This window comes from Symphalangus syndactylus, chromosome X (genome assembly GCF_028878055.3).
Source record: "Symphalangus syndactylus isolate Jambi chromosome X, NHGRI_mSymSyn1-v2.1_pri, whole genome shotgun sequence".
In the NCBI taxonomy this organism is placed as follows: Eukaryota; Metazoa; Chordata; class Mammalia; order Primates; family Hylobatidae; genus Symphalangus; species Symphalangus syndactylus.
The window spans coordinates 59,239,955-59,312,043 of NC_072447.2; the positions used below are offsets into that span (position 1 = coordinate 59,239,955).

At 38.3% G+C, this 72,089-nt stretch overlaps 1 long non-coding RNA gene across 1 annotated transcript; it reads left to right on the forward strand.

The window, feature by feature from the left end:
* Positions 1 to 14,166: 14,166 nt before the first annotated feature.
* On the forward strand, positions 14,167 to 31,455 carry LOC129476092 (uncharacterized). Its single transcript, XR_008654885.1, has 3 exons — positions 14,167 to 14,244; positions 19,318 to 19,416; positions 30,588 to 31,455. It is a non-coding gene; the product is annotated as an uncharacterized lncRNA (long non-coding RNA).
* Positions 31,456 to 72,089: the final 40,634 nt, after the last annotated feature.

Genomic DNA, 72,089 nt, shown 5'->3' on the forward strand with positions numbered 1-72,089 from the left:
GTCAGCTAATGTTTGGATGGAGATTTCCTTAAATACTTTTTTTTTTTTTTTTTTTATTATACTTTAGGGTTTTAGGGTACATGTGCACAATGTGCAGGTTTGTTACATATGTATCCATGTGCCATGTAGATTTCCTGCACCCATTAACTCCTCATTTAGCATTAGGTGTATCTCCTAATGCTGTCCCTCCCCCCTCCCCCCACCCCACAACAGTCCCCGGAGTGTGATGTTCCCCTTCCTGTGTCCATGAGTTCTCATTGTTCAATTCCCACCTATGAGTGAGAACATGCGGTGTTTGGTTTTTTGTCCTTGCGATAGTTTACTGAGAATGATGTTTTCCAGTTTCATCCATGTCCCTACAAAGGACACGAACTCATCATTTTTTATGGCTGCATAGTATTCCATGGTGTATATGTGCCACATTTTCTTAATCCAGTCTATCATTGTTGGACATTTGGGTTGGTTTGCAAATCAAAACCACAGTGAGATACCATCTCACACCAGTTAGAATGGCCATCATTAAAAAATCAGGAAACAACAGGTGCTGGAGAGGATGTGGAGAAATAGGAACACTTTTACACTGTTGGTGGGACTGTAAACTAGTTCAACCATTGTGGAAGTCAGTGTGGCGATTCCTCAGGGATCTAGAACTAGAAATACCATTTGACCCAGCCATCCCATTACTGGGTATATACCCAAAGGACTATAAATCATGCTGCTATAAAGGCACATGCACACGTATGTTTATTGCGGCACTATTCACAATAGCAAAGAGTTGGATCCTTAAATACTTTGAATCACAAATCTTCCACACTTTGCCAAAGGGCTCTGAGTAAGTGTTGAGGAACACTTTTCAATGCCTCAGCAGTTTGAAACTTTACCTGATCCTTAATTTCCTGCTTTCAGAGAGCATTAGTTTTAGCCAGAGGTGACAAATTAGGGCCTTGAAGTATTTCCTGGGCTTTCCCCCTCCAGTTGCTGCTAGATTTCTGGTTTTCACAGCTACTGTGATTTTGAGGGTGCTGGTTTTCAAAGACTGCTGCAGAACTGGAGCAATGGGGATGAAAATAAGGCAAATTACAATACCACAGAGCTTACCATTCTTAATGGGACTCAGCCAATTTTCTTTTTAAAATTTTTTTTAATTTTTAATTTTTGAGGGTACATACTAGGTATATAAACTTATGGGGTACATGAGATGTTTTGATACAGGCATGCAATGTGAAATAATCACAACATGAAGAATGGGGTATCCATCCCCTCAAGCATTTATCCTTTGTGTTACAAACAATCCAATTAAACTCTTTTAGTTATTTTAAAATGTACAATTAAGTTATTATTGACTGTAGTCACCCTGTTGTGCTATCAAATACTAGGTCTTATTCATTCTTTCTAACTATTTTTGTTGTAACCATTAACCATCACACCTTCCCCCCACCAGCTTCACTGTCCTTCCCAGCCTGTGGTAACCATCCTTCTATTCTCTATGTCCGTAAGTTCAATTGTTTTGATTTTTAGATCCCAGAAATAGGTGAAAATGTGTGATGTTTGTCATTCTGTGCCTGGCTTATTTCAAATGACAGGATCTCATTCTTTTTTTTTTGAGACAGAGTCTTGCTCTGTCACCCAGGCTGGAGTGCAGTGGTGCAATCTCGGCTCACTGCAACCTCCACCTCCTGAGTTCAAGCTATTCTCCTGCCTCAGCCTCCTGAGTAGCTGGGATTACAGGCACCCACCACCACGCCCAGCTAATTTTTGTGTTTTTAGTAGAGATGGGGTTTCACCATATTTGCCAGGCTGGTCTGGAACTCCTGACCTCAGGTGATCTGCCCACCTCAGCCTCCCAAAATGCTGGGATTACAGGCATGAGCCAACACGCCTGGCCAGATCTCATTCTTTTTTATGGCTGAATAGTACTCCTTTGTGTATATGTATCACATTTTCTCTATCCATTCATCTGTTGATGGACACTTAGGTTGCTTCCAAATCTTGGGATTGTGAACAGTGATGCAATAAATATAAGAGTGCAGATATTTCTTCAATATACAGATTTCCTTTATTTTGGGTATATGCCCAGCAGTGGGATATCTGGATCATATGTTAGCTCTATTTCTAGTTTCTGAGGAACTTCAAACTGTTCTCCATACTGGTTGTACTAATTTACATTCCCACCGACAGTGACTAGGGTTCCCTTTTCTCCACATTCTCACCAGCATTTGTTATTGCCTGACTTTTGAATATAAGCCATTTTAACTGGTGTATTATATAGTCCATTCTGATGCTGCTAGTAAAGACATACCCAAGACTGAGTAATTTATAAAGGAAAGAGGTTTAATTGACTTACAGTTCAGTGTGGCTGGGGAGGCCTCACAATCATGGCAGAAGGCAAAGGAGGAGCAAAGGTACATCTTACATGGTGGCAGGCAAGAGAGCATGTGCAGGGGAACTGCCCTTTATAACACCATCAGATCTCATGAGACTTACTTACTATCACAAGAAAAACATGGGAGAAACCTGCTGCATGATTCAATTACCTCTCACTTGGTCCTTCCCATGACACGGGTATCTTTACAGCAGCACTTCACTCTTGGTAACAATGTGCTATATTAGTCTGTTCTCATGCTGCTAATAAAGACTTACCCAAGACTGGGTAACTTATAAAGGAAAGAGATTTAATCGATTCACATTTCAGCATGGCTGGGGAGGCCTCACAATCATGGCAGAAGACAAAGGAAGAGCAAAGACACATTTTACATGGCAACAGGCCAGAGAGCATGTGCAGGGGAACTGCCCTTCATAAAAAAACCATCAGATCTTGTGAGACTTATTCACTACCATGATAACAGCACAGGAAAACCTGCCTCCTTGATTCAGTTACCTCCCACCAGGTCTCTCCCACAACACATGTGGATTACGGGAGCTACAATTCAAGATGAGATTTGGGTGGGGACACAGCCAAACCATATCAACTAAGGTGAGATGATATCTCACTGTAGTTTTTATTTGCATTTCTTTGATTATCAATGATGCTGAGCACTTTTATATATGCCTGTTTGCCATTTGTGTGTCTTCTTTCAATAAATGTCTATAAAAATCTTTTGCCCATTTTTTTAATCAGATTGTTTGATTTTTTTTTTCCTGCAGAGTTGTTTGAGCTCCTTATATATTCTGGTTATTAATCCCTAGTCAGATGGGTAGTTTGCAAATATTTTCTCCCATTCTTCACTTTGTTGATTGTGTCCTTTGCTGTGGAGAGCTTTTAAATTTGATGCAATCCCATTTGTCCATTTTGCTTTGCTTGCCTGTACTTGTGGGGTATTGCTTAAGTAATCTTGGACCAGATCAATGTCCTGGAGATTTTCCCAATATTTTCTTGTAGGACTTTCAGTTTGAGGTCTTAGATTTAAGTCTGTAATCCATTTTGATTTGATTTTTATATATGGTGAGAGATAGGGGTCTAGTTACATTCTTCTGCATATGGATATCCAGGTTTCTCAGCACCATTTATTGAAAAGACTGCCTTTTCCCCAGTGTATGCTCTTGGCATCTTTGTCAAAAATGAGTTTCCTGTAAGTGTGTGGATCTGTTTCTGGGTTCTCTATTCTGCTCCATAGGTCCATGTGTCTGTTTTTATGCCAGTATCATGCTGTTTTGATTACTATGGCTCTGTAGTATAATTTGAAGTCAGGTAATGCAATTCCTCCAGTTTTGTTCTTTTTGCTTAGAGCTATTCTGGATATTTTGTGGTTCCATATACATTTTAGGATTCTGTTTTATATTTCTGTGAAGAATGTTATTGGTATTTTGATAGGGATTGCATTGAATCTACAGGTTGCTTTGGGTAATATGGACATTTTAACAATATTGATTCTTCCAATTCGTGAACATGGAATATCTTTTTATTTGTTGGTGTCCTCTTCAGTTTCTTTCATCAGTGTTTTATAGTTTTCATTATAGAGATCTTTCATTTCTTTGGTTAAGTTAATTCCTAGGTATTTAATTTTATTTGTGTTTATTGTCAATGAGATTACTTTTTAATTTCTTTTTCAGATTACTTGCTGTTGGTATGTGAAAATGGCAGCTTGTGGGTCTGTCATATATGGCTTTTATTATGTTGAGGTATGCTCCTTCTATATGCAGTTTTTTGAGGGTTTTTATCATGAAGGGGTGTTGAATTTTGTCAAATTATTTTTCAGTATCAGTTGAAATGATCATATGGTTTTTGCCCTTCATTCTGTTACGATGTATCATGCTGATTGATTTGCACATATTGAACCATCCTTGCATCCCAGGGATAAATTTCACTTGGTCATGATGGATGATCTTTCTAATGTATTGTTGAATTCTGTTTGCTAGTATTTTGTTGAGAATTTTTGCATACATATTCATGAGAGATATTGGCTTGTAGTTTGTTTTTTTTTTAATGTGCCTTTGTCCAGTTTTGGCATCAGAATAATGTTAGCCTCATAGAATGAGTTGGGAAGTATTCCCTCCTCCTCTATTTTTCAATAGGGTTGGTATTACTTCTTCTGTAAATGTTTGGTAGAATTGAGCAGTAAAGCCATTGGGGTCCTGGGCTTTTCTTTACCGGGAGGCTTTTTGTTATGGCTTTGATCTCATTACTTGTTATTGGTCTGTTAAGGTGTTGGAGTTCTTCATGGTTCAATCTTGGTAGATTGTATGTATCCAGGAATTTGTCTGTTTCTCTAGATTTTCCAATTTATTGGCATATCATTGCTCATAGTAGCCATTAATGATCTTTTGAATTTCCGCAGTATCAGATGTAATGTCTCTTTTTCATTTTATATATTTAGATCTTCTCCCTTTTTCCCTAGTCTGGCTAAAGTTTTGTCTTTAGGTTTGTCTTTTTCGAAAAGTTAAATGTAACTTTTTGACCTTTTGTTTCATTGATCTTTTTTATTATTTTCTTCATTTCAAATTCACTTATTTCTTCTCTGATCTTTATTATTTCTTTTCTTCTACCAACTTTGGGTTAGTAGTTTGCTCTTGCTTTTTTACTTCTTTAAGATGCATAATTAGATTGTTTATTTGAAGTTTTTCCTCTTTTTTGATGTAGACACTTAGAGCTAGACACCTCCCTCATAGTACTGCTTTTGCTGCATCTCATAGGTTTGGTATGTTGTGTTTCCATTATCATTCCCTTCAAGACATTTTTTAATTTCCTTCTTAGTTTCTTCATTGACCACTGATCATTCAGGAACAGATTGTTTAATTTCCATGTCTTTGCATAGTTTCAAAAATCCCTCTTATTATTGATTTCTAGTTTTATTCTTTTGTGGTCAAGGAAGACACTTGATATTATTTTGATTTTATTGAGTGTTTTAAGACTTGTTTTGTGACCTAACATATAGTCCATCTTTGATAACGATCCATGTGCTGAGGAAAAGAATGTGTATTCCGTGACCATTGGATGAAATGTTCTCTAAATATCTATTAGATCCATTTGATCTGTAGTGCATATTAAGTCTGTTTCTTTGTTGATTTTCTGTCTAAAAAATCTGTCCAATGCTCAAAGTGGGGTGTTGAAGTCTCCAGCTGTTATTGTATTGGGGCCTATCTCTCTCTTTAGTTCTAATGATATTTTCTTTATATATATGTGGTGCTCATGTGTTGGGTGCATATATATTTATAGTCATTATCTCCTATTGTTGAATTGACCCATTTGTTATATAGTGACCTTCTTTGTCTCTTCTTATAGTTTTTATCTTGAAATCTATTTTGTCTGATATAAGTATAGCTACTTCTGCTCTTGTTTGGTTTCCATTTGTATGGCATATCTTTTTCCTCCCTTTATTTTAAGTCTATATGTGTCTTTATAGGTGAAGTCTGTTTCTTGTGGGCAACAGATCAATGGATCTTTTTTTTTCATCCATTCAGCCATTCTATGTCTTTTGATTGTAGAGTTTAGTTTATTTACATTCAATATTATTATTGGTAAGTAAGGACTTACTCTTGCCCTTTTGTTGTTTTCTGATTGTTTTGCAGTCTTCTTTCTTTCTTTCTTTCTTTCTTTCCTTCCTGTCTTTTTTTAGTTAAGATGATTTTCTCTGGTGATATGATTTATTTTCTTGCTTTTTATTTTTTGTGTATCCATTGTATGTTTTTTGGTTTGAGGTTACCAGAAGGCTTGCAAATACTATCTTATAATCCATTACTTAACCTGACAAAAACTTAACACTGTTTGCTTAAACAAAGAAGCAAAAAGAAAATAATAAAAACTGTATGCTTTAACTTCATCCCCCTGCTTTGTAACTTTTTGGTTTTTCTATTTATGTCTTATTGTACAGTCTATGTCTTGAAAAGTTATTATAGTTATCTTTTTTGTTTGGTTCATTGCTTAGTCTTTCTACTTAGGACAAGAGTAGTTTATAACAACAGTTACTATGTTATAATAATCTGCATTCCGTGTATTTACTACTACCAGTGAGTTTTGGACCTTCGGGTGATTACTTATTGCTAATTAACATCCTTTTCTTTCTGACTGAAGTACTCCCTTTGCATTTCTTGTAGGAGTGGTCTGGTGTTTAAGAAATCCCTTAGCTTTACTTTGTCTGGGAAAGTCTTTATTTCTTCTTCATGTTTGAAAGATATTTTCACCAGATATACTATTTTAGGGTAGAAGGTTTTTTCCTTCAGCACTTTAAATATGTCATGCCACTCTCTCCTGGTTTGTAAGGTTTCCACTGAAAAGTCTCCTGCCAAACGTATTGGAGAGCTCCATGGTATGTTATTTGTTTCTTTTATCTTGCTGCTTTTAGGGTCTTTTCTTTATCCTTGACCTTTGGGATTGATTATTTAATGCCATGAGGTGGTTTTCTTTGAGTTAAATCTGCTTGATGTTCTACAACTTTCTTGTATTTGGTTACTGATATCTTTCTCCAGGTTTGGGAAATTCTCTGTTACTATCCCTTTGAATTAACTTTCTACCCCTGTCTCTTTCTCTACCTCCTCTTTAAGGCCAATAACTCTTAGATTTGCCCTTTTGAGGCTATTTTCTAGGTCTTGTAGGCATGCTTCATTTTTTTTTTATTCCTTTTCTTTTGTCTCCTCTGACTGTGTATTTTCAAATAACCTGTCTTCTGTCTTACTAATTCTTCCTTTTGCTCCATCAATTCTGCTATTAAAAGACCCTGACACATTCTTCAGTATTCCAGTCAAATTTTTCAGCTCCAGAATTTCTGCTTGATTATTTTATATTATTTCAATCTCTTCGTTAAATTTATCTGATAGAAATCTGAACTTCTTCTCTGTGTTATCTTGATATTTTTTGAGTTTCCTCAACACAGCTATTTTGAATTCTCTATCTAAAAGGTCACATATTTCTGTTTCTCCAGGGTTGGTCCCTGGTAGCTTATTTAGTTTATTTGGTGAGGTCATGTTTTCCTGGATGGTGTTGATGCTAGTCAACAATCTTCAGTGCCTGTGTATTGATGCGTTAGGTATTTCTTGTAGTCTTCACTGTCTGAGGTTGTTTGCACCCTTCCTTGTTGGGAAGGCTTTCTAGATACTTGAAAGGACTTAAGTGTTATTATCTAAGCCATATCTGCTTTAGGGGGCTCCCCCAGCCCCATAAGGCTATGGTTCTTGCAGACTCATAGAGGTACCACCTTGGTGGTCTTGGACAGGATCTGGGAGAATTCTCTGGATTACCAGGCAGAAGTTCTTGTTCTCTTTCATTACTTTCTCCCTCCAAAATGGAGTCTCTCTGTTCTGACCCACCTAGAGCTGGAGGTGTTGTGACACAAGCACCTCTGTGGCCACCACCCTTATGACTGTGCAGTAGAGCACTGGATCTCACCCAAGGCTTGCTGTAACCACTCCCTGGCTACTTCTTATGTTTTCTCAGGGCCCTGGGGCTCTACAATCAGCAGGTGGCAAAGCCAGCCAGGCCTGTGTCCTTCCCTTCAGGTTGACAAGTTCTCCCTAGCCCTGGGTGGGTCCAGAAGTGCCATCAGGGAGTGAGGGACTGAGTCAAAAACCTTAAAATTGAATCTGGTGTTCTATTATACTGTGGCTGAACTGGCACTCAAACCATAAGACAGTCCTTGCCACGCTTCCTTCCCCTTTCCAAAGGCAGAGTAGCCTCACTATGTAGCCACGGCCACTGTAGACCATGGGGAGTTCTGCAAGACTACTGCCGATTTTCCCTTAAGACCCAAGGGCTCTTAAGTCAGATTGTGGTAAATGCTGCCTGGCCTGGAACTCACCATTCAGGGCAGTAGGCACTCTTCTGGCTCATGGCAGAGCCAGAGATGCCATCCAAGCATCAAATCCTGGAATCAAAGACTCCAAGAGCTCACTTGGTGCTCTGCCCAACTGTGGCCAAGCTGGTACCTAACGTGAAAGACAAAGTCCTTTTTGCTTAGTTCTTAGGGAGTACTAAGTGCTCTCTGTACCACACTGCTGCTGCTGGGGAGAAACGGGGGGTGGTGAGGGAGGGGTGGCACTGGCGATTCATAGTTAAAACCAGGTACTATGAAGGCTCACCTGATCTTATGAGGGTGTTTTCTCTGTGTAGTTTTTTTTTTCTTTTTTGCTGACAATGTTTTTGTTTGTTTGCTTGTTTTTAATTGAACTAATTGTTAACATTTATAGAATACTGTGTGATATTTTTAACTCTTATTTTAAGTTCAGGGGTACACGTGCAGGTTTGTTACATAGGTAAATGTGTGTCATGGAGGTTTGTCGTCAAGATTATTTCATCACCCAGGTATTAAGCCTAGTATCCATTAGTTATTTTTCCTGATCCTCTCCCTCCTCCCACTCTCTACCTTCCAATCAACTCCAGTGTGTATTGTTCCTCTCTTTGTTCCCATATATTCTCATCATTTAGCTCCCACTTAAAAGTGAGACCATGTAGTATTTGGTTTTCTGATCCTGTGTTAGTTTTCTAAGGATGATTGCTTCCAGCTCTATCCATGTCCCTGGAAAGGACATCATCTCATTCTTTTATATGGCTGATAGTATTCCATGGTGTATATGTACCACATTTTCTTTATCCAGTCTATCATCGATGGCCATTTGGATTGATTCCATGTCTTTGTTTTTGTGAATAGTGCTGCAATGAACATATGTGTGCATGTGTCTTTATAATAGATTGATTTATATTCCTTTGGGTATATACCCAGTAATGGGATTGCTGGGTTGATTGGTATTTCTATCTTTAGGTCTTTGAGGAATCGCCACACTGTCTTCCACAATGGTTGAACTAATTTACATTCCCACCAACAGTGTATAAGCATTCCTTTTTCTCTGCAACCTCACCAGCATCTGTTATTTTTTGACTTTTTTATAATACTCATTCTGACTAGTGTTTGATGGTATCTCATTGTGGTTTTGATTTGCGTTTCTCTAATGATCAGTGATGCTGAGCTTTTTTTCATGTGACTATTGGCCGCATGTATATCTTCTTTTTAAAAGTCTCTGTTCATGTCATTTGCCCACTTTTTAATGGGGTTGTTTGTTTTTTTTCTTGTAAATTTGTTTAAGTCCCTTATAGATGCTGGATATTAGACCTTAGTTCAGATGCAGAGTTTGCAAAAAATCTCTCCCATTCTGTAGATTGTCTGTTTACTCTGTTGGTAGTTTCTTTTGCTGTGCAGAAGCTCTGTAGTTTAATTAGATACCATTTGTCAATTTTAGCTTTTGTTGCACTTGCTTTTGGTGTCTTCATCATGAAATCTTTGCCTGTGCCTACGTCCTGAATGGTATTGCCTAGGTTATCTTCCAGAGTTTTAATAGTTTTGGGTTTTACATTTAAGTGTTTAATCCATCTTGAGTTAATTTTTGTATATTATATTAAAAAGGGGTTCAGTTTCAATCTTGTGCATATGGCTAGCCAGTTATCCCACCACCATTTATTGAATAGAGAATCCTTTCCCCATTGCTTGTTTTTGTCAGGATTGTCAAAGATCATATAGTTATAGGGGTGCAGTCTAATTTCTAGGTTCTCTGTTTCATTCCATTGATCTATGTGTCTGTTCTTGTACCAGTACCATGCTGTTTTGGTAACTGTAGCCCTGTAGTATAGTTTGAGTTGGGTAGTGTGATGCCTCCAGCTTTTTGTTTTGTTTTGTTTTTGTAGACAATTGTTAAATTGGTGTCGTTGCAGGGGGATGATCAGTGGAACCTTCTACTCCACCACCTTGTTCCCAGCCACTTTTCTTAAATCAACAATTCTCAAATTGTTGAAAGCCTTGGGTTAATTTCCAGAGTTCTGAAAGAAATGGTTTTGACATTTTTCGCCAGTTTTCTCATTGCTTTTATGGAGGAGCAGATTTTTAAAGTCTTTACTTTACCATTCCAGAAGTGCTTCTTTAGGTACAGACTTGAGGGGAAATACACTGGGGTCAATTTTGGACTAATTAAATAAAACTTGTCTTTGAGACACCCAAGAGGAGATATCCAGTACACATTTAAATATGTGTCATGTAACAGATGCAGTGGTTAACACTTCTTTTAGGACTTCAGAGGAAGAGCTGAGTTAACATATTTCTCAGCTCATTGAACGTTAATGTCATTGGTTTACACAAAGCCCCTCTCTGGTAGTTATTCTTGTATGTATGTATGTATATATGTATGTATAATTACTCATATGACATTTCCATTCTTCCCTTTCATATGCAATCATTCCAATATGTTTAATATATATCTTTTGGCTCATTAAGTGTTCTCCCAAAATTTGTGTTATTGTTTTGTGTTCAAGTTTTCTGTGTGGTCAAGAAAATATTGTATGATATGTGTTTACACACATACACACCCACAACACACACACATATGAGGGGTTCTCAAACATCGCTGCACATTGGAATCACCTGTATAGCTTTAATCTAATGTCTCACTTGCAGCTCATACCAAAAAATCAGACTGTATGGTGGGACCCAGGCATTATAGTTCTTAAATTACTCCAGGTGATCTCAATGCACAGCCAAGTTTGAGAACCGGTGATATATATCATTCTATTTACTTTTTTAAAAACTCAGCACTGTTTTAAAGATCTGTCCATGTTTCTCCTTGTGTATCTAGTCCAGAGATCAGCAAACATTTTTTTTTTGTAAGGGATATCACATAGTAATCATTTTTGGCTTTGCAGGTCATGTGGTCTCTGTTGCAACCTAGCTCTGCTGTTGTAGTATGAAAACAGCCATAGATAATACCTAAAGAAACAGACATAGCCATTGTCTAATAGAACTTTATTTATAAATTATTTATAAACAAAAAGACAAAACCAAGAGGTGGCCCATGGGCCATAGTTTGCTGACCTCTGGTGTAGTCATTTGTTTCCAATTACTGGGGCATCTCCATGGGGTGCATCTACTACATTCACCTATCCTCTCTTCTACTTAGAGGTTAGTTTGCTTCAAATTCTTCACTACCACAAGTTATTTGCAATGAATGTGAATCTGCTCATCTACTCATATCCTTATGGCCCCATACAATAAGTTATTTGGGAATTTCTGGACTATAGGGCATCAGTAACAGTAACTTTGACTATATAATTCTAGGTCTCTCCAGAATAGCTGTACCAGTTTACACTCCCACCAGCAGAACATAAGAATTCCTGGATCCTCACATCCATACCAACACTTGGCATTATCTAGCTGTCTAAATTTTGCCAGTTTAATAGTTTAATTTGCATTTCTGATTATAATATTTTGTTTATTTGTGTGATTATCTGGTTAATAACTGTCTCCCCTAAAATTCTATACATGCTCCATGAGGGCAAACATCTTATCTGGTTTTGCTCACTCTTATTTCCAGTGCCTAGCATAAGCCTTGCACATAGTAAGTGTCCCATAAATATTAGTAGAACAAATAGGCAGATATGTGAGCACCTCTATGTTGGTCATACAAAAACATTCATTTTTTATTGATAGGTTTGAACTGGTGACTTGAGTTGAGAAAAGGGAACCTGTTTTGAGTAGCAGGATTCCTAACCTCAAGAGGACTTATACTTTGGGAAAGAGGGCAAAAGTATTCATGTATTCCACTTATTCAAAAAATATTTCAGCATTTATGCTATGTTCCAGGCATTATGCACAATGGTGAGCAAGACAGCTACAGTCCTACCCTCAGGGAGCCCACAGTGTGATGGAGATGTCAACTAGCTGGGCAAAATATTGTCATACAGTGAGGGGAATGGTATGATTGGGTAAGTATCAGATACTCTGGAGGCTCTTAGTAGGTGTCCCCTAACATAATCTGTTGGGAGTTAGGGAAGACAAGTACAGTGAAAATACAAGATGAATCCTTATGTATGCCCAGCAAATTTCCCTGGCAGTAGGATGTTAAAAAAAAAACTCAGGGACTCATAGAAGAGAACAGTAATATTCTAGCAGTGTTATACAAACAAGCTTAGATGTGTCTTCAAGATGTTCTGCAAATAGTGGAGTGATTTAAAGGAATTTAAGATAATTATACTTAAATCCCCTTTCTCCAATTGTTTTATTTTTGACTCCTAGAGAGGAATTGCTGGAGTGGTTCCCTTTCACTTTATTAGCTGTAAAATAAACATCTCCAGATGCTCAGAAATGTAAAGGCTACCATGCTTCTTTGGCCAATGGCTGATATGATTAGTAATGAATACAAAATCTTCAGTAAACCATAACTGGTCTCTTGCCATTTTGAAAGTTTAACTGTTTGGGGAAAGTTTTGGATTCCTGCAAAAAGCAGATTTGAAATTTAATGGCTTGAATTTGCTTATTGAGCACTCCCTCATCCCCACCACTTATATACACACCCTGAAGAGTTCCACTAAGTATTATCATGGATTTAAAAGTCCATAAAAATCTACAGTTTCCAAACAACAACAATTACTTCAGTTTTCCTTGCTTATTATTCCTACTCTTTCTGCATCATTTATTTTCATCTCTCCCTTCCTATTTTTTTCCTTTTTCCCCTTCTAACAATGTTAGGAGCAAAGACTGATATTTATTTATGTTTCATTTTATGATTGGAAGAAAGCCGCAGGCATCTGGGCCACACCCCACATTGTTAGAGACAGAACTTGGGTCCAGAAGGTTAACCAACCTGTTTACAGTCTTACTGCCTGTGTTTATTCTCAGTGGAGGTGGGGAGGTGATGGGGAGAATCAGGATAAATAGCAAAAAACAGTTCTAGATAAGGTAACAAGTGTTAAGAAAACTGCTAGCACAGAAAATTAAAAGCAACAACAAAGAGCACACAGATGGCAGTGTTCCATCAACCCTCTATATTGTCTTGCTTATCTTTGAGGACTGCCATAGAATAAATAGTTCTTGAGCCCTACTACACTCAGAACACCGTTGTGGGCATGGCTAAGCGCTGATGTCTTCCCTGATCTGAGGGTTATTCTCTGTTACCAGTCCTCTTCTCCATTCCTGTCCCGTACCATTCTCTGCCCTTCTCTGTCCTGCTCTGTGATCTTGGAGGAGGATCCCCATGGACTGCATCACCAGACTTCCTTACCAGCACACCTTTAGTTGAGCTCAATCAACAGAGGCACAGGCATGAGATAGGACAAAAGGAAAACACGTAGAAGTATTTCTTCCCACCCCTTCCTTCTCAGACAGCGGCTGAGATCTTCTATGACTATAAAACCATCATGAACCCCCTTCCCTCCTCTATGTGACAGCTTACAAGGGGCTCTGTTTTTTCCTATGTTCTCCTCAGGCTTTCAGATGGTAAAGGCTTCCTGCTGTGCTAGTCTCTGTGTGCCTCAACACCTCTTATTTGTTCTTATAATCCAGTTGTGGTCTCTTTATTTAAGTTTTTTCATTTGAACTTTCTGAGTTGAATTCTGTTTTCTATTGGGATCCAAACTGATAGGATGATTCCTCTATCTTACAGTACTTTCACTGATAGTACTAGATGTAGAACAGTACTATAGAAATTTAGAGAATGAAGAACAAAATCTTGATCTTACAACCTCATTGCAGAAATGGGAAAGACATAAATATACACACAGGGATGTTAAGTCCCCAAACCCAATAAACAAGAGAAGAATCAACCCCATATGTACAGAGACAGGTGCAAGATGCACACAAGTAGGAAAGTGGGGAAGATAAACATGTTTCTCTGAACCTCTGTTCCCACCACAGTGTGATTCACAAGTGCCTGCTTGTGCTGTGAGCTCTCCCATAGGGCAAGATCATCATAACACGCTGTCATCCCAGGGGGTGCCCACATTTTAGCTTGCTTGTTGCTGGGGAAAAGACTTGCTGCTTTGTGTTTCATTTGATGAAGGTAATGCTTCCTTATCGGAAAATCATTCCATTCTAAGGTACTTTATGTTTTCCTGTTTCTCCAAAGTCTGTCATTTCCTACATGGTGTATATCTGTTTCCCTTTGTCATGGTTTAGAGGAAATACCACATTTCATGAAGATTTCATTTATGAGAAGGAAAAATAGCAGTTTTAAAACACTAAGTATTTTGTTGTTGTTGTTTTCTGAAGCAACATAGTGAATCTCATGCATGATGGGCCAATGCTCCCCTCTCTATGACTTCCTGGGGCATGTGCCCATGAACTGGGTGATGAGCCTCTTTGTAGACAGATATTGTTCTTTCATTTTGTCTTTATACAGTGGGGTGTATATCTTCAGCCACTCATAGCTTAGTGCATTTTCAGTCTTGTTTTAGCCACTGGGCTAAACTGAAGCACAAAGGGCTCTTCATAATTTCTTCCCATTATGGATTTGGGGCAGGGGGGCCTTACAAACACTTTTCTGTGGCTGTGTTTTGGATGGGCCCAGAAAAGCTCATTTCAGTGGTGTCCAGGGATATGTTGTTAGCAATCACTCAAGAAAGCCCACAGGGCAAAAGCTCTTGTAAAGCATTAGGATTTTACTTCTCTTAAATTCTTCAGGTAATATAAATGAGGAGAAAACTCTGAGAAGCCCCAAAGGAGGGCCTCTTGTGTTACTGTAATATACACAAATTTAATTTAACTGCACTTCAGAATTCATTTATTCATTCACTTAACAAAAATATATTAGGCACTTACTATGTGCCTGACACTAAGCAGGGTATGAACAACATTTAAAGTCAAAAAGGAATGGCCTTGGCCTTGGTCCTCAAGAAGTTTATAGCCCTGTGGCTTATCTGTTCACTACCATTTAAAGGCAACCCCAGAAGACAAATAACCTTCTTGGACTTATTTCTTAAGTTGTTCCACTTGTTTTATCACGGGCTATAATAAGTGGTATTGTACATTGCAATTTTATCTTCTTTATTTTATTTAAACATTACAACTACTCTGTGAAGTCAATCCAGTTAGTATAATATCCCCCATTTTGTAAGTTAGGACTGATATACTATGTAAGCCCAAAGATGTACCCTGCAGTCGCAGTTGAGAGAAGTCAGGCCCTGAACCTCACTTGAGAAAAGCCTTTGCTTTCTCCACTTTACCACTGTCTTGTACCTGGGCCTCTGTTACTATTTTCTCGATGTGTTAATCTTGTTCGTCACCTAGAAGACTTTAAGCTCCTAAAGGCTCAGTGTGATCTATTCTTTGAACTACTCAAAACATGTAACACAATGTTGAGCATATTGTTAATCCATATGGATTGGGTATATTGATTTAGCAAGATTTAAGTTAAACATTGAGATATGATTGAGAGAACTGACAAGGTCATTCAAGCTCACCTCTCCAGGACCTACATATTTAAAACAGCATTGGCATTGACTTCTTCCTTTCCAAATGACATTCTTCTGGATGGGTTTAATTTACTGTGGGTTAGGATAATTGGGAGAGGATGAGACCATTACCTGGGAGAGTTAATGGCTGAAGATCTTACTCATATTCTTCATTGGAAGTTAATGCATGAGTAATTCTCGAGTGGCTTAACCAGGCCCTAGATTTCACTGGGGAGATTATGATTTTAATTTAACATATCCTGCCATACAGTGTGTGAAATATGCAGCCAGCAGCAATCGCTATGAGATGAAAGCCCAGTTGTGTTTATTTTAAGAGACTTGTGGTTCTTTGCCAAAGCCAACATTCCTGGGCAGTGAATAGACTGAGTGAATCATTCAAAGTAGGTGAGAGGTCACAAGCCTGAAAAAAAAAGAAGAAGAAAGCTGAAAGCTTTTCCTGTCAAATGGCAACCTTTGAAAAGGCATTTATAAAGCAAAATCTATTATGGAAATAGGTCTTTTCAAGATGAACCTTCTGCCTGTAAATCCTAAAGACCTCTTCTTTAGCTCCAGATAATTAGCCCTGTTGTTGTTCACCTTTCCTGGAAATCAGGGCAGAGAAATACTGTAGTTCCTATCTCTGGCTCTGGACAATGCCCTCATTAGAGAATAGAACAGTATCCATGTTCTTTTTTTTTTTTTTTTTTTGAGATGGAGTCTTGCTCTGTCGTCCAGGCTGGAGTGCAGTGGCGTGATCTCGGCTCACTGCAAGCTCCGCCTCCCCAGTTCACACCATTCTCCTGCCTCAGCCTCCCGAGTAGCTGGAACTACAGGCACTTGCCACCACACCTCGCTAATTTTTTATTTTTTTTCATATTTTTAGTAGAGACAGGTTTCACTGTGTTAGCCAGGATGGTCTCGATGTCCTAACCTCGTGATCTGCCTGCCTCAGCCTCCCAAAGTGCTGAGATTACAGGCGTGAGCCACTGCGCCCTGCCAGTATCCATGTTCTTGAGGGCAGTGTACACACTTTATTTGTGAGAAGCAGGCTGGCATACTGCCCATGACTTTAATGAGTGTCAGACAAATCTTCGTCACCCACACTGGATTCCTTATGTATCAAGCATTATGGAATATCAACGAGGGCCAGGCATGACATTAAAGGCTCAGGATATGACAACTATTTATTAAGCACCTACTGTGTAGCAGGCATCTATTTAATCCTCTCTCATCCAATAATATGGGTATTCTAAATTTCCACTTAACAGATGAGGAAACTGAAGTTTGTGGAAGTGAAGTCAAGTAGTCGGTTAGTGATCAAGATAAGATTCAATACTGAGAAGGAAGAAAAGAACCTTTCTATTAGCACCAACTAAAATAGTGGAATAAAAAAGAGTATGCAGTTCATTATCTGACTATATGAAATGCAACTTCTATCTTTATATGAAAGACAAACAACGAACAAAGCAAATCCTGCCATTCACTCTACCGTAGAACATCAGGATGGAAGATGCCTTCTGTGAGCCCAGCCTTAAGAGAAATCAAAAGGAAACAAATCACAAAAGATACAAAGTTGGGCCTGTGAGTGAACAGGGCCAGAAACTTGAACTCCAGTGACATGACATGCATAGCAGAAATCCATCCCAGTTATCCCTTGAGATATTCCTTGAGATGAAATGCTAGAGTTTCCAGAGGCTCCATTGAAAATACAGGGCCTCTGGAAGGGGAACTCAATAGGCTGTATCAGATTTTCCCTAAATTGTTTCATTTGGTAATTAGTCATCGTCTTATGGAGGAGGAAGAACCTGGCTGAGGGCCCAATGGGATGGATCCCAGTGGGATAGACTGACGCACCTCACTGAAACTGGGTATGATGGAAAGTTCTGGGGCAGGAACAATTTAGGGAAAGCAGTTCCAGGTGGAGCGCAGCCCTTGGGAAGCGGGAAGGCCCCTTCTCAGTGGTGGGGTACAAAGCTCTAGAAGGGAGTCTCAAGTAGAAAGATGGAAGTTAAATTCACCAGAGCTCATTTGTGGGAGCAACAGTGAGGGTGAGCAGTTGGGGAGCATCTTTTAAAGGTTCACATCTGGGCTGTCAATTGAGTTTTGGTGGTGACAGGGTGTGTATTGTGTGTTCACGCACATGCAGGTAAAATTTCCTTTTAATGAATATTTTGTCAGAGCCTTCACTTTCCATTTTATTACCTCTTCAGTGGATATGTTGGGGAACATATACTGGAAGAGGCTTTTGAGAGCTGTGCTTTGTGGGAATATTCTTGGCAAGCCCTGAGTGTAGACACGGCCTCAGCTGATGATTCTCCAGGGAAACCTGGGTGTTCCCTTCATTTTCAGGTGGGGGATTTGGAGACAACACAGACCTCTATATGAAGGACTGATGCATGTGTATGTTCAGGAGGGGGTTGGGGAAACATTTGGGAGTGATTTTCCTCTGGTCCCTTATGGCTTTGGTGGTACCTCCTGTCTTCCTTTGTTTCTCCCCATCTCCCTGACCACTGTCTCCCTAGCCCCCATGCCAGATTGATGGAAATGGCATCTTTTGTGGTTTATTTTCTTTTATCCTTTCCTAAAACCTAGCTGATTGAAGACACTGCACCAGTCATTTCCAACATACTCTGCTGCCTCTTCAGCCTGTCATGGGCTCTCCTGATTCAGCGCAGAGATGGATACTGGCAAGGGACAGGCAGCCCCTAGATGAAGGTTGAGCTGACAGTGGCTGCTTTTACATAGTTTGGAGAACAGGCAAGAGAGAGGAGGGCAGCAGTCTCTGGTACTGAGCCCTGGAGGGGACAAAGGAGCAGCAGCCACAGCACAGCCTGTGGGGAGGGAAAAGGAGAGGGGATTGTGAAGCTGAGCATCTAGCTTCTAGCCAACCTATGAACTACAGAGCTGGCTGTAATCAGCTCCATACACACTGCTTCTTCTTAGAGAACATACAAAGCAAAGCATGAATGTAAGTTGACCATATATATAATTATCAATTATGTGTTTAGCATTTGTTTACGTATTTAATGAACACACATAGGATTGACTATATCCTAGGCATTATCCTAAGGGCTTTATAAATAATAACTCATTGAATTCATCACAACTATGTGAAGTAGTACTAACATTATCTTCATTTTACAGATTAGGAAATGAAGGCACAGGTTAGCTAACTTACTTAAGGTCCCACCCTCAGTAAGTGGCAGAGCCAGATACAAACCCCCCAGAATAATGTACTTTGCTACATTACCTCTTTTGCTATCATGTCAATGAGAAAATGACGGAAGTGCCTAGCACTAAATATGCCATGTAAAAATAATAACTGTTGTTACTATTATTATTAGCTAGTGCTCCACTCCTATAATACTTGCAGATGGCTTAAGCACCTGTGAACAAACAGTTTAGCACAGTTCCAGTTCTGGAAGCTTCGGTTCAGATACTGATTTTACTACTCATTAGCTGTGAGATATTAGACAAGTTACTTAATCTCTCTATGCCTCAGTTTCTTAATATGTAACATGGAAATGATAATAGTCTTTGCCTCATCAGTTTGTTGTGCCTATTAAATAAGCTAATGTTTGTACAGCACTTAGCAAAATGCCTGACACACAGTAAGTGCTCAGTAAATACTTGTTCATGTTACTACCTGTTTCAACTGAATTAAATTAATTTTCATTTTTCAGAGCTTCTTTTCATTTAGTCAGTCACTTATTTCCAGAGATTTCCTGGTGATACTGCCTTACATTTATTTGTGGAAATGCCAGTATATTTTAAGCTTGCAGGTGAGTTACTCCATTTAATTTTGAAGTTGCTGGGGCAGGTATTGTCCCCTTGTAAAGGATGTGGAAACTGAGGCCAGAGAGATGAAATGACTAGATCAAGCCTATATAGCCAGTCATGGTAGGTTTTTGACTAATATTCCAGAGCTTTTTCCAACATATGCACACCCATACCTACCCCCCTACCCACACACAGACACACCCTTGGGCTCCCTAATCTGGTGTCGCCTGACCTAAATTCTTGAATCTCTTGCTGTCCACCTTAGTAGAGACCTATTTTCTCCATGTGCTTCTTTGGAAGATGATGAAAAAGTAACCCTCTGTAGACTCTGCTCCCTCCTTCTCCCCTTTTCCCTCCATTTCACATTTACAGCTTTAGGGACTCACTAAAGCCTGCTTTCAGGGCTAAGAGCCAGACCATTTCCTATGTGGGACTTTCAGGGAATGGTAAAGGTAACCGGACTAGAGACTGCTTTATCATGAATGTTGTTTTTTATGTCAATACTGAGCCCAAATCACGGACCTCACATTTAATTTTTTAGGCAGTAGGTTTGGACTAAATCCAGAGCTTGGCCTTTTACTTTCAGCACTAAGTAGAAGAGATATGACGGCTGATGGATTGGAGAGGCCTAGTTGGAGAGTGACTGGAGGGGCTGGACTTGGCCTTGTGCTGCATGGAGATCTGCCTTGAGATCCAACCAAGGACTCTGGGAGGAAAGAGAGGTTTGGGTTTTGGGGATATGCCTGTTGCTTCTAGGAGGGCAATTGGGGTTCCCTTGCATATGGTTCCAGATGAGGTTTCATCTCTTTGGCCACAGGACATTTTCTTAAGCTCTATGGCTGGATAGTTGCTGCCTGGAGAGGAGGTGCTTGCTCTAAGGGTCCCAGCACATGGAAAGTCTGCTGCATTGGTGTCACCCTGTGCTCTCCAACTAGCCCTTGGCCCCTTATGCTGCCCCCATCCCCTGCTTTCTGACCAGAGTCCTCCTCAAAATACCAATCTTCTTATATCCTCACACTTGAATAACTACTGTTCTCTGGATCTAGCTTTACGTTTTCTAACCTGGTAAGCAAATTCTCATAGGGCTTTGTAGTTGTCAGTGATCATGGATTTGAATGTCACCTTCCTCATGTTAGTCAGAGCTTTCTGGAAGCAAAACCTTACCTGAAAAATTGAAGCTAATGATGGAATTTCAGGCACTGGTATAGACCCCAATGCCTTTCAAATGATTCTACCCAGAATGCTTACTCTTCTGCCCACCCATAGAACCAACTCTGAATTCCTATGTAAACAAAGACGTAAGCTTTTTTGATGAAAACCCTAGAGAGGTAGTACAATGTGGTGGTTGGATGTTCTCACTCATAAGTGGGAGTTGAACAATGAGAACACATGGACACAGGGAGGGGAACATCACACACTGGGGCCTGTTGGAGGGTGGGGGCTAAGGGGAGGGAGAGCATTAGGACAAATAGCTAATGCATATGGGGCTTAAAACCTAGATGATGGGTTGATAGGTGCAGCAAACCACCATGGCACATGTATACCCATGTAACAAACCTGCACGTTCTGCACATGTATCCCAGAACTTAAAGTAAAAAAACAAACAAACAAACAAACAAAAACAAAAAACAAAACAAACCCAAAAAACACAGGTACTCACTAGGAAAAAAAAAGATTAATTATTCTTATGTAAGCTGTCTTTACGTAATAAAGCTAAATAAGTGAAGTGAATCCAGGTACTACTAAAATTTTAAGGAAACACTTTCAGAAAAAAAATGTAATGGTTAAGATTAAGGATCAGGGAAGTGAAATGCATCCCACCTTCATTTACGTTTTTCAACCCATTCTGTCTAGTGTGCGCCACTCCATTCTCCCTGGTCTCCCTGATTATACATTGTTTCCTTCCAGTTTCTTCAGACTTGACCCCATGGTCACTGACGGGGACTTGGCACAGGTAGGGAACAATCTCTCTGTATAGCTTACTAGCAGGCTTCATTGCCTGTGAAGGTGCTCGGTCATAGCCCATGCAGCAACTCTGCATGGTTAGTCTGCTGCTGAAAGGATGCCTGCTTCTGCATCACGATAGAATTTAGTTGTGGTTAAAGTTCCCCCTAGTCTTGAGATTCTGTGAGCCTTCCTGCCTCCCACCTCTCACCTTCACCAATGACTGGCCCTCCTGAGTGAGGCTGACAATGGAATGTGAGAGGCAGATGCTGAAGTTCCCTCACCCTTCCCTTAAGCACTGTCTGTGGAGATGAGAGGAAGTTCACGATGGAAAGTCACCTCAGCAGTGAGTGGTTCGGGAGTAGTAAGTAGTATTCATTTCAAATGCCAACCTTAATTTGATAAAGGTAGCCTCATAATGAATGTCACTGTGCGTGGGAGTGTTCTCAGGGATGACCCCATTTTTCTGGGATGACAGGTGGGAAGAGCCACCCAGGACTTAACAATGACACTTCTGTGTGACAGACTGGACAGAAATCAAGCATTCTCCTGAGGCCATGACTTTTATGTTTGTCTCATGAAGTCTGAGAGAGGCGGTAGATTGGAAGAGGGGGAGTTACATGCCACAAGCAACAGGGGGCAATCTGTTCAGCAATCAGGGAGAATGGAGTGGCAATAAATCCTTGCCTGAATGCTGCGGACAGGAAAACCATGCCCCAGATGGCAGCATAAACATTCAATTATGCATCAGATGCTTGGCAGAGGACATTTGGGTCCTTGCTTTCTTCCCCAGGCATCAGAATCTTCCCTCTGAGGGCCCACAGACAGAAGATAAGGCCAGATGCCAGGCCCCAAAGGACAGGCAATGAAGCATAGTAAAAAATGGGGGCACTAGGTGAGGATTTTAGGTCTAGTCCACTGTTTACCAACTGTGCGACCTTGGGCTGGTCTTTCAACCTTTCTGAGCCTTTCTGTCTTCATCTGAAAGATTATGATATGATTTCTACTTTGTAGGGATAGAGTGAGGGCAAGATGAGCATCATAGGTTGTGTTCTGCAGAAGTAGAGCTTGCAGTGATAATTCTGTGCCAATGATTTATTAAGAACGTGCCCCCAGGGGAGATCAGTAAGGCAGTGGGGGAAGTAAGACAGGGGTGAGAAAGAAGCTAAGCAAGTCCCAGCTTCAGCTTCATTCTGTAGGAGAGCTCAACAGGGTACATTATACACTCAATTAACTCAACTTGGAGGGTGTTGGCTTTCCTGTTCTAGTCAGTTACCAGCCAAAAGCCTGAAGGTAAGGGGTGGTGGTGAATGTAAACTCCCAGGCATTTCCAGTTCTCTGTATCTGAGGGATGGCTCCAGGTTTGGTGTGGGCTGTTAGAAGCCAAAGGACACTGAAGCTGGGAGAGGAGTTCATAGAAAAAAAAATATAAAGAATAAAAAGATCTAGACTAGAAACTAAAAATTACAGTATCTTCTACAATGAAAAAAATATCTGTATTGGTCAGGGATTCATCATGGATTACCCAAATCACATGGATCTGCTTTCAACCAGGAACAGAGTACCAGCTCATGCCCCTAGACCTCCTTAAGAGAGTAAAATCTTCAACTATCTGTAAGTGATCTCATATTGAAAGCCTGGACAAAAAAAGGAACATTTAGGGAAGGTTGTCTAAGGGAAAAGCTATTTCTTTCTTCCAGTAAGCACATTGTACTCTGTCCTGGAATGAAACAGAGAATAGACATACTGAATGGTCCATATTAATGTAACCCTTTTGAGAATTGCCTTCACTGTGTGGTGCTTGATGCTATGAAAGACCAGCAACCAAAGACATCTAGAAACACATTATATTAAGAAACATTAGGTTTGTTGAGCTAGTGGCCACAAAAGAGAGAATACAGAGGAGTCCTAAGGCCCTTGGAAAGAAGGGGCAGGCAGGGGCCCCTCATTGGGATTAGGCTTACTCCAAAAGATTCTCAGGAGGAATTAGGAAGCAGGGACCAATTATGGATTGGACACTCTCAAGAAGCAGGGGCAATTTTGTGTTTGGGCATCTCAATAGTTTTTATACAGAACAAATAAGGCTAGAGCTGTCACAGGTAAGGGAACAGCAGTCACTCATGTTATTCAGAGAAGGAGAACGTTTAGTTATTTTTGTGATTACTGGGTGGCTTTATCTTTATCTTGTTCCAAATATGATCATGGAATGGTCTTGTCCCAGCACTGTTTATGTTACTTGAGAACATCATGGTCTGGCTGCCAGCAGGACCATTTCTCACTCTCTCTGGTTGTCGGCAGGGATGTATTTTATTTCCTTCCTCAATGGCATATACTTTTTTCTCATCAAAGTTAAAAGAAACAGCCCTGCTAGTTCTACAGCAGCAGTAGAAATTCTAAGGAGCATGCTAGCCCTTGCGCCACCTGGAATATGGCACAAAATATCCCATAGGAATTTCATTCAAAATTTAATACCAAGAAAAAATATCTACTTAAGGAATGATAGTCTTTCTTCTTCATGATAGCAAGGTCTAGGCAACACATCCTACTTTTTTCTTCTTCGTCTGCCTTTTAGGATGCCCAGAGTCATATTTGAAGCTCCTTTGACCTTTTTGGCTTGCACATATGCAGTCAATTTTCTCCCTGATATTAATTTTCTATTTCTATTTGGCTATTTTGTTGTTGTTGTTGGCTTCTTCAGATCAAATTGGAGAAGGAATGAATAAATTCTGCATTAAGCCATGTTGCACAGCTTGAAACGAACACAAAATTAGATCGTGCATTAGTTCCCAGTTATTTTATGAATGTAACGTGCCTCTCTTAATTTAAGGGGAGAGCATCTATCTTTTCTTTCTTCAATTTCCTTCCTTCCCATAACATAGCACAAAGAAATGTTAAATAGATGTTATTTGGAAACTTTGTTTTTGATGCAAGATATTTTGGGGATTCTTGCAGGCAGACAGTAGAGGTCACCATGGAGCTGTGCATGATGGAGCGGCCTCTCATGGACCTGGTAATTTAGCTGGATCGGTCTGAAATTGCATGAGGTTTAATCATTCAATTCAGATGAGTATACTTTTTGCTCTGGTCATTCAACAGACAGCACTTTGTGATGGTTGCCTTTATGTCACTTTGCTAATACAGTTGTTTGGAGGAGAGAAAGCAGCTTTTATATATTGTTTATTGAAAAAAATCCATCTTAAGCACTAAGGAACTCTGGGAAAAATGGTTACAAAATGTGTTTACTTAAATATTGTGAAACGAGGATGGAAATTCGCAGTGCAGGGTATTTGTCATCTGCTCATGACTAGCAGATGGCCGCCTCCTCCTCATCCTCCTTTGCGAGCCGAATGACTCACATCTTACAGGGTGTGCAAAATGAAATTTCGAAACTCTCCAGAGTAGAGGTGGCAGTGCCATAACTCCATGCAGGAGGAGTGTGCCAGCCAGATTACTTTGCCAGACAGCATGCTGCCAAAACTTCACAAAATGTCTCTCATTGGAAAAAAAAAATGTGTTTGGATGTCTCTCCACACATGTTCAATCCACCATCTCTGAAAGGATACAGGGTATATTTCAGGCAGTGGGGAAGCCTGTGTGGGTGAAAGGGAGCAGGTGGTCTGCTGGCCCGGAGCTGGGTAGTAATCACTTCCACCAAGGTGAATCACAGAAGATGGGCTCACCTGTTTTGGCTTGTCAGCCCTAGAATGTTTATAGGTCTGTCTCCAGCCATCAACAGAGCTGTCATATGCTCTAATAAATAAGAGATTAAATACAGTTTAAAGAGATACAAGTCATTTAAGTTCAAAGTTTTTCTTTTTCTCTTTTGTTTAATTAAAAGAAACTCCAGATCTGCTACACCAAAAAATAAAGGCTGTATTACAGGCAATTGTACTTGTTTTAAAAATAGAGCCCTGCCAGTCAGGTGGACTAACAGATAACTTGATTTTTAGCTGCAGATTCTACTTTCCTTCATCTGATAGCTAGTCACCAAAGATTTCTCCCTCATCTCCACCCCCTACCAATGAACTGCACCTCCCAATATTTACACCTTTGTGTAGTATCCTCCTTTTGAAGTCAAAAGAAGTCTTTGAGCTTTCACCTGGGTCTCTTGGAACACTTGCTCTGGAGGAAGCCCACGGCCATGTAGGAAGTCTGACTACCCTGAGACCTCTATGTTTTGAGGGAGCCACATGTCACATGAAGAGACTGCATGGAGAGAGAAATTCCTGGCAAGCTCCTAGGTGTTTCAGGCTGTTGAACAAGATGTGACTAAAGAAGCCATCTTGAACATCCAGCCTAGTTGAGTCTTCTGATGACTCCAGCCGCCATCTACTGCAACCACCTGAGAGAACCCAAGAACTACCTAGCTGAGCCCAGTCAACCCATAGAACCATGACAGATAATAATACAGACGGTCCCTGACTTATGGTGGTTTGACTCATGATTTTTTCAACTTTAAGATAGGACAAAATCATTCACATTCAGTATGCTCTTTGACTTATCTTGGGGCTAAGTCTGAATAAACCCATCATAAGTTTAAAATATTACAAGTCAAAAGTACATTTTCAACTTATAATGGGTTTATCCAGATGGAGCCCCATGGTAAGTCAAGAAGCATCTGTAAATTATTTTAAGCCACTATGACATATTCCCCAAAACATAGATAACCTAAGCACTGTGACACTTTACACACACACACACACACACACACACACACACACGAGAGACAGAGAGCAAGAGAGAGATCAAGTGGCTAAACAATAACTGATAGGCAGATTATGTTAAAACTTAGTAGTTGGAAGCACTTTTGTTGTGGCTTGAACCTCAAATATTTTCTAGGGGACCTTAGACTCTAGTGATATGATGAACAGAAACTCGTGAGTATATATAACACAGTGAATTTTAAAAATGCTCTTTGGTGCTGCATGAGATGGGGGCATACTCTGTGAAGCTAAGGAGTAACAGAGAACCTGGAAGTAATTAAATACAGCAGTACACTTGTCAGCCGTGGGGCCTCCATTCTTTATGTTGGGTACCTAGCCATCTGAAACATGTAGGTAACTGGAAGATGAGAAAAAAGGTCCTGACAGGTTATTTAGAGTAATGAAGAGAGAATGTTATCAAAAAAGATTAAAGGTTCTGTATTAGGAGAGCCTAGCTGAACAATGGTTAAGGAATGGCAGCATGCAAGAATGTTAGTGCCAAAGAGAAAGACACATATTAGTCATTTGTAGGATTGGGTTACAGCCAATGAGAGAGGGAGAAGAAGGGGCACAGAGAGCAAGGGAGTCAAGAGGAACAGACCTAGGATGTATAAACGGTAGCATTTTTAGGTTAAAATCTTTCCAGTCAACCACAACCGTTACATTGAAACAAGCAAAGTTTGGTGTAGCAGAAAGGGTACCAAAACACAAATTGGAAGGTCTTTATTCAGTTACTAACAGGTAGTATAAACCTGGCAAGTCACTTATCCTCTCTGGGTCTCAAGAAGACATATCATAACTTGCAAAGGATTTTACAAAGGCAAAATATTATTGTGAATTCTAAGAAAATTAGGAGTTGTACTTTATGAAATCTAAACTTCCTTTCAGCTGTAAAATCTTGTGATCCTGAACCATGAAAACAGAAGACAGTTTTAAATTTTAAAAATTAGATAACTAGGCTTGTAAACTGAAGTATGTATAAAATCTGTTATTGAAATTAGGTAATACATATAGAAAAAAATTTAGGAAAGGGCAAGGATGTTTATTTTATTTCCTGATATATCCCAAGCATTTTGAACAATGCCAACACGTGGCAGGCACTAATAAAAATACTTGTAGGCTACGTTAATAAGCAATTCCTGAAAAACCTAGGGAAAAAGTGACCTAAAAAGTAGTCATATCCACTATAAGTCTGTCCTTATCTTTTGTTTTTACAACTTTTTCTCAGTTCTATTGCTTTGGCAGACACTGATAGCCAAATTTCTAAACAATACTTAGTCTTGCTTCTCTTTCTCATTTTAAAGATAAATAAGGAAGCATATATTTTTCCTGATTAATGTTAATTCCTTAACTTATGATTTTTTATTTAAACGTTTTTAAAGAAAAAATTCAAACACATAAAGTAAATAGAATAACCCTTACCCAGATTCAGTAATTATTCACATTCTACAACTTTAGTTTCATTTATACTTCCACTACTTCTTACTCCCACTGGACTATATGTGATTGTGTTTTAAAGTAGATTTCCCCCCATCTAATAAAACAGAAGCTAATAACTGTTTAGTATTCTGCTTATCTTATCCTAGTGTACTCATTCGTGGTGTTTCATTTTCCCAATTTTTCAGTACATTACAAAGTTGCAAAGAACATCCCCAGGGTGCTATTTTTTCTGACTCTGGATTAAGTAACATTGCAATAATTTTAGAAAGGCTCTCTCTTAATGATTCCTTTGTATCTAGGGTTTCATAGCTCTTCTCTTTAGAAAGGGATTCACATCAGTCAGGGTTCTTGGTTGCAAACATCAGAACTTACTATGGTTGGTTAGGCAGAAAATATATCTAACATATATTATTAGATGTCTCAATAGAACCTCTTGGAGGAACAGACCAGCCTCAAAGATATATGGGAAGGCACAACACCAAAATGATGCTGCAGGATGGGTCCAGAAAGGATGCCGCCATTGTGACCACTGGGCACAGACACCACAAATTGTCCCATTGATCCTGGACATAGATGCTGAACTGCTGCCATCACGGCCCCTGAAAGTCATTGCTTCTGCCATCATTTTCTTTAGAGATTGGTGAGACCCCACAGTGTTTAGAGACTCCACAGCGTTTAGAGACTCCACAGTGTCTGTTTCCTCATATTTGTCTCTTTTAAACTCATGTAAGTGCACCTCATTGGCTGAGTCTAATACAAATATTTGCACCTTAGCTTCAAGAAGGGCCGGGAAAGCGAGTTTGGGACTCCTATGTTGGGAAAGCAAAGCTCATAAGGTGAGCCATTCCTCAAACTCAGGTGTTTCAAAGGTCTGGATGGCTGCAAATTATGACATGTGTTTATTAACATATCTTTAAAATGATCTTTGAAGGAATTCTTAGAATGTATGAAAGGGAAAACACAGCTGACATTTTTACCTCCATACTATGAACAATTTGTTCATTTCTTCTAAGGCTAAAAAAATTGCATTTTTTTTTTTTTTTTTTTTTTAGATGGAGTTTCACTCTCGTCGCCCAGGCTGGAGTACAATGGCGCGATCTCGGCTCACTGCAACCTCCACCTCCCCAGTTCAAGTGATTCTCCTACCTCAGCCTCCCGAGTAGCTGGGATTACAGGTGCACGCCACCCCGCCCAGCTAATTTTTGTATTTTTAGTAGAGACCGGGTTTCACCATGTTGGCCAAGATGTTCTCGATCTCCTGACCTTGTGATCTGCCCCTCCTCAGCCTCCCAAAGTGCTGGAATTACAGGCATAAGCCACCACGCCTGGCCAAAAATTGCAATGCTTTTACTTTTGTTGTTGTTCACCTATCCTATTTTACCTTACTTTAATATCTTTTATCTTCTAGATCCTCTCTAAAACCTTCAAACCTCTCAATCATCTTAGAAGCCTTCCCCATGTAATAGCATTCCCTCTTCTTCTCAGCCTCCCCTGGTCTACCACCTTGTAGTTTTTCCTTTTCTTTTTTCTTTTTTTTATTTTACTTTAAGTTCTGGGATACATGTGCAGAACGTGCAGGTTTGTTACATAGGTCTGCATGTGCCATGGTGGTTTGCTGCGCCTATCAACCCGTCATCTAGGTTTTAAGCCCTGCATGCATTAGGTATTTGTCCTAATGCTCTCCCTCTCCTTGCCCTGCTGCCCCCACCCCCCGACAGGCCCCGGCGTGTGATGTTCCCTTACCTGTGTCCATGTGTTCTCATTGTTCAACTCCCACTTATGAGTGAGAACATGCGTACTACCTTAAAGTTTTTCTAAAATAATTTTATTCTAAGCCATTCTTTGATGCAATATTTTCTTTGCTCTACAATTCTCTCTCATTTAAAATATATTTTTCTAAGGCATATATGCTTCCCTTGATAAAGAAGGATACATCTCAGATGCTACAAAAAGATGATGTTAACTGATATATGCTAACTCACTCTACAGTAGTTTTACAATTGTGGGCATGTTGAGATATTTTTACTAAGTTAACGTAGTGAGCTATATACTTTCTATTAAAAAAGAAGGAAAAAAAGCAGACTAAGGAGATAAGACATTCACTCTTGTAGACTTATGAAAATATTGCAGAACATTTGTAATTTATATCAAACCTCTTTAGTTTGCCCTACGCTATGCCTTATGTCCCTTTATGCTGGTTGCTGAATGAATACGCTCACTCTTTCAAATGAAATTTGGATAATAATTTTAATTTCAAATGATAGACAAAGATCACTTTACCATATGTGAAAAAATATCGAAATGTGTTTATTACACATTATCAGGAGCAATAAAATAAATATACCAAAAGGTCACTCTAGAAAATGATTTTGTGAATAAAATAACATGGCAGGCTTCCCCTGAGAGATATAAACCATGAAACCACCATGAAAAGATTTATCTCTCAGTTGATTTTTTTCTCTGTATCACTAAAATACCAAACTCAGCTACTTACATAATAATCAGTGTAACAGTCATTTTTAAATGTTTGAATTATCCTCTACTTCCCTTAAGAAATATAATTTAATAGGTAATTCAGTGAAAATATACTATTGAAATGCTTGGACTAAAATCAGCCATGAGCTAAAGTCTGTTTTATACTGTTTAGATTTTTTGGGGGGAGGGGGTGGGGTCTTTGTTTTTCATCAGTGAATGCAAATGAAACATTTAGGAGACAGAGGTCAAACGGAATGTCAATGTGAAACATGAATAAGACCAACTTTATTCTGACCAGTAAGCTTCTGAACTTTACTAAAACAGTTTCGTGATAGTAAAGGATTTGAATATTTTGCATTTTTTATTGCTAGTTTGAGAAAAATTATTAAAATATAATGCCTTTCCATAAAAATGTTACACTGAAAAGGCTTATTCTGAAACAAACAAAAAATGAGATTTACAGTCTCCAATAGACAGTGGAGGAGGTAAAAGAAAAAAAAAAGCTAGAAGAATTTAAAATAAAGATACAGTTTGTATTAGTTTTATATTGTTGTGGAACAAATTGCCACAAATTTAGCAGCTTAAAACAATACTTATTTATTATATTACAGCTTCCATAAGTCAGGATTCCAGTCACAGCTTAGCTGGATCCTCTCAGAAGGCTGCGATCAAGGTGTCAGCCAGACTGAGTTCTCATCAGAGGCTCAACTAGGAGAGGATCTGCTTCCAAGTTCCCTCAGGTTGTTGGAAGGATTCATTTTCTTGTGGCTAAGCTCACAGCAGCTTTCTTCTTCAAGGGCATCAGGAGAGTGGAGAGCAAGTCTACTCAGAGACTTCCATACAAATCATAAGGTAATCACATGAGGGACATACCATCATCTTTGCCATATTCTGTTGGTTACAAACAAGTCACCAGTTCCACCTGCACTCAAGGGGAGGAGGTTACACAGGGTGAACATGGGGGCCATCTTAGAATTCTGCTCACTTTACAGTTGAAACAGTATTTTTTAAAATGCCAATGAAATCCAAGATAGAGAGTTTATCTTGGATAAACTTTTAGCACCTTTTGATTAACATGCCTGTTGGACTTTACAACTGTAAGATTAGTAAGCACAAGATGCCCCAGTATTTCAAGGATTTAAAGGGAACATGGTAAAAAGGTACTCTTTGTTATGCAAAATCTAGCAATCTAGCATTGCTGTGGCCCTGGCCAGTTTGCAGCTCTGGCCAAAAGAGGGCTGCTGAGTCCAGCCCTGTCCACAGTGTATACGGGCACACCTGAATACATCATGCACAGCAATCCTGTTTGTGGCACCACTGATGAATTACCCCTACTCAAGTGAACAGGCATTGAGACCCTAAGGGGACCACAGGGTCTGGTTCATTCACCACAAACACAGTCTTCCTTAAATGTTAGCAATGAGTTTAGTCATCTCATTAGGAGACTTGAACAGAAGTGAAGGTAAACACTCTTCATGTGTTTAAGGAGGAAAAGGAGGAACAGGAAATTTGGAGTGGATAAAGTGTGAAATATCCTTGTGGGCAGTGGGAAAGTAGTTTGAGGAGAGAAATGTAAGATTTTCTGTAAGACTACCAGGTGGTATCAAATGCCCATTTGGGGTTGGTATGCATCAACTTATAAGCATACCAATTTGTCTGGTAGTGTAGTTCCCTAGCAAAGTTTAGCTGCATGGGTATGGCACAAAGTGGGCAAATGTTTGAAAATTTCCAGTGCTTACCATTTGGAGTAAGGGAGAGAGAAGCAAAGGGGATAACAGAATTTCCAAGAGAATGTATATGAATTTATATAGTAATGAACTGAGGGAGCTAAGCTGGACAAGAAGTGAAGTCAGAATCAATTGGATCAAAGTGGAAAAGTCAATAATCAATCAGGTTGAAAAATGGTAATCTATGTGTGAGATTTTGGGACGGTAGCATGTGCTCAAATATGCATTCATCAAGAGCTAGAAAATGTGATAATATAGATGAGTTACTTTGGGAAAACCTTGTCGATTTGTCAAATTTCTTGTTAAAATACATATTCTTGAAAAGGGAAAAAAAACTATGTTCTTTTCAGTTAGCACCTTAGCTTATAGCTAGCTGTAACTGAAATCTAATAAGCAATAGAACCCTGAACATGGGCCTAGGAAGCAGGCCAATTCAAACAAAGATCCATTTGCCAAAAAATCTACTCAACTTGGAGAATGGCCAGCATGATAAATTGCCAATTGTAGTATTATTGAGTCACCAAACATTGTTGCTGTTTACCAGTATAAAATCTGTAGCAATTTATGTCGAATGAGACAGTTCACCAGCCACTGAAGCTTTTCAAATGTTTTATTTTAGTTAGTATAGTTCAGCTTAGGTTTCATTTTTAATTTGCTGTAGCCATTTTACCATAGCCCTTTTGCAATAGATTTGTCAGTTCAACTCAATTGGACCTTATTTTCTGTGTGATTCACATTTTAGACATCAAGTACTCTTCAACTGCCTATTGGGAGACAATTTCCACAGCTCTCTCATGTTTCTGCACAACTTGTAAGCAAGACAAGACTCTCTTATCTTCTGGACTATATTTTCAAGAATACTCATATAGTGAACAGAGTCTTCTTCCTGAGCGAAGGGCATAAATGCTTACTTTCCATTTTAAAAGATTCAAGTTCCCTAAGCTCGGAATTCTTCTGTAATGCAACCCATTGTGTGTGCAGGTATCACCTGGCATTCTTCCCATTACCCTGTGGGAACTGGAGCTCAGGGAATCTTCATAGAAATTCTGATAGTCTAGCTACTGCTATTTCTGAGTAATAAATTGTTTCTGACCCAGAAGTCTTGTGTCTTCTGCTGGCACCCATGAAACTATGAGGCTAAATTGTTAGATTACAAGTGGGGTAAAATCTTGGACGCCTCCCAGTTCTTGACACTGACTAAAATACATGCATATTCGTTTTATCAAGTCAGTTTGAAAAAAGTATATGAATTAAAATAATTACAAAATTCTAAGGACTGAATTTGTAATATATTGGATGAACAAAACCCTCTACCTTGGTTCTGAAATTCTTGATAGTTGAGATATGTGTAACATTTGTAATTTGAAATACACAAGGAATTCTCTATTTAAAAGGTCATATATCCAAAGTATTGAAAAATCTAGAATACATTAAACTTTAGCTATCCATGGTGAAAGGCAGTGGCAAAACAGCTGCAGAAAAGCTGAAACTAGATTCAATTAAATCTTTGTGCCAAAACCAAGTGCAAGAAAATCTCCTAAAGCTGTTAAAACTATACAGCTTATTTGCTATAAATTTTATAAATGGTTAAATAAAACAAGTTTTGAAGTAATTTGGTAAATTGACAAATTTTTCACTCATTGATTTGTTGTAGCTAATGAGGGATGGTGGGGAGTGGAGAAGGGTTCAGAGAACTTGGGAAGGATGTAAAAATGGAGGTATGTGGGGCAAATGCCCCCAACTACATGTCTTAATCAAGAACACCAGCCTATGGTCAAGGGAATTTTCATATACAGATGAGAGCTAGTCTCACTTGATCTTTCTGCATTAAAGCTGTTACAAAACAACTTCTTTATCAAACGAATATAATCACATTTAGTAGAGGCTGTAGTTAAGACCTGAGGCTATACTGACCTGGGTTAGAGACCTGGCTTTTACTTTTTTACCTAATCTCTCTAAGCCTCAACTTTTCAGTTTTAAAAGTGCAGATAATCATAGCATGTGTTTCCCAAGGATGTTGTAAGGATTAATTGAAATATCCATTTAAATTGCTTAGCATGATACCTGCTATGTAGAAAGTGCTTAATAGCCTTAACAATATATATCATTAAGAAATTTCCTTGGAATGGGAATTTCAAACCACTTTATCAAATATACTTACTTCCTCACTTACTTTTATGGTTTGGTAGCTTTTTCTTTACACATTTAGGAGGTGGGGAAGCACAAAGATATAGCACTTTCTTTTTTTTTTCCTTTGAGACAGAGTCTCGCCCTGTCACCCAGGCTGGAGTGCAGTGGTGCGATCTCGGCTCACTGCAACCTCTGCCTCCCAGGTTCAAGCTATTTTCCTGCTTCAGTTTCCTGAGTAGCTGGGACTACAGGTGCACGCCACCACGCCTGGCTAATTTTTGTATTTTTAGTAGAGATGGGGTTTCACCATGTTGACCGGGATGGTTTCGATCTCCTGACCTTGTGGTCCACCCGCCTTGGCCTCCCAAAGTGCTAGGATTACCGGCATGAGCCACTGCACCTGGTCAGATATAGCACTTTCTAAAAGGTCTATAAATCTTTCTAAAGATTAATATTGAGTGGGATCAATGTGTTTTAGGGAATCCAGATACTGCACACCACTTTGCAAATGTTTAGATTTTAGCAGAACAACAAATGGACTTTGCAAAGACTCTGTCTTTTAATTATTAAACCTCTATTTATTAAAAAGAAATTAGGCCAGGCACAGTGGCTCACGCCTGTAATCCCAGAACTTTGGGAGGCCGAGGTGGGTGATCACCTGAGGTCAGGAGTTCAAGACCAGCCTGGCCAACATGGTGAGACCACATCTCTACTACAAATACAAAAATTAGTCAGGCGTGGTGGCAGGCACCTGCAATCTCAGCTACTTGGGAGGCTGAATGAATTTACAGATACTCAGGAAGGCACACATTATATAAGTTAAAATTCAGTTCAACTATGAGTGACAGAAAACTCTAATGAGCAGTAGCTTAAACATACAATGTTTACTCCCTCAAACAAAATGTTTGCCTGATATGTAGCTGGTGTGAGGCTCCATGGTGTCAGGGTCCCAGGTTTCTTTTATCTATGGCTTTGCCATCTTTATCACATGAACCATAATGACTGCTTGAGCTTCTTATGGTCTAAAATGGTTTCTTGAGTTTCCTATCCCCATCCAGTCAGGAAAAAAAAAAAAAAAAAAAAGGAATGGCTGATGAAGTGCTTGCTTTCATTTTAAGAACACTTCCTGCAAGTTGCACATACCAATTCTGTTTGCATTCTTTTGGCCACAACTTACCTACTTGGCCATGCCTAGCTTCAAGAGAAGAGAAATGTAGTCATTATTTTGAGTAGTTATATGTCCAGATGGAAATCAGGGGAGCTATCACACACACACACACAAAAGCACAAAACAGATATTGGGGACAACTCATCTTCTTTGCCTCATACACTGAAATTAAGCCAGATTGGTCTTGTTTGTTTTTGAAAGAAAGTAACACTGTTAATAAGAGAGACCTTGGTATTGTCTAATCAAACTTCTCTCTTTTCGTGGATGAGACTCATGTTGTCTGAGTTCAAGTTCAGGTATCATCCACTCCTTGAGCTTGTATGCGTGATACTACACACTACAACCTAGCACAGAGAGGATGAGAAGACAAGAAATGAGAACTTGTGTTACTTAGTATTTATTTATAATAGTAGTTTTAAAAATGCTGTCTTGACACAGTTTTGAGGACCTGGAAATAACATTTTAAAGTAAAAATTTTAAAGTTTAAAGAAGAGCTTTGCCACTTAAATGGGGGAGCTTTGTCTGGAAAATACATTGATTTGAAACATTTCATCCTTGGAAGGATTATACACGATGAACAATTGCAAGTAAATGTGTGCTTTAGAGCGATGTGAACGGGCAGTTAGTCAGGTGCCCTCATTTAAGAGGCCAAAATCCTGACTCAGAGGAGGTGTCCTTTGCCCAGAGCTTCTTAGCTAATCTGACCAAATGTTGGGAAATACATCTCACCTAACCCACTATTCCTTAATTATGGATTTTGTGAAAAACAATAGAACATGTTAAGGAGTAATTTATATTAGTTCAATTTATTACAATTTTTTAGCTTTAGATTACAGTTTTCTTATAATTATGAAATGTTTTAGAATCCTTTGAATCTAAGTATTTACTTGTTTCCTAAATAAAACATTTGTACAACATTTGATGTTTTACTTATGAAATATCTTCCTCCCCCAAGAAAATTAAAACTTTTTCTCTCTATTTAAAAGCTAAGAAATGATGTTTTAAAGGAAAAATGAAATTATTTTCTGTTAGCTTCTTTTTAAGGTAAAATAGCTTTTTTACTCTGATATTGTGGTAATGGACAGAAAATTACATACAAAAATATTCTGGGAGAGCGTTCTCCTAGTTGGTTTTAAATCATTGTGCTACCTGAGAGGTTTTTAGATTTTATAGGAGCTATTTTGTCCACCAGTATTAATGTGACACAGTGTAGTTATGAAAATATATTGAAGGACAAAAAGTGGACACAAAGTGATTTTTGTAACCTGGGCAGTTAATGAATGTGCCAACGTTTTCTAGGAAGGGACAGCAAGAATATTCTGCCCTGTAGTTAAAATACTGGCTGGCTTTTAATGTCTTCATGCTTAATCGTGATCACTTTCTTGCACTGTGATGTTTTTACGTGAATATGTTAAAATGGAAGTCTACCATATTACTTTATAAAATGTTTTCTGTATGCCAATAAACTGAAAATACGGATCAACAACAACAACAAAAAATGCGTCTTGACACAGTTTTGAGGCCCTATGTAGGGGTTAGTCAGTTCTCACTGAGCAATCGGTTAAGCTCATATCCCCAACCACCTCCCTTATGAGACTCTCACCCTCCTGGCCACCATACACTTTTCCTAATTACTCTAAGGGCAGGTATCAGATAACCAGAGGCAGCTCGTATACCCTGGAGCCCACTGAAAGTGCTCAAATTAGTCAATCCTAAGCCTGCGTATCCTGCCTCATCCATTCCTTCCTGCAGAAACCACAATAAAGACACTTGTCCACAGTTCTTCCCTCTTCCTTTGCCTCATGACCAACCTTGGTGCTTCCCCTGAGTGGCCCTGTGTGGCATGTCGTGTTCTTCCCAGGGAACTGTCAGTATAAGAAACTGTAAAACTCCTTCTGGTTTCTCTCTGTTGATCTGCATCTGGCCTCACCAGGTAACATAACTAAAACAGTATTAAATTATACTGAGTTGGAAGAATAACAATTTGTATGTAATATAAATGCTCTTCCAGCCATAATCTTTGAGGCACAAATGAAATAATGGATACAACTTTAAAGAATGACAATTCCTTGTAAATGTAGGGTATTATAGTTGACTCTTAAACATGAGTCTGAACTATATGGCTCAACTTATAAATGAATTTTTCTCAGTAAATATATTTGAAAATGTTTTAGAGATTTATGACAATTTGAAAAAAACTCGAAGATGAACCTTGTAGCCTAGAAATATCTAATATTTTCTAAAAGTTAGGTATGTCATGAATGCATAAAATGTGTGTAGACACTAGTCCATTTTATCATTTACTACCGTAAAGTGTACATGAATCTGTCATAAAAGTTAAAGTTTGTTAAAATTTACACACACAAACACTTAAAGACTGCACATGAGAGAAATGTAAACAAATGTAAAGATGCAGTATTAAATCATAATTGCATAAAATTAACTGTAGTACATACTTTACTACTGTAATCATTTCATAGCCACCTATTGTTGCTACTGTGGTGAGCTCAAGTGTTGTGTATTCACTTAAAACACCATTTGGTGCTAATCATCTCCACAGGAGCAGTTCGTCTCTCTAGTAAATTACATATGGCAGTAAAAAGTGATCTCTCACATTTCTTGTGTATTTTTCATCATGTTTAGTGCAATACTGTAAACTTTGGATAACATCATGAGACCTATATGAAGTGCCACTAATGATGCTGGAAGTGCTCCCAAGAAGCATAGAAAAGTCACGACACTATGAGAAAAAGGTGATTTGCTTGATATCTACCATAGACTGAGATCTGCAGCTGCAGTTGCCCACCATTTCAAATGAATCCACTGTAAGGACCATTATATAAAAAGAAAAGAAAATTTGTGAAGCTGTCACTGCAGCTATACCAGCAGGCACAAAAACCTTGCACTTTTTGCGAAATAGCTTTTAATCTCATATTGAAAAATGCTTCTTTTATGTGTGTGCAGGATTGCTACAAGAAAGGCATACCTATAGACTTTGAGATTAAATTTAATTTAAGATTTGAGAAAAAGCAAAGTCATTATATGACAGTTTAAAGCAAAATGAAGGTGAAAGATCTAAAACTGGAGAATTTAATGTCAGCAAAAGATGGTTTGATAATTTTAGAAAGAGGTTTGGCTTTAAAAATGTCAAGATAATAGGAGAAGCAGCTTCTGCCAACCAAGAGGCAGCAGATAAGCTGCCAGACACCATTAAGAAAATTGTTAAAGAGAAAGGATATCTCCCTGAACAGGTTTTTAACGCAGACAAAAGAGCCATATTCTATTTTTTAAAAGTGCCACAAAGGACATTTATTTTGCAAATGCAGTTGGGTTTATGATCAGGACTTCCCTTGTCTGTAAAGCTGCTAACGTCTGAGCCTTGAAAGGAAAGGTAAACACCAGTTGCCAGTATTTCGGCTGTACAACAAGAAAGCCTGGGCAATGAGAACACTTTTTCTGGACTGGTTCCATCTATGCTTCATCTTTGAAGTCAGCAAGTATCTTGCCATTAAGTGATTGCCTTTTAAAGTTCTTTTGATATTGGACAATGCTTCTGGCCACTCAAAACCACATGAGTTCAACACCTAAGGTGTCTAAGTGGTCTGCTTGCCTGAAAACACAATGTTTCTAATTCAGCCTCTAGATCAGAGGTTATAAGGGTCTTTAAGCCTCATTACACATGGTTCTCTATGGAAAGGACTGTCAATGCTATGGAAGAAAACATCAATAGAGGTAGCATCTTGAAAAACTGGAAGGATTACACCATTGAAGATAACATTGTTGTTATAGAAAAAGCTGTCAAAGCCATCAAGCCCAACTAAATTCCTGCTGAAGGAAACTGTTTCCAGATGTTGTGCATGACTTCACAGAATTTTTGACAGAGTCAATCAAGGAAATCATAAAAGAAATTGTGAATATGACAAAAAATGGTGGTGGATGAAGAATTTCAAGACACAGATCTTGTAGAAATTCAAGAGCTAATAGACACCACACCAAAGGAATTAACAGAAGACAACTTGATGGAGATGAGTGCTTCTGAACCGGTGCCAGATGATGAAAAAGAAGATGTAGAAGAAGCTGTGCCAGAAAACAAATTTACATTGGACAATCTGATGGAAGCATCCCAATTTTTCAAGACTTATTTTGACTTCTTTTACAACATGGGCCCTTCTATAACATGGGCACTGAAATGAAAGCAAACAGTGGGAGAAGGATTGGTATCATGTAGAAACATTTTTATAGAAATGAAAAAGCAAAAAAGTCCCATTGCAATGTATTTCCATAAAGCTACACCAATCATGCCAGCCTTTCTTTTCTTCCCTTTCTCCTCCTCCACCTCTTCCACCTTTGCCACTCTGAAACAGTAAGACTAACCCCTCGTATTCCTCCTCTTCCTCAGCCTACTCAACATGAAGACAACAAAGATGAAGACCTTCTTAATGATCCACTTCCACTTAATGACCAGCAAATAGATTTGCCTATCTTATAATTTTCTTAATAACATTTTCTTTTCTCTAGCTTTCTTTATTATAAATGTAGAGTATGCAGTACATATGATATACAAAATATGTGTTAATCAACTGTTTATGTTATCTGTAAGGCTTCCAGTCAATAGTAGGCTATTAGTAGTTATGTTTTGGGGGAAGTAATAAGTTATACATGAATTTTTGACTGGGTAAGCTGTCAGTACCCCTAACTCCCACATTGTTCTAAGGTTAACACTGCTATGATATTACCTTCCTAGATATATTGCTGATCTGTTTCAGACCTTCATCATATATTATTTAGACAATTAAAATACAATTAATTCAGTTATTGATTAGCTTTACAAATATCAATTGAGTTCTCTACTATATGCCAAACTCTTTACTAGTTACTGAAGCACTTTATTAGAATAAGACATGTTTTTCTTGCCTTTAAGAATCTTACATTTGAATTAGAGTTACATATGCAAGTAATTAATTACAATGTAATGTTATAGATGGATAATAAAAAATAATCATGAAAGCAGAGGAAGGACACTCCTTGGTTATCTGGGGGAAGAAGAACTTCACAGAAGCTGATATTTGAAGTGTTTTGAAAGACAAATTGGAGACAGAAAACAGACTGATAATCTTAAAATTCCAGATAAAATGTGGCAAACATCCCTTTAAATGGATATTTGAGACCATAAGAAAACAAAGGAGTTATACAGAATTCAAAAAATAAAGAAGTTCTATTTCTGGAATGGCAACATAAGAGGTTCCATGGACACATTCAACAGTGAAACTGATGAAAATTACTTTAAAATAACTATTTAAAGTCAGTGGAAATTGTCCTAAGGGTATACAGCAAATGAGGAAACATTTATTCAGGAAAATATACCAAAACTTGGTAAGAACAGGAGGGGCCTGTGGTATTTGATCTATAAGCCTACTTTCACTCTTCCTGCTTCTGCTCAGAGTGGCAGAAACTCTGGGCAGGTGTGGCTAGGTAGATGGGGTTCCCTCTCCCCTCAGCTTCCAATCCAGTGCTATGGTATATCTTTCCAAGAGGGATGGATGTCAGCATTTCTCATCTTGAACCCCAGCTACCTGTTGCACAGGCTAAGTTCTGGATGGGAGCAGCAAAGAGAAGTGTCTCCCTTCTTTTGCCCAGCCAACATTCTTTAAGAGGAATTAGACTTCATCAAAATAATTCAGCCAGTCACTAAACAAATAAACAAACAAGTGACAGTAACATGCCCAGAGAGGCCATGCAGTACGGAGAGAGAGCCTGTGCACTTGGGTGGGGAGAGTACAGCAATTGGAGGAATTTACATTGAACTCAGTGCTGCCCTGTCATAGTGGAGAACAAAGCCGTGCTAGGCTCAGCCAGTGCCTGCATGTTGGGGGAGCACTTGCACTAGGCCTAGCCAGAGGGGAACTTGAGTTTCTTGGCCACAGGGGTGCTTGTATCACCACACCCCCAATTCTAGGTGGCTCAGCACATGGAGAGAGACTGTTTGTTTGAGAGTGAGAGAAAAGAACAAGAGTCTCCGCCTGGTAATCCAGAGAATTCTTCCGGATCTTATCCAAGACCACCAAGGCAGTAACTTGTATGAGTCTGTAAAAACTACAGCATTACTGGGCTTGGGGCCTAAGTCCCTTGGAATACCTGGAAGGCCTTCTCAATAATGACAGGAACAAGCAAGCCCAAAATGTGAAGACTACAATGAAGACCTAATTCTTCAATGGCCAGACACAGATAAGCATCTACAAGCATCAAGACCATCCAGGAAAACAAGATTTCACCAAATGAACTAAATAAGGCACTAAGGACCAATGATATGTGGAGAAACATAGATATGTGACCTTTCAGACAGAATTCAAAATAGCTGTTTTGAAGAAACTCAAAGAAATTCAAGATAACACAGAGAAGGAATTCAGAATTCTATCCTATACAATTAACAAAGAGGTAGAAATAATTAAAAAGAATCAAGCAGAAAATCTAGAGCTGAAAAATGCAATTGACATACTGAGGAATGCATCACAGTTGCTAAGTAGTAGAATTGATCAAGCAGAAGAAAGGATTAGTGAGCTTGAAGACAGGTTATTTGAAAATACACAGTCAGAAGAGACAAAAGAAAAGGAATAAAAAAGAATGAAGCATACCTACAGGATCTAGAAAATAGCCTCAAAAGGGCAAATCTAAGAGTTATTGGCCTTAGGAGGTAGAGAAAGAGATAGGGGTAGAAAGTTTATTCAAGGGGATAATAACAGAGAACTTCCCAAATCTAGAGAAAGATATCAATATATAAGAGGAAGAAGCTTATAGAACACCAAGCAGATTTAACCCAAAGAAAACTACCTCAAGGCATTTAATAATCAAATTCCCAAAGGTCAAGGATAAAGAAAGGATCCTAAAAGCAGCAAGAGAAAAGAAATAAATAACATACAATGGAGATCCAATGGCAGCAGACTTTTCAGTGAAAACCTTACAGGCCAAGAGAGAGTGGCATGGCACATTTAAAGTGCTGAAGGAAAAAAACTTTTAACCTAGAATAGTATATTCAGTAAACATATTCTTTAAACATTAAGGAGAAATACTTTCCCAGTAGCATACTGAATGGGGGAAAACTGAAAACCTTTCCTCTAAGATATGGAACATGACAAGGATGCCTGCTTGGCATCCAAATTTGAAAGGAAGCACTCAAATTATCCTTGTTTGCGGATGGCATGATCTTACATTTGGAAAAACCTAAAGACCCCACCAAAAAAACTGTTAGAACTGATAAACAAATTCAGTAAAGTTGCAAGCTACAAAATCAGCATACAAAAATTAGTAGTATTTCTATATACCAATAGTGAACAATCTGAACAAGAAATCAAAAAAAAAATCCATTTACAATAGCCACAAATAAAATTAAATACCTAGGAATTAACCAAAGAAGTGAAAGTATCTATAATTAAACCTATAAAACACTGATGAAAGAAATTGAAGAAGACACAAGAAAATGGAAAGATTATTCCATGTTCATAGATTGGAAAAATCAATATTGTTAAAAGGTCCATACTACCCAAAGCAATGTAAAGATTCAGTGCAATCCCTATCAAAATAACAATGTCGTTCTTCACAGAAATAGAAAAAAAATCCTAAAATGTATATGGAACCACAAAATACCCACAATAGCCAAAGCTATTTGAGCGAAAAGAACAAAACTGGAAGAATCACATTACCTGACTTCAAATTATACTACAGAGCTGTAGCAAGCAAAACAACATGGTACTGACATAAAAACAGACACATAGACATATGGAACAGAACAGAGAACCCAGAAAAAAAATCCACACACCTACAGTGAACTCATTTTTTACAAAAGTGCCAAGAACATAAATTGGGCGCCTCAAATTGTGAAACTCCTACAAGAAAACACTATGGAAAATCTCCAGGATATTAGTCTGATAAAATATGTCTTGAGTAATACCAGACAAGCACAGACAACCAAAACAAAAATGGACAAATAGGATCACATCAAGTTTAAAAGCTTCTGCATAGCAAAGGAAACGATCAGCAAAATGAAGAGAAAACGGACACAATGGGAGAAAATATTTGCCAACTACTCATCTGACAAGGAATTAGTAACCTGAATAATATAAGGAGTCCAAACAGCTCTACAGGAAAAAGTCTAATAATTCAATTGAATAATGGGCAAAAGATTTGAATAGACATTTCTCAAAGGAAGACACACAAATGACAAACAAGCATATGAAAAGGTGCTCAACATCACTGATTATCAGAGAAATGCAAATCAAAACTACAATGAGATATACAATGAATATAAGCTTATATTCAAAAGACAGGCAATAACAAATGCTGGTGAGAATGTGGAGAAAAGGGAACCCTCATACACTGTTGGTGGGAATGTAAATTAGTACAACCAGTATGGAGAAGAGTTTGCAGATTTCTCAAAAAGTAGAAATAGAGCTACCATATGATCCAGAAATCCCATTGCTGGGTATATACCCAAAAGAAAGGAAATCTGTATATTGAAGAGATATCTGCACTCCCATGTTTGTTGCAGCTCTGTTCACAATAGCCAAGATTTGGAAGCAACCTAAGTGTCCATCAACAGGTGAATGGACAAAGGAAACGTCGTATCTATAAACAATGGAGTACTATCCAGCCATAAAAAAAAATGAGATCCTGTCATTTGCAACAATATGAATGGAACTGAGGGTCATCATGTTACGTAAAATAAGCCAGGCACAGAAACACAAACATCACATGTTCTCACTTATTTGTGGGATCTAAAGATCAAAACAATTGAACTCATGGAGATAAGAGAATGTAAGGATGGTTACCAGAGGCTGGGAAGAGTAGTTGGGGTGGGGTAAAGGGTAGGTGGGGATGGTTAATGGGTAAAAAAAATAGTTAGAAAGACATAGAGAATAAGGATATGGACATAGAGAGTAGAAGAATGGTTACTAGAGGTGGGGAAGGTAGTTGGGTGGGGGGAATGAGGGGGAGGTGGGGATAGTTCATGAGTACCAAAAAAATAGAAAGAATGAGTAAGACCTACTATTTGATAGCACAACAGGGTCATTATAGTCAATTATAATTTAATTGTACATTTAAAATAACTAAAAGTATAATTGGATTATTTGTAACACAAAGGATAAATGCTTGAGGGGATGGATACCCCATTTCCATTGATATGATTATTATGCATTTCCTGCCTGTATCAAAATACCTCATGTACCCCATAAATATATACAGTTAAATATATACACTGTGTACCCACGAAAATTAAAAATAAAAAAAATTGGAAAAAAGAACAAAGGTGATTGATGAAGAAGTACATAAAATTACGATTTTATGAAAATGTAAAAAATTCAGTTAAATATGTGTTTTCAATTCTGTGATGTTAGGTATGATGTGATTAACATTTTCTCAAAGAAGAACACAATTGTGTGTTTGTTCTGGCATCATGTGGACCCAATGAGTGTTAATCTGACTCAATCATGCAGTCCCCAGCATAATATTCTCCATACATCAAGACCTTTAAAAGACCTTCTTGACAGTGATAACACTCATCTTCTAAGAAAGAAAAATAAATTCAAATGCCAGCTGCAGGTCTCATTCATGAGCTTTGAGTATGTTTTTTCCCTGAGCTGAACTTGATGAACTCTTGGCCTCTTAACCAACATCTGCAAGAAACTCAATAATGCCAAATGTATTCTAGGTTTTATGTATAATTTTATGGGCCACAGAGAAAAATCAGGTTGAAAAGTTGATTCTTTACAGCATTTCATGTGAATACTTCCAATAGAACCATCTCGCCTCTAAGTCTCTTCTTTGAGCTTCCAGCCACTGGCTCTGTCTCCTTACACAAACTGTGCTTCAAACAGTGCTCAGTTAGCTTCTTATCCTTGGTCCTCTTTTTTATAGAGTAGATTCTTTCTCCGTTGAGGACTCTGGGCCTTGGAGACTCAGCCTTCCCTCTCTGGGTCGTTATCCAAGTATCTTCTCAACAAAGCTGGTTTCTGCCTACAAAGAAATTTTTCTTCTAGACACTAACATCAATTTTTCTACTTTTAGGCATTTGCAAGGAAAGATCCCTTGCCTGTTGGAGGCTGGGATGTGGGAATCAGCTTTCTTGGCTCTAGGTCTTGATTATGTATGTACAAATCCTTGGACACTTGTCTCCTGGAATTGTGCCCCTCATTTCCCATAAAGCATTTGCAGCAGACTTTTCAGGCTACTTTCCAGGCACCAAGATCATTAACTGATACCAAAGTTGTGCTGGACCCAGGCCCCTAATTTCATCAGAAACCGATCTACTCAGAAGGCCGGCTTTCTTATTCCATACAAACTCTATTGGAAAAATCTACTTAATTAGAAGGAAAAAATTGGAAAGTGGTTAACATTGTGCAAGTACAATTTTCTCAGATGATTAGACACTTTTTCTTTTGAAATGAATAAATAAAAGGGAGAGAGGGGCAGAATAATAATGGTACAGGTTTTACTTTTTAAAGTTTGAATAAAATTAGCATAATTTCCCTTTATTAAGCTACAGTACATAGAAAGCACATTATAGACACTGTAGGTGGAAATGTGGGTGGATACATAGGAGGGGAAATGAGAGAGCATTGAAAATACAGCTGAAATAATGAGCATGTAAGATGAAGAATGGCAGAAAGGATCAGGCTGGAAGATGTAAGGATCCCTGCTTTGATCACAGACAAAAGGGATGGTGCACAGAAAATAAGAGGGAACCATTCAACTAAGCTGGGAGACTGGGGCAGCCTGGGCTAATGGAGCTGGGCATGGATAGCAAGAGAACAGGGAATGCTTCACCATTGACTTGGGGTTAAAAATTATACCTTGTGCTTAAAGGGGAGAAAAACACAATAATATCATTCATAAAAATACCTAGTTTTATCCACACTAACCCTGATGGAAATAGAAGCTACACAACTCAGCTACACAACTTTGTACTGCAGCAAGCTTGTTGGAATATGGATCATTGGGTTTGCTGTTTATTCTGTCCATCCTGCTCAAGTATGGACAATGCAGTCCTTCTACACACAACCTTCCTGTCTCATTCATTTTACACATAAGGAAATGCAAGCTCAATGAAGGTAGGCAAACAGAGTCATTTTAAAAATCTTAGGTCCTTGGGAGGCGGGCAAGTAAATCTCCATATGTGATTTCTATGGAAAGTGCTCTGCTTCTTGATATATGGCAAAGAATAAATCAAGAAATTGACAGTATTGAAGAAATTGATTTAAATTTTCAAAGGATGTTGACAGATTAGTGGATAAATCTGAATTTGGGATTTCCTAGCCTGACCTGTGCCAGGCATACTATTTAGATGGTACCATAGTTTCAGCTACAAATCTGGAAATCCCAGTGAATTATCGGTATCTTTTCTCTCCCGAAGGACTAGGCAGTTAGATGGCAAATTCTCAGCCCCAAAATTAGTCCTGGGATATCACCTTTTCAGCTTGTGCTCTCTGCACCTTCCAGGCAGTGGTTCCACTCAATAACCTCTCTCCTAACTCGGAATCTCCTTCTCACTCTTGCCCCAGATTTTTTTGTTTCCCACCCACACCTCCTTTACCTCACCCCAAACTCCCTACTATCTTCTTTTCATCATGGGTGCCCTTGATGGCTATTGAGAGGAGCTTTGATTCACCAGTAAATACGGAACCCAAATTTTCATCAGTGGAAATTGGATCTCCCTTACTCAAGGGCAAGGAGCATTCTTCTCCAGCAACATAATTAATTGGTAGGTCTCCCCTAGAGACTTTTCTCCTGGAGAAGATAGACTTTCTGTATATATTAGGACCAATAATCTGTCTAATACACTCAAGAAAAAGAAAGGGAAATTTTTCCTTAAAATAAAGTGAATCCCTGCATCCTGTTAAAAGGTTTACTTCCCATGATGAGTAACGTGTCCTTAGTATACATCTATCTTAGTCTGTTTGGGCTGCTATAACAAAATACTTTAAACTGGGGAATTTATAAGCAACAGAGATTCATGCTCACAGATCTAGAGACTGGGAAATCTAAGATCAAGGCACAATCTGATCCAGTGTCTGGCACTGGCCTGCCCCTCACAGATGGCACCCTGTATGTGTCCTCGCATGGCAGAAGGGCAGTATCCTTTAGGCCCCTTTTATAAGAACACCAATCCTATTCACAAAGGATCTGCTCTTATGACCTAATTACCTCCCAAGCCCCCACCTTCTAATACTATTTATTAGGGATTAGGTATCAGCATATAAGCTTGGGGGGATCTAAACACTTAGACTATAGCAACATCTTAGGACTTGCTATGCCAAGCAGCTGTATACAGATTGCCCCCTCATCAGCCTCTCTGGAGGAGTTCTGGCTATGCTTAAAATGATTTACCTAATACTGTGCTGCTCTCAACCATCTTATCTAATGAAGCACTCCATTTATTCTTTATATAATGTATTATTTGTTTCCTTCATAGGACTTATTTCTTTTGAAATTATAGTACGTATTTGTTTATTTTCTTGTATTTAAGTTTCATTTTAGCTCTGTCGGGGCAGTGACTATGATTCTTATGATTTTTGTGTCATTCCCAATAACTAAATGTTTCTGGCAGAGTTAACGCATAAATACGTGTTGATTGATTAGGTAAGTAACCTAGTATGAGCTAGGAGATCAGGATTCTGCCGTTCATGGGTAGCTCTCCAGAAAAACGGCTTATGTCTACATGTGGCCCAGAAGCATCAAAAGCCACCTGGATTCAGGATGCTGACTCTGCCATGAGGTTGTCTTGGCTTTGGTCAGGAAATTTGCCCCATCCCACCCATGGTGGACTAAATCGTTGAGTCCAGTTCTTTACCCTTCCTATCTTCACCCTTTCTGTGGCCTTTCAGTTTTAGTCATGTCTTGCTTTAGCCAGTGTGGCTAGATGTGATGCTGGGTCAATTCTGAGCCTAGGACTTCAGAGGCTTTGCATATTTCTGTCAAGAGGTGAGCTGTTTTTGAAAAAGCTGAGCTGCCAGGTAGTTAATTAAGACAATGAGACAAAATGAAAGTAACAGTCAAGCATTTAATCACTTATTGTGATAGTATAAGCAAGAAACTAAACAAGAATAAGTGCTGGTTCCTGCAATGTTCCATTTTTGCCTGTGAAACAGCACCAGGTGAGGGTCAGATGTATCAGTGCAGATAGTAGGAATTGTCTCACCCCTGAGGGATTACGAAACAAAAGGCTCCTGCCATTTTATGGACCTGGGGTTGGTGATAGGAAGAGAAGTAAAGGCTAAGAGTGGGAAAGTACTGAATATTGAGTCAAAGTAGAGAAAAATGTCTTCAAGTCACCCTGATCAGGTGGTGTCAGCAGAAGTGCTAGAGAGAAGCCTTGGCCAAGGACCTCCAATAAAGAAGTCTCTGAATGGAGGTGCCTGGCCTAGGAATTCAGATATGCATAGAAGCATGGCAAGCTGGAGGGTCTGAGTCCTTGACTACAACTTCCTTCAGAGATTGCAATTCACAGCTGATATGGTTTGGCTTTGTGTCCCCACCCAAATCACATCTCAAATTATAATCCAAATGTGTCAAGGGAGGGACCTGGTTGGAGGTGATTGGATCATGGAGGCAGTTTCCCCCATGTTGTTGTCGTATAGTGAGGAAGTTCTCATGATATCTGATGGTTTTAAAGGTGGTAGTTTCCCCAGTACACTCTATCTCTCTTTCGCTGCCTCGTGAAGAAGATGCCTGCTTCCCCTTCACCTTCCACCATGACTGTAACTTCCTGAGGCCTCTTCAGCCATGCGGAATTGTGAGTCAATTAAACCGCTTTCCTTAATAAATTACCCAGTCTTGGGTAGTATCTTTATAGCAGTGTGAGAACAGACTTATACAAAGAATTGGTACTGGGAGTGGGGCACTGCTGTAAAGTTAACCTGAAAATGTGGAAGTGACTTTGGAACTGGGTAGCAGGGAGAGCTGGCTCTTTTAGAACACTGAGTTTGGAGTGTTTGTTATACAACATTATTATGGCATAGCTGATAGATACACCACCCTTTTTCCAGTCACCATAAAAATTGGCCCCTACCACAGGTCCTTACTCCAATAAAAATTACCAGGCATGCAAAGGAACAGAAAAATTCTACTGATAATGAGAAGAAATATCAATCAACCAAAAGAAGCCCAGAAATGATACAGATTAATAAACAAAGACATTTTAACTTGTTATGATAACTGTACTTCATATGTTCAAGAAATTAGATGACAAATTGAGCATGTTAAGTAGATAATAGAAGATATAATAAAGACATAAATTAAACTTCTAGAGATAAAAAAACTATCATGTATGAGACAAAAAGGCATGGCATAGAATTATGGCAGATTAGACATTGCAGAAGAAAATATTGTGAACTTGAAAAAATAGCAATAGAAAATATCCAAGAATATGAGGAAAAATGAGTAGAGATTAGTGAGTTGTACAACAACTTCTAGCAGCCTAATATAGGTGTAATTGAAGTCCTCAAAATATAAGATTTATGGGTAGGGAAGAGAAAAAAGTATTGAAGAAATAATAGCAGAAAACTTTCTAAATATGATTAAAATTATAAATCTACTTATTAAAGATAAACAAATTCTTATCACAAGTAACAAGAACAAAGCCTACATTAAAGAACATCATAATCAAATTGCTCAAAATAAGTGATTAAAAAATCTGAAAAGTAGAGAAAAAACACATTAGGTAAAAAGAAACACAAATAAGGATGTCAGCAGTTTGCTATTCAGAAACAATGCAAACAATAAGACAGTAGGACAACATATTTACAGTATTAACATAAAACAATGGTCAACAAAGAATTCTTTCCCAGTGAAAACATATTTTAAAAAACGAATACAAAATAAAGGCATTTCTAGACACTTAAAAGCTGAAAGTATTAATCACTAACAGGCCTGCACTCTAAAAAATGTTAAAGAACTTTATCCAAGAAGAATAAAAATGATGCAGTATGAAAATCCGGATCTGTACAAGGTAATAAAGAGCATCTAAACTGATAACTTACATGGATAATTATTTAAAATAAACTCTTATTATTTAAATCCCTTCAAGAGGTAATTGTCTAAAGTTGGACTTAGAAAACCTTTTCTGTTAAGGGCCAGACTAAAAATATTATGATTTATAGGTCATATGGGCTCTGTCATTGTGTTAGGCTGTTCTTGCACTTCTATAAAGAAATGCCTGAGACTGGGTAATTTATAAACAAAAGAGGTTTAATTGGCTCATGCTTCTGTAGACTTTACAGGAAGCATGGTTCTGGCATCTGCTCAGCTTCTCATGAAACCTCAGGGAGCCTTTAATCATGGTGGAAGGCAGGGCAGGAGCAGGCACTTCACATGATGAAAGCATGAGCAAACAATAGAGAGAGTGGCGGAGAGGTGCCACACAATTTTAAATGACCAAATCTCACAAGAACTTATGCACCATCGTAAGAACAGCTCCAAGCTATGAGGGATATGCCCTCAGGATCTAAACACCTCCCACCAGGCCCCACCTCTAGCATTGGGGACTACAATTCAACATGAGATTTGAACAGGGACAAATATCTAACTATATCATTCCACCTCTGGCCCCTCCCAAATCTCATGGTTTTCTCACATTGCAAAATACAACCATGCTTTCCAAGGTACAATGGAGGTATAGACATTGGGTAAACATTCCCATTTGAAAAGGGAGAAATCAGCTAAATGAAAGGGGCTACAGGCCCTTTTCTGAAATCCCTTCAAGTCTTTGCTGCCCAGGGTAGCCTCAGGACACAGCTCCCCACATCCCAGCTGCTCCAGCTCCAGCCATGGCTTAAAGGGGCCCAGGTACAGCTTGGGCTGCAACTCCAGAGGGTGCAAGCTCTAAGCCTTGGTGGCTTACATGTGGCGTTAAGCCTATAAGGGTGCAAAATGCAAGAGTGAATTCATGGAAGTTTTTTCCTAGACTTCAGAAGATGTATGAGAAAGCCTGGGTGCCCTTGCAGAACTCTGCTGCATAGGTGTAGCCCTCAAAGAGAACCTCTACTAGGACAGTGCCAAGGGAGAAATGTGGGGCTGGAGCCCTTATGCAGAGACCCAACAAGGCACTGCCTAGTGGACCTGTGAGAAGGTGGCCATCATCCTCCAGACCCCAGAATGGCAGATCCACCAGCAGCTTGCACCCTGCACCTGAAAAAGACATAGACACTCAATACCAACCTGTGAGAGCAGTTCCCTGAGGGCTGAACCCTGCAAAACCACAGGGACAGAGCTGCCCAAGGCCTTGAGAGTTTGTTGCAGCAGTATGCCCTGGATGTGGGACACAGAGTCAAAGGAGGTTATTTTGGAGCTTTCAGATTTAATGACTGCACTTTGGGGTTCCAAACTTGCATGAAATTCAGCAGGGCAGTCATTAAAGGGGCCTGTAGCACCTTTCATTTAGCTGATTTCTCCCTTTTGGAATGGGAACGCTTACCCAATGTCTATACCTCCATTGTGTCTTGGAAGTAACTAACTTGTTTTTGATTTTACAGGCTCATAGATGGAAGGGACTTGCCTTGTCTCTGATGAGACTTTGGATTTTGGACTTTTGAGTTAATGCTGGAATGAGTTAAGACTTTGGGGGACTATTGGGAAGGCATGGTTTTATTTTGCAATGTGAAAAAGCCATGGGATTTGGGAGGGTCCAGGGGCCTATGAAACCATTCAGTCCTCCTGAGCCTCTGGGCCTGTGATGGGAGGGGTTGATATGATGGTCTCTGAAATGTCTTCAAGACCTTTTTCTCATTACCTTGGACATTAGCACTTGTCTCCCTTTTGATTATGCAAATATCTCTAGCAAGTGAATGTTCCACAGACTGCTTGAATTCCTCTCCCAAACAAGCTTTTTGTTTGCCACATGCCTTGGCTGCAGATTTTCCAAACTTTTATGCTTTACTTCCTGTATAAATATAAATTCTAACATTAAATGATTTCTTTGCTCTCATATGTGAGAATGGGTTGTTAGAAGCAGCCAGGCCATATCTTGAACAAACACTTTGCTGCTTAGAAATTTCCTCTGCCAGATACACTAGGTTCTAACTCTTTAGTTCAAACTTCCACAGATCCCTAGAACGTAAACACAATGCAGCCAAGTTCTTTGCTAGGACATAACATGTGTCACCTTTGCTCCAGTTCCCAATAAGTTTCTCATTTCCATCTGAGACCTCAGCAGCCTGGACTTTACTGTGTATATCACTATCCGCATTTTGGTCACAACCATTTAACCAGTCTCTAAGAAGTTCCAAACTGACTGGTGCAGTGGCTCACGCCTGTAATCCCAGCACTTTGGGAAGCCAAGGCGGGCAGATCATGAGGTCAAGAGATTGAGCATCCTGGCCAACATGGTGAAACCCTGTCTTTACTAAAAATACAAAAATTAGCTGGGCATGGTGGCACGCACTTGTAGTCCCAGTCACTCAGGAGGCTGAGGCAGGAGAATCGCTTGAACAGGGGAGCCGGAGGTTGCAGTGAGCCAAGATTGCACCACTGCACTCTAGCCTGGCGACAGAGCGAGACTCTATCTCAAAAAAAAAAAAAAAGCTCCAAATTTTCTCTCACCTTCATGTCTTCTTCTGAGCCCCCCAAATTCTTCCAACCTCTGCCTGTTACCCAGTTCCAAAGTTGCTTCCACATTTTCAGGTATATTTACAGCAATGCACCACTCCTGGTACAAATTTTCTGTGTTAGGCTATTCATGCATTGCTAGAAATAAATACCTGAGACTGGATAATTTATTAAGAAAAGAGGTTTAGTTGGCTTACAGTTCTGCAGGCTGTACAGGAAGCATGACAGTGGCTTCTGCTTAGCTTCCAGAGAGGCCCCAGGAAGCTTTTAACTCATGGCAGAAAGTGAATTGGGAGTAGGTACTTCTTGTGGCGAAATCAGGACTGGGGGCAGGCAAGGTGTCACACACTTTTAAATGACTAGATCTTGTGAGAACTCACTCACTATCACAAGAACAGCACCCAGCTATGAGGGATCCGCCCCCATGATCTAAACACCTCCCACCAGGCCCCACCTCAGCTGTAATTAGCATTGGGGATTACAATTCAACATGGGATTTTGACAGAAATAGATATCCAAACTATATGAATCACATTACTCAATTCTGCTGTTATTGCATGAAAGCAGCCATAAATAATATATAAATGAAAAGGTGTAACGGTTTTCCAATAAAATTTTATTTTGGCTGGGCATGGTGGCTCATACCTGTAATACCAGCAATTTGGGAGGCCAAAGCGGGTGGATCACTTGAGGTCAGGAGTTCGAGACCTGCCTGGCCAACATGGTGAAACCCCATCTCTACTAAAAATACAAAAATCAGCCAGGCATGATGGTGCATGCCTGTAATCCCAGCTACTTGGGTGGCTGAGGCAGGAGAATTGCTTGAATCCAGGAAGTGGAGGTTGCAGTGAGCTGAGATCATGCCACTGCACTCCAGCCTGGGCGACAGAGCAAGACTCAGTGTCAAAAAAATTTATTTACAAAACTAAGTGTGATCTGAGTTTGCCTCATGGGCTATAATTTGTCAAATCTTGTTTCAAAGCAGAAGTAATATCAATATATAATAGGATTTATAACATATGTAAAAGTAAAATAGATGCCAAGAAGAGCATAAGGACTGGAGAGGAGAAATGGGAATATATGACGGTGCAGTTATACTGCATGTGAAGTGTTATAACATCATGTGAAGATACGCTATAACATAAGGATGTTTGTTACAAACCTTAGAAGAGCCACTAAATAACACAACAAAGCATTACAGCCAATAATTCAAAAAATGAGATAAAATGGAATAATAAAAATACCAAATCCAAAAGAAGGCAAAAAGGAGAAGTGAACAAAGAACAGATAGAATAAAACAAATAGCAAGATGTTGATTTGAATACAATCATATCAATAATCAAGTTAAATATAAATGTCCTAAATACTGTACCTAAAAATCATAAATTTTTCAGATTAGATTTTAAAAAGCAAAACTCAACTATATGCTGCCTACTAATAGGTTAAAAATAAAAGATGAAAAAATATATACTATGGTAACATTAATCAAAATAGAACTGGAATGAATATATTAATATCACACCAAGTAAGACTTCAGAGCAAATAATATCACCAAGGATAAAGACAGTAATTTTATAATGATAGATAAGTCAATTCATCTATCAAGAGGACATAACAATTCTAAACATTTATTCACCTTCAGACAGAGCATCCAGATAGGAAAGAAAGAGGTAAACTATATTTGCAAACACTATAATCATTTATCAAGAAAATCATATGAAATAAAAAAACTAGAAGAACTAATAGGTGAGTTTAAGCAAAGTTATCAAATTTAAATTCAATATACAAAAATCAATTGTATTTCTATACACTAACAACAAAAATAAGAAATTGAAACTTAAAAACAATACTATTTATAGTAGAATAAAATATAGGAAATACTTAGGGATAAATCTGACAAAATATGTGCAAGATTTGTACACTGAAATGAACAAAACATTACTGAGGACAAGTAAAGAAGACAATAAATGAAAAGGTATACCATATTTAAAGTTTAGAAGACTCAATTTTGTTAAAATTCAGGTCTCCTCAATTCATCTATAGTTTCAAGAAAATCCCATTAAAAATTTCACTGGGCATTTTTGTAGAAATTGGAAAGCTAATTCTAAAATTAATATGAATTTATAAAGGATGAAAATAGCCAAAAAAAATTTGAAAGAGAAAAACGAAGTTGAAAGGTATACACTACTTTACTTCAAGACTTACTATAAAGGTACAGTAATCAATACAGTATAATATTGCTATAAAACTATATAAACAGATCAATGGAAAAAAGTACAGAGTTCAGAAATAGATCCATGTATATATACAACTGATTTTCTATGAAGGTGTGAAGGCAATACAGTGGACAAAAGATAGCCTTTTCAACAAATGGTACACATCTATTTGAAAAAGAAGAACTTTAATCCACACCTCAATTAACTCAAAGTGGACCATAGACCTAAATATACAACCTAAAGCTACAAAACTTCTAGAAAGAAATCACAATCCATCTTAATGACCTTGGGTTAGGCAAAGACATTTTAGATACAAATGTCTTTAATCACCAAAATCACCATCTAATAAATTTCATCTTTTTTTTTAGATAATAAATTTGGACTTCATAAGTAAAGGCTGCCACTCCACTTCCAAAGACAATACTAAGAGAATGAAAAGACAAACGAAAGACCAGGAGAAAATGTTATAAAATCACAACTTTTATCTGATTTTAATAACTTCTATATGGAATTTATTAAGAACTCCCAAACTCAGTTATAAGAAAATTAAATTCCCAATTAAAAATGGGCAACAAACTTCAACAACAAATAGGCAGGTGGTAAATAAGAAAATGAAAACATGCTCAGTACCTGTAGTCATTAGGAAAATGAAAATTTAAACCACAATGAGATCACTGTAATTTAAAAAAACAAACAACTGACCATTCCTAGTGTTGTTAAGGTTGTGGAGTAACTGGGGCTTTCATACACTGTTAGTAGAAATGTGAAATTGTTCATCCACTTTCAAAAATGGTTAGTTTCTTTTTTTAATGAGCAGCTTTTAAAAAATGTACTTTTAAAAGAGCTTTCTTCAGATATAACTCACATGCTACATGATTCACCCATTTCAAGTATATACAATTCAATGTTTTTTAGTATATCCACAGATACATGTAATCATCACCACAGTCAATTTTAGAACATTTTCATCACTTCAAAAAGAAATGCTGTTCCCTTTAGGTATTATCCTCTACTCCCCTACTACCCCAACCTTAAGCAACCACAAATCTTTCTAGCTCTATAAATTCGCCTTTCTGTGCATGTTATATAAATGGACACATGTACACTGTCTTTTGTGATTGGCTTCTTTCACTTAACATAATGTTTCCAATGTTCATCCATCCTGTAGGATGTATCTGTACTTCATTCCTTTTCATTGCCAAATTATATTCCATTGTATTACTATAACATGTGACATTGTGTTCATTCATTTATCTGTTGATGGACATGTGGGTTGTTTCCTCCTTTTGGATACTATGAATAATGCTTGTTTACAAGTCTTCATGTGGACATATGTGTTCATTTCTTTGGGGTATATACTGAGGAGTGGAACTTCTGGGCATAATAAATATATGTTTAACTGCTTGAGGAACTACCAAACTATTTTTCAATGTGGCTGTACCTTTTTACATGCTCATGAGCAGTATATGAGGGATCCAGTTTTTCTACATCTTCACCAACCCTGGTTATCTTCTGACTTTTTTGCGATAGCTATATTAGAGGATGTGAGGTGGTATCTCATTGGGTTTTTCATAGATGCCCTTTATGAGGTTGAGGAAATTCTCTTCTATTCCTAGTTTGTTAAGTGTTTTTCTCCATCGTGAATAAGTGTTAGATTTTATCATATATTTTTCTGCTTCTATTGAGATGATCATTTGTTTTCTGTTATTCTCTTTATATATTACATTAATTGGTGTTTCTTTTTTTTGGGATTTTAAACCAACTTTGCATTCCTGGCATAAATCCCATTTGGTCTTGTTGTATAATCCTTTTTATGTATTGGCTAGATTTTGTTTAGTACTATTTTGTTGTGTATTTTTGCATATTCATAAAAGATATTGTCCTGTAGTTTGCTTGTGATGTAGTTATCTTGTTTTGGTATTAGATTAACACTAATATCCTAATAGAATGAGTTGGGAAGTGTTTCTTCCTCTTCTAAGTTCCAGTAGTTTCTTCTCTTAGCTTTTTAGCTCAATGCATTGTTATAATTATTATTTTACAGTTTTATATCTTTTTAAAAAGCTAAGAGAAGAAATTATATGTATATACACATGCCTTCTTGTTTATCATTTCTGGTTCTCTTCTTTTGTTCCTGTAATCGAAGTTACTATCTGGAGTCAGTTCCTTAGCTCAATGTAGCCCTTCTCCCATTCACCTACTTTGTGTGGTTATTGGCAAATATATCACATTTCTGTATGTTCAAGGCCCAGCAATCTATGAGATACATATTGTTTTACATGTAGCTTTTAAAATCCATTAAGAGAAGAAAGAAGAAGAAATTATGGTTTTATATTTCTTTTATAATCATATAATTACTTTTACCAGTGCTTTTTTGTTTTCGTGTGTGAATTCAAATTGCTATCTGAGGTCACATGCTTACAGCCTGAAGCATTTTTCTTAGTATATATGTAAGGAGGATCTGCTAGCAACAAATTCAGTTTTTGTTTATCTGGGAATGTCTTAATTTCACCTTCATTTTTAAAATCTAGCTTTGCTGAATATATGAATCTTTTTTTTAACAGTTTGTTTCTTTGAGCACTCTCAATATGTTATCCCACAGCCTTCTGACCTTTACTGTTTCTAATAAGAAGTCAACTGTTAACCTTACAAGGGGTTCTCTTGAAAGTATAGTCATTTTTCTCTTGCTACTTTCAAGATTTTCTCCCTGTCTTTGCCTTTTAGCATTTTTATTATGATGTGTCTATTTGTGGACCTCTTTGCCTTTATCCTAATTGGAGTTCATGGAGCCTCCTGGTTGTACAGATTCATGTTTTACAATAAATTTGTGAAGCTTTCAGCCACTCATTTTTAAAATATGCTTCTTCCTCATCATCATCTTCTTCTGGTATTCCTATTATGTGTATGTGATGAAGGTAGTAGTGACCCACATTTCTCCTTTGTTCATTTTTCTTGATTCTTTTTTCCCTGTTCTTCAGCTTAGATAATTTCTATGAATATACAAGTTCACCAATTTTTTCTTTTTCCAATTATAATCTGTTATTGAGCCCTTGTAGTGAATTTTTAATTTTCATTATTGTACTTTTAAATTCCCAAATTCCCATTAAAAATATTTTCTATCACTTTATTGACATTCTTTATTTGATGAGACTGTGTCATTGCACCTCCCTTCACTTCTGTAATCATGTTTTTCTTTTCTTCTTTGAACATATTTCTAATGGCAACCTTGAAGTCTTGTCTGCTAAATCCAACAAGTAGTAGTTCTCACAGGCAGTTTCTGTTGCCTTTTTTTATATGATCTTTCCTGTTTCTTTGCATGTTTCATAATTTTTTATTAAAAATTGGATATTTTAGATAATATATTTTATCAACTCTGGGTTCCAGAATTCTCCTTCTAGGACTTGTTATTATTTGATGTTTACTTATTTAGTGACTGACTAGACTATTTTAGCAAAATTTGTTTCCTCGATTCCTCCAACGTGAAGCCTTTGATGTTGCTCCTCAGAGGGCACAGCCTTGATTATGCCAGTAGTTACCTTGGGATGATAGTGGTTTGAGTAGGGTTCTCTTTGATCTTCTCTTTCCCTAACCACACCTGATGTTAAGTTCCACTAATTGCCAGCTGATTGTTCCATTGTTTTCAACAATGTCTAAGCATAAATTGCTTCATAGACTAATCCAATCCAATTCAGGCTCCTTTGAAGAGATAATTACTGAGCTCAGTGTTTAGAATTTGTTTGGACTATAGGATATTTCTTAGCTGTCCCTTTCCCTTGTTTTTCTCCAGCAACCTAGTCAGCCTATAGTTTTGATTTTATTTCCAATTAATCTACCAATCTCCTCCCAGTTGCCTTTCATTACAGTTTTTACTGTTTTTGAGAGTATTATCAGGCTTGAACTTCTCCACACTCTGTGACAAATTAAGTCAGTTTCTTGAGGTAGAGATTTGGAGCTCTCTGTTGTACAACCGGGGAGACCCTGGAGAAAATCTCTGAGATATAGCTCTTATGCTTGGGGCATGGAAAATGGCACGCTTCCCTGAGTGACATCTCACTTTAGGAGCTGGATATTTGATAGACGGAGAGAAGCCAACAGCCCTAGGTCTTCTTGCCTTGCCTCTGTCAACCGGAAATCCCCCTTCCCATGAGCTGGAGCAAAGGAAATTGGGCCCTAGTATTCTCAGCAATGTTGCAACCTAGTTAGAGCCTCGATCCCATGATTGGGGACTGCATGGAAGAACGGAGCACCTACCTCTTGGCCACATTCACCTGGATCTTAACTTCAGCAAGGGGTAGCTGGAGGCAGGATGAGAAATACTGACACTTCACCTCTCCCAAGAAGATAGCCCTCTGACTGGGAGCTGGAGAGAAAGGGAACCCTGTGTTCTTGGCTGTACCAGGCTGGAATACAGTTTCCATCTTGCTGAGTTGAGATGGGCAATGGAGGGCACAGATCTTGATTCAAATACCACAGACTCTAGCAGTTTCTACTAAGTTTAGTAGATTTTCTTGAATAAATATTCTTCATTTTCTATATTCCCTTAGAACAATTTCCAGAGACTTTAAATGGTTGCTTTAAAAATAATTTTTACCAGTTTTACTGGAAACAAATCCATGGAGCCCCTCATGCTGCCATGCCAGAAGTAGAAATCCAGCAGTTTTTTTAAAAAAGTTATATATACATACACCATATGACTTAGTCATTCCACACTTAGTTATCTATCCAAGAGAAAAGAAAGTACATGTCTCTACAAAAACTTGTACACAAGTGTTCCCAACAACCTTATTTTTAATAGCCCCCAACTGGAAATAAGTCAAATGCCCATCAACAAGTCAATAGATGAATTAACTGTGATGTATCCGTGCATTAGAATACTACACAACAATAAAATAGAATGAACTATTGATACACACAACAGCATGGATGAATCTCAAAATAATTACACTGGGTAAAAGAAGTCAGACAAAAAATGACGCATACTATATGACTCCTATATAAACTTCTAGAAAATGTAAGCTAATTCATAGTGACAGAAAGCATTGGGGATGGGGTGTGCTGGCAGGGATTAGAGTGAGCGATTATAAAGGAGCATGAGGACACTTTTCAGAGTGATGGACATTCTCATTATTTTCGTTACAGTGATTGTTTCATGGGCTCATACATGTGTCAAAATGTATCAAATTGTACACATTAAATATGGAAAGTTTCTTGAATGTTAGTTATACCTCAATTAAGCTGTTTAAAAAAGTTATTCTGCATTTTCTCCCTAAGCATCTCTGGTCCTGGGGAAAAATAGCAAGTTTCCTCTGGCTCAAGTTGAGTTTTCCACTTTCTCATGTCCAGGAGCAGCTTTTTGTGTGTTCACAGCTTCTGACAAACTACCCAAACCACTGCACTCTTCTCTCTTCCCCTCACTTGAATGCTTGGCTTCCCCCTTTCATCCTGTAATTCAGCTGTGTTTTGGATCCATTCGATTTTATTTCTTTGTTTATTTATTCGTTCAACAAACATTTGTTGAACACCTGCTTAATGCCACATGCTATGCTAAATTTTAGAAATAAAAAAGAAACATGGTTTCTGTTTCCAAGTTACTCATAGTCTAGTAAGACATATACACAAAAATGACTAGGAGTCTTAAGTAATATGGACGTTGGTACAATGTACAGTAAAGCACAAAGAAGGAAATGGTACTGAAAATATTTGGTTTTCTGCTCCCTGAGTATTCAGCCACCCTAATCTGATAACCACAGCCTGATTTTCTTGTGGAGAATTATTTTTCTCTGAGTACAGGGCCTAGCAATCTACATTTTAAAAAAAACCCTCCAGGTAATTCTGATGCACTCTAAGATTTCAGAATCAATATCCCAGATAATTCATGCTGCTGTGTGAAGGAGGGATTCAAGGGGTTGAAATTTAAAGAAAAGGAGTCCTGTTGGACACTATTGCAGTAGTATATAACCTAAGCTAAGATACAGCAAGTAGGTGGAGTGGAAGGAAAAATGCAAGAAATTCAATGGATAGAGGGCCAAATAGACTTCATCATTAATAGGATGTTCTCAGTGAAGGAAATAAGATATCTAGAATTATTTCCAGATTTCTGATTTGGATGAATGTGTGAATAGTGGTGCCATTAACTAAGCCTTAGAAGTATAGGAGAATAAGCAGATTTTAAAAAAATGTATTTAGGTGAAATTCACATAAGATTAATCATTTTAAAGTGAACAATACAGTGGCATTTAGTATATTCACAGTGTTGTGTGACTACCATGTCTATCCAGTTACAAATATTTTTATCACTCCAAAATAAAACCCCATGCTCATTCAGCATTTTTTCTCCATTCTCTCCTCCCCCAGATCCTGGCAAACACCAATTTGCATTCTGTTTATATAGATTTACCTATTCTGTATATTTCATGTAAATAGAATCTTGTAATATGTGATCATTCATGCCTAGCTTCTTTCACTTAGCATATTTTTGAGGTTTATCCACATTGGAACATAAATCAGTAAGTACTTCATTCCTTTTAATGGCTGAATAATAATTCCTTGCATGTATGTACCACTATTTGTTTATCCATTCGTCCGTTGATAGACATCTGTTTCCACCTTCTGGCTATTGTGAATAGTGCTGCTATAAGCATGCATTTACATCTATTTGAGAACCTGTTTTCAATTCCTTTGTGTATATACCTAGGAGCAGAATTGTGGGGTCATATGGTAATTATATGTTTAACTTTTTAAGGAGCTGCCAAACTGTTTTCCACAGCGGCTATATAATGTTACATTCCCACCAGCAATGTATAAGGATTCCAATTTCTCCACAGCCTCTCCCACATTTGTTAATTTCCATTAATTTTTTCATTATAGCCCTCCTATGGGTATGAAGTGGTATCTCATTGAGGTTTTGATTTACATTTCCTTAATGACAAGGATGTTGAGCATATTTTCATGTACTTCCTGGCCATTTGTATATATTCTTTGGAGAAATGTTTATTCAAGTCCTTTACCCATTTTAAAATTGAGTTATTTGGCCCTTTTGTTATTGAGCTGTAAGGGTCCCTTATGTATTCTGAATACTAGATCCTTACTAGGTATGTGATTTGCAAATATTTTCTCCCATTCTGTGGGTTGTCTTTTTCGATCTCTTGATAGTATCCTTTGACAAACAAGTTTTTAATTTTGAAGAAGTTCAATTTATCTACTTTTTCTTTTGATGCTCATGCTTTTGGCGTCATCTAAAAATCCATTTTCTGAATCCAAGGACATGATGATTTACCCCTGTGTTTTCTTCTAATAGTTTTATGGTTTTAGCTCTTATATTTATTCAGGTCTTTGATCCATTTTCAGTTAACTTTCATATACAGTGTAAAGTAGGAGTCCAACATCATTCTTTTGCATGTGGATATACACTTGTTCCAGCATCATTTGTTGAATAGTCTATTATTTTCCCATTGAATGGTCATGGTACCCTTGTTGCAAATTAATTGACCATAGATGTATGGGTTTAGTTCTGTACTCTCTATTCTACTACATTGTGGTTTTGATTTGCATTTCTCTGATGACTGCTGATGTTGAGCATGTTTTCATATGTTTGTTGACCACTCGTATGTCTTCTTTTGAGAAGTGTTTGTTTATGTCTTTTTCCTATTTAATAATGGGGTTATTTGTCTTTGCTTGTCAAATAGTTTGTTTAAGTTCCCTATAGATTCTGGATATTAGACCTTTGTTGGATGCATAGTTTGCAAATATTTTCTCCCATTCTGTAGGTTGTCTGTTTACTTTGTTGATAGTTTCTTTTGCTGTGCAGAAGCTCTTAAGTTTAATTATGTGCCACTTGCCAATTATTGTTTTTATTGCAGTTGCTTTTGAGGACTTAGTCATAAGTTATTTGCCAAGGCCTATGTCCAGAAGGGTATTTCCTAGCTTATCTTCTAGGATTCTTATAGTTTGAGGTCTTACATTTAAATCTTTAATTCATTGTGAGTAATTTTTGTATATGGTATAAGGAAGGGGTTCAGTTTCAATCTTCTGCATATGGCTAGCCAGCTATTCTAGCACCATTTATTGAATGGGAAGTCCTTTCCCAATTGCTTATTTTTGTTAACATTGTTGAAGATCAGATGAATGTAAGTGTGCAGATTTATTCCTGGGTTCTCTATTCTGTTCCATTGGTCTATATGTCTGTTTTTGTACCAGTACCATGCTGTTTTGGTTACTTTGGCCTTATAGTATAGTATGAAGTCAGGTAATATAATGTCCCTGGCTTTATTCCCTTTGCTTAGGATTGCTTTGGCTACTTGTGCTCTTTTTTGGTTCTAAAACAATTTTAGAATAATTTTTTCCAATTCTGTGGAAAATGACATTGGTAGTTTGATAGGAATATTGTTAGATATGGTTTGACTGTTTTCCTACCCAAAATCTCATCTTGAATTGTAACCCCATATCCTCATGTGTCAAGGGCAGGACCGGGTGGAGGTAATTGAATCATATGGGCAGTTTCCCCCATGCTGTTCTCGTGGTAGTGAGTGAGTCTCACGAGATCTGATGGTTTTATAAGTGTCTGGCATTTCCCCTGCTTGCACTCATTCTCTCTCCTGCTGCCCTGTGAAGAGGTGTCTTTCGTCATGATTGTAAGTTTCCTGAGGCCTCCCCAGCCATGCAGAAGTGTGAGTCAATTAAACCTCTTTCTTTATAAATTACCCAGTCTTGGGTATTTCTTCATGACAGCATGAGAATGGACTAATACAGTGTTGAATCTGCAGACTGCTTTGGACAGGATGGCCTTTTTAATGATATTGATCCTTCCATTTCATAAATGTTTTTCCATTTGTTTGTCTCATCTATGACTTCTTTCAGCAGTGTTTTGTAGTTCTCTTTGCAGAGATCTTTCACCCCTTTGGTTAGATGTATTCCTCAGTATTTTATTTTATTATGGCTATTGTAAATGGGATTGCATTCTTGATTTGGCTCTCAGCTTGAATGTTATTGGTGTATAGAAATGCGACTAATTTTTATACATTGATTTTGTACCCTGAAATTTTGCTGAAGTCATTTATCCGTGCCAGGAGCCTTTTGATGGAGTCTTTAGGGTTTTCTATGTATAGAGTCATATCATCAGTAAAGAGAGATAGTTTGACTTCTTCTTTTCTTACTTGAGTTCCTTTTATTTCTTTCTCTTGTCTGTTTGCCCTGGCTAGCACTTCCAGTACTATGTTGAATAGTAGTAATGAGAGGGGGCATTTTTGTCTTGTTTCAGTTCTCAAAGGAAATGGTTCCAACTTTTGCCCATTCACTCTGACGTTGGCTGTGTTGTCATAGATGGCTCTCACTATTTTGAGGTATGTTCCTTCAATGCCTAGTTTCTTGAAGGTTTTTACCATAAAGGGATGTTAGATTTTATTGAAAGCTTTTTCTTCATCTATTGAGATAATCGTATCATTTTCATTTTCAATTCTGTTTAATGTGGTGAATCAGATTTATTGATCTGTGTATATTGGATCAACCTTGCATCCAAGAATGAATCCTTCTCAATCATAGTGAATTAACTTTTTGATGTGCTGCTGGATTCAGTTTGCTAGTGTTTTGTTGAAAACTTTTGTGTCTTTGTCTGTCAGGGATATTGGCCTGTAGTTATTTTTATTGTGTTTTTGCCAAGTTTTATTGTCAGAGTGATGCTGGTTTCATAAAATGAGTTAGGCAGGAGTCCCTCATCCTCAATTTTTTGGAATAGTTTCAATAGAATTGGTACCACATTTTATTTGTATATCTCATAGAATTTGGCTTTGAATCCAGCCATTCCATGACTTTTTTGATTGGTATCACTTTTTTTATTACTGATTCAATTTTGAAACTCAATATTGGGTCTGTTTATGACTTCAGTTTCTTCCTGTTTCAATTTTGGGAGACTATGTGTTTCTAGGAATTTATCCATTTCCTCTAGATTTTCTAGTTTGTGTGTGTATAGAAGTGTTCACAATAGTCTTTGAGGATCTTTTCCATTTCAGTTGTAATATAACCTTCGTTGTTTCTAATCATGCTTATTTGGATCTTTTCTCCCTTTTCTTTTTAAATCTATCTAACTATCTATTGATCTTGTGTATCCTTTCAAAAAAACAACTTTTGATTTCCTTGATTCTTTGTATGAATTTTTGGGTCTCAATTTCATTCAGTTCAGCTCTGGTTTTGGTTATTTCTTCTGCTAGCTTTGGGGTTAGTTTGTTCTTGCTTTTCTAGTGAGGGAAGAGATTTAATACAAACAGTGTTTTATGTTGCAGAGAGTTCATGAAATAAATATGAAAAGCAATCAATAGACTTGGAAGTCATGAGGCCACTTGTGACCTCAGACAGGATAGTCTGCATAGACTGTGGAAGGTAAAACCTGGCTAGAGTGGGTTGAAGAATGTACTGGGAGTAAGAAGAGGGCAACAGAAATCTAGAATGTTGTTTTTTAGTATCTTGGCTACAAAAAGAAGGGAAAAGATAGGGCTAGTGCAGGAAGATAATATATAGTGTTATTGGAAAATTTAGAGGCTACGGAAATTACCGCAAAGAGAAGAGGAGTTGAAAATATAAAAAAGAGTGATAAATGAGTGGGATGAGGCCTTGGATATGCAGGAGATAAGGGAGGATGTGGAAGGAGTTTCCTTGAATAGGAGAAAGAACAGCCTCCAGAGCCTACTTTCTTCTTCTTTAGCATAAATGACCAAACTTGAAGGTAAGTGCAGATAAAAATGACTTATAGCTATGAGGAAAAATTATGCAAGTTCAAAACCTGATAGCCATGGTATTCTTGGTGAAATAGGAAGTAAGGTCATGTGCACTGAGAGGATGACATCGATGGGATGGAGGACTTGAAGTTAGCGGAGACTTGGAGCAGCCATTGAGAGAAATGAGAGGGGATGTGGGTCAAAGATAAGATAACAAATTAATGAGGGCTATTGAGGATCCAAGAGATGCTGAAGATTATAAATGGGTGGTGGCCCTAATCCATTCAAAGATTTGATTTTCTGCAGCAGCATTCGGCAGCACAAGGTTTGAGCAACAAAGGCAGATGGTAGGATTAATCTAAAATTTCAAACTGCAGGAGAGATGTGGTGGAAAGACAATGGGATTGGTTTTGAGTGTAGGAGTCTGGTGGTTGAGTGCAGTGGGTGTTCAAGTGGATAGGGGAGGAAGTGAAGCCAAAGAAGGCTGATGAACTGGAAGTAAAATGGCTTTGAGGTCTCTGTGTAAGATTAAAGAGCTGAAGTAAGAGAGAGTAAAGGGCTGGGCGCGGTGGCTCACGCCTGTAATCCTAGCATTTTGGGAGGCCGAGGCGGGCAGATAACCTGAGGTCAGGAGTTCGAGACCAGCCTGCCAACATGGTGAAACCCCATCTCTACTAAAAATACAAAGGTTAGCTGGGCATGGTGGCAGGCGCCTGTAATACCAGCTACTCAAGAGGCTGAGACAGGAAAATTGCTTGAACCCGGGAGGTGGAGGTTGCAGTGAGCCGAGATTGTGCCATTGCAGTCCAACCTGGGAAACAAGAGCGAGACTCTGTCTCAAAAAAAAAGAGAGAGAGAGAGAGTAAAGGCTGGAAGGATAGAAGGATGAGATCCAAATGGTACATTAGAATACAGTCACGCACTGAATAATGACATTTCAGTCAATGATGGACCACATGTACAATGGTGGTCCCATAATATTATAATACTGTATTTTTACTGTACCTTTTCTATGTTTGGATATACAGATGCTTACTATTGTCTTACAATTGCCTGCAGAATTCAGTACAGTAACATGCTGTACAGGTTTGTAGCCCAGGAGCTATAGGCTATACCATATAGCCTAGGTATATAGCAGGCTCTACCATCTAGATTTGTGTAAATGCACTCTATGGTGCTTTCACATGACAAAATCACCTAACAATGTATTTTTCAGAATGTATCCCCCTTGTTAAGCAATGCATGACTGTGTGAGTTCAGAGGTGGAGTTATTTTAAGTGATATCAAGGCCTAGGTTATGACAATCAATGGGTCAAGGAGGTAGTTACAAATGAAGACTGTTGGTGTTGAAGATGTTTTTTTAAAAAAAGCCATGAGACCATCCTGGCTAACATGATGAAACCCCGTCTCTACTAAAAATACAAAAAGAATTAGCCGGGCGTGGCGGCGGGTACCTGTAGTTCCAACTACTGAGGAGGCTGAGGCAGGAGAATGGCGTGAACCTGGGAGGCGGAGCTTGCAGCGAGAGGAGATCGCGCCACTGCACTCCAGCCTGGGCGACAGAGCGAGACTGTAAAAAAAAAAAAAAAAAAAAGCCGTGATCCAGAGTTCTGGAAGACTTCATGTGGATATAGTTGCTGCCCAGCATGAAGGCAGTACATGAGGAGAAGAAACAGTGAGTTTGTATCCAAGCCATTAACAAATACAGGAGAAAGGTGGGAGGTTCAAAGACAAAATTAAGAGGTATAGAAGGAAGTATATATTGTTGGCACAAGTCTTAATAAAAGAAGGTTTTTTGCCCCAGGACAGAGGAGTAATCATCTGCCAATTGTAACGGCGAGCTAGGAGACCATGCAGTCCACAGCTCGTGATACACGGGTGTAGAAGAATCAGCCTCTTCCATAGAAGTTGCAGCAGTTATTGTGCTCTGGGGAGAGCCTGGAGATGGAGTTTTGTGAAGTGGTTGAGGATATAAGGCAGGTTATTTACAATGGAATGGGGGTCTCTGAGGAGGGAAGTCAGCAGTGTGAGAAACATCCGAGTGGAATGAAAATAATGAATGATAATAATGCATGTCTAGCACCATGCCAAGGGTGTGAGATATTTATTTTATTTAATCATTACACTAATTCTGCAATGTAGGTGCTATCTGTCTTTTGCATATTAATAAACTGACACTGAGGGCATTTAGAAACTCCTCCAAATTGGTGTATCTAAAAAGTGACTGAGTTGGTTTTAGGTCTGACTTCAAGACCTGGTCTCTTAACCACTAACCCAGATTGGAATGAGAGGATGCAAGAGGAGAAGGTGCCATGGAGCTACCATTTTGGGAAAGGGCCTCTGATGACAGGATGGGAGACATCATGGATCTAACCAACTGTAAGAACCTAGGCATGTGTTTATTGGATCTGCTGGGTGGCAGAAGCCCCTGATCAGAATCAGCTGCCTATCCTGAGAGTTCCACATGGAATGTGTTTGGAGGAACATATTCAAGGCTTCTCACAAATGGCTCTAATCCTTCTTACATTTAAGCATTCAGTTCACAAAGACTCTTCAAGAAGAATATCCAGAGAAGCTCTTGTTGGCCAAGGCCGTCTATTGGGAAGTATACTTGGGAATTGCTTATCAAAGGTATTCCCTGCTCCATGTCATCAATGGGATGTTAGAAGTTTCTTTTTTATCATAGCTTTTGACAAAGCCAGGAACTCAGTACTAAGTAAATAGAGATAATCAAGAGTCTGCTCTCCAAGCTCTGGAATTAGCAACAACAGGACTGAAGAGACAAGGAGTGATTCTTTGGGTTCTTTTCTCTCCCTTTCTCCTACAACTAGTTGTGTCCCTCCCATAGCCTTCTGCTTTCTAGGTTTTGCCAGGTGTGGTGAGAGATTTGTTGATACTCATTCAGATTCCTTTGGATTGTTCTTACTGTTTCTGCACATTTTGGTGTGCTTTTGCTTCCAATAGCCACATGTGAGACTCTTCTGATGACTGCTGTCTTTGCCTGGGACAGCCTTTAGCCAGTGACTGGTGAGTGTGGCAATATGAAAGCTCAGCTTCCTTGCCTGATATTGGGTCAACTTGAAGTCATAACTTATATGCCAAAGTTCCCCTAGGGGATTAGGATGAATCTACCTTCTGTGAAGCCTTGCCTGAAACTGTCCCCTGGTTTGGCTTCTTTTTCTTCTCTGTCCTGCTTTCCCACTCTCTTCCTAGTCTCTCCTGGAAGCACTTTTTAAATAAACCACGGGTATATGAATACTCACCTTAGGGCATGCTTCTGGAGAATTCAGCCTAAAACAGGCCATCAGGGTAACTATTAAAAGGAAGTTCTTCTAGATAAAAATTTTGAGGATAAAGTTGAAAATGTAACTTTTTAAAACAAAAACATGTGACCAACCATTTAGGTACTAAGAGAAAGTATGGATGCATTAGTTCATAATATGGGAGTGGGAAAAGCATTTCTTACTATTACATAAAGTCAAGAAGTAATGAAAAGAAAAGATTAATAAATTCAACTACATAAAAGTGAAAATAAAGTTTGCTTGAAGTAGAATGGTGATTTACAGGGGCTGAGGGGATAGGGAAATGGGGAGATGCTGGCCGAAGGGTACAAAGTTTCAGTTATGCATGATGGAAATCTAATGTATAGCAATGTGACTACGGTTAATAATACTGTATTGCATACTTGAAATTTGCTAAGAGGGTAAATCTTAAGTGTTTTTACCAAAAGAGAAAAAAAAGAAACTATGTGAGGTGATAGATGTACTAATTGGCTTGATAGTCGTAATCATTTCACAATGTATATGTAGATCAAAACATCAAGTTGTACACTTTTAAGATATACTATTTTATTTGTCAATTATACCTCAATAAAGCTGGAAAAAAATGCTTGAAAAAACACCATAAGTAAAGTTTAAAAAGTGACAAAGTAAAATGAAAGGTATTTGCAACGTATAGGGCTAATCTCCCTGATATATAAAGACCCATGTACATATATAACGTATCAAAAAAATTTAAAAACTGAGAGGAAAAATACCAAAGGCCTAATCAAAAAATGATAAAAAAGACAGGAAAGTGAAACGGATCTTAAACGTATGAAAATATGCTGAAAAACACTTATAATACAAATACAAATTATCACTGCTCAAAGATATTTTATACATATCAACTTGACAAAAATGACATGCTTGACAAAACACGCTTCTTGACAAAGTATTCTATTTTATACTTATCAGATTGGCAAAAATGAAATGCTTGACAAAACATGCTGTTGGCAGGGCTGTGCAGAAACATATGCTCTCATGTATTGCTAGTGGGCAGTGCAAAATGGTACAGGCCCTTAGGAGGGGAATTTGGCAATAGCTGATGAAATTAAACAGGTATTTATTCTTTTACTAAGCAGTACTGAAAATACACCTACACAAAAGTAAAACAATATATGTATAAATTTATTAGTCATGCATTATTCATAATAGCAGAAAGTTGAAAGCAATGCAAAATCTGTTCATATGAACTGGTTGAATGAACCATCCACATAATGGAGTACTATGCAGCCATAAAGAAAGAATTAGGGCAATCTCTATGAGTGGATATGGAGCAATTTCTAAAATGTATTAAGTTTTTGGGACAAATATTATCATGAGCCTCCTAATATATATGATATGCTAAAAACGGGACACAAGTAGTAAACCTGCCAAAAATTCTAACTTGAATTTGTCTGATGAAGAAACATCAATCTACAAAACAAGTTGAAAGACAATCTACAAAACAGCTGGCCTATACACTGCAATGTGGCACGGTGATAAACAACAAGAAATGCTGTTTAGAGGTTCCTCAAAAAGCCTAAAAATAGAGCCACCATATGATCCAGCAATCTCCCTGAAGCTATATACCCCAAAGAAAGGAAATCACTGTATTGCAGAGATGTCTGCACTCCCATGTTTATTGTAGCACTAATCACAATAGCCAAGATTTTGAAACAACCTAAGTGTTCATCAACAGATGAATACATAAAGAAAATGTGGTACAGATACACAATGGAGTACTATTCAGCCATACAAAAGAATGAGACTCCGTCATTTGCAACAACATGGATTCAACTGGAGGTCACTATGTTACTTGAAATAAGCCAGGCACAGAATGACAAACATCACATGTTCTCACTTATTTATGAGAACAGAGAATTAAAACAATTGAGCCCATAGAAATAGAGAGTAGAAGGATGATTACCAGAGGCTTTGAAGGGTAGTGGTGGGGAATGGTTAATGGGTGCAAAAAATAATTAGAAAGAGTGAATAAGATCTAGTATTTGATAGCACAACAGGGTGACTACAGTCAATAATAACTTAATTGCAGATTTTAAAATAACTAAAAGAGTATAATTGTTTGTAACACAAAGGACAAATGCTTGAGGTAATTAATACCCCATTTACCTCTGATGTGATTATTATACATTGAATGCCTGTATCAAAATATTTCATATACCCCATATACACCTGCTGTGTACCCACAAAAATTACAAATTAAAAAATAAACAAAAAAGAAGGAAAAGCTTTAAAAAGAAAAAAGAAAAGAGACAAGAAATGCTGAGGAGCTGTTCAGATTAAAGGAGACTGGGAAAACATGACAACCAAATGCAATGCATGATCCTGAATCAAATTCAGGATTAGGAAAAACAAAATAACTATGCAGGTCAGTACTGGAACAATGATAAGATTTAGGTAAGTGGTGTGGATTAAACAACAGCATTGTAGCAATGTTAACTTCCCGATTTTGATTATTGTGGTGTGATTATTTAAGAGAATGTCCTTGTTCTTAGAAAATACACACTCAAGTGTGTTGTAAAGAGGTTTGATACTGTCAACTTATTTTCACTTGAGAGTATTCAGTTCAGAAGAAAAAAATTATATATATATACATATATGCAGAGAGAAAGAGACAGAAAGAAAATAAAACAGACGGGGCAAAATGCGAACAATTGGTGAATCTGGGTAAAGAGTATAGGAAAGATCCTTACACTGTTCTTAGACTTTGAAATTATCCCACCTTCTCAGCTTGTGCAACATTTGAGGAGCAAACCAAATGGAAGGTGCACAAATATTATCCTGGGTGCAGGGTGCAAGACAATTAGAAGACAAAAAGGGGCTCAGTCTCGAATAACCAAATTAATCCTGAGAATATATTGTTCACAAAATCAAAATGTTTCTAGTTTTTTCCATTAAATATCACAAGTACTTTAAGCGTACAAAACAAATGGATGGTGTTTTAGATGTGGAATAAATACTAAGACCAGGTAAGAAGCCACAGCCTAGCTTGGGTTTACTGGTCTCTGGAGTGGGATGGAGACTGGTTCCTATGCCAGGCTGTGGAGGCAGATCCCCTGTCCATAGAGAGGTCAGACCCTGAACGAGAAAGAAAGGAGAGAGCACCAGTGAGGCAGCAGGCAGGGGTGTTCCTTCTCCTGAATAAAATGGAGTAAGGGCATAGGAGGCCACACAGCCCACTCACTTGGGCCAGCAGCATCAGGCTTTTGGAGCCACCTCATTAACACATCATTAAGAAGAGCAGTATATTCTAC